At 41.3% G+C, this 65,983-nt stretch overlaps 1 protein-coding gene and 1 long non-coding RNA gene across 2 annotated transcripts; one reads left to right on the forward strand and one right to left on the reverse strand.

The window, feature by feature from the left end:
• Positions 1–40,643: 40,643 nt before the first annotated feature.
• Positions 40,644–41,138, reverse strand: LOC126199450 (uncharacterized). The gene has a single exon (XM_049936370.1). The coding sequence runs from the start codon at positions 41,136–41,138 to the stop codon at positions 40,644–40,646; it is 495 nt and encodes a 164-aa protein (XP_049792327.1).
• A 620-nt stretch (positions 41,139–41,758) lies between these two features.
• On the forward strand, positions 41,759–49,375 carry LOC126199233 (uncharacterized). Its single transcript, XR_007540134.1, has 2 exons — positions 41,759–41,879; positions 49,216–49,375. It is a non-coding gene; the product is annotated as an uncharacterized LOC126199233 (long non-coding RNA).
• The last annotated feature ends 16,608 nt before the right edge of the window (positions 49,376–65,983 follow it).

Below are 65,983 nucleotides of genomic sequence, written 5' to 3' on the forward strand. Positions count from 1 at the left end.
AATGTAACAGACATGGAACAGAGTTGAGATTTATCTTGGTTGATCACCACGCCATTGGCAGCAAGGGTCGAATGGACTGCATCGAGGTGAACTTGATGTTCCTCAGCAGAGGAGGATAAGATCAGTATATCATCTAAGTAAGCATAAGCAAATGGCAAAGGTAGCAAAATGGAATCAATGAACCGCTGCCTCGTCTGCACAGCATTTTCAATCTGTAAGGCATGTAGCAGTACACAAATAGGACAAAGGGTGTGATGATGGCCATCTTCAAAATATCCGGTGGATGCGTAGGGATTTGATGGTACACCTTGGAAGAATCTAAAACAGAGACAAACTTAGAACCATGTAGTAATTACGTGAAATCCTGGATATGAGGAATTGGGTAGTTATCAATAATGGTGTGAGCATTAAGGGACTTGTAGTCCCCAAACATGCGTAAGGTGCTGTTGTTTTTAGGAACAAGGTGAATAGGTGAAGACCAGTTGCTATCAGAGGGGCAGAGCATTCCTGAAGCCAACAGATCCTGAACAATTTTCTTGGTACACAGAAGTTTCGAAGCATTAAGGCATCTGGCCTTATAACATACAAGTGGGCTGTCTGTGATGCAAATTCTATGACAAGTGCCATTACTGATGGCCGATATTCATGAAGGGAGGTTGGCAAGAGGGGTCAGGAAGAGATCTGCACACAACATCGGTTCACTGACCTAGCTGAACTAGGGCGGCGTAGGAAGTGCATCGGCTGAAGTCAGCAATGGAAGACACAGTACAGGAGTGCAGCATGGAGATGTGCCTTGTAGATTCGTCTGCGGTGGTGAGAAAATGACAGCAGGTGGAGGAATGCTCAACACATGAGCAGATTGGGAAGAAGGTACAGTAGAGGCATGTGTTGGGATGCCTCATTGCAGTTTTGCAGATAGGCGACATATTGTATGTCATGCGTGTGACAATTCAGCGGAAGCACAGGCACTGCGGGTGCGTAACACATCGTTCTGGGTGCCGAGTTCGTTGATTTGTGAGCACACATCTGACAGGTCAGAGAGCCATGTAGTAATGCGCTCGAGCAGGAATGCACATGTGGAAAGTGTAGCCAAGGAGGCAGAGAGCGAAGTCATGCTGAACTCGTTTGAGCACAGAACAGTAGAGACTGATGCGTAGTGGCCTGCAGGTCTGGTGAAAGTTTGTAATGGTGTAGAAAATCCAACCCAATCATAGGTTCATCCATGTCGACAACATGTAATTTCGAAGGGAAGGTGTGGACTGGTGATAGATGAAGCGACATATTGATGGAGCCACGGACCACAACAGGAGAATGATCGGTGGCGATTGAGGTGATGTCAGCAGGTGAAAGTGTGTTGCCAGCGTGCTTCGCCGGGATAACGCTAATGTCTGCACCAGTGTTGATGAGAAAGCGAGTGCCTGATGACATGTCTGTGGCATAGAGGCGTCACGATGCTGGAGCGAGTGGTGCAGCACCAGACGGTAGACACCATGAAGAAATGTGGTGGGATATGGTGCCTAAACGTGCCCGCCGTTCTTGTTTATGTAGGCACAAGGCAAGGCAGTTGTGGGCAGCGTCCCTGTAAGTAGCATAGAACCAGCAGAGTGGATAGGCTAGTTGTTCGGGTAGTGCGATGTGGAAGGCGAGCTGCAGCTGATTGCGTCAGGGCCGGTAGCTGATCGTGTTTCTGCGCAGGCAAGGTCAGCAGCTGTCGAGAGTCCACTGGCAGTACCTTCTGTAGGCAGGTAGGTGGCAGCTCCTGACTAGCAGCTGAGGCATCGAGGTGAATGCACTGGCCTCTGGCAGCTGAGTGTGGAACCAAAGGATTAGGCATGCCAACTGAGGGCAATGGAGACGTCATTCGTGACAGGCGGTGACAGTGATGAATGATAGCGTAATCCTGATCCGCCATGTGTAAATGAACCTCTAGTGGGTCAGCAATATGAAACAGTAAATGAAGTTGTAGATCCGAAGGCATTTTGACCATCCACAATGTCCAAAGCGCAGCGTCAGGTAATGCCCGATTGTCAATTAATACACATAGGCGCCGCCAAAGCTGTGGAGGAGTGCAGTCATCGAGATGCTTGTTGTGAATAATGTTGTGGATAGCCTCCATAGGGGTGTGAGAAAGGCACTCGATAAGCAATGCTTTCACCGTTAAATATTTGGCCCAGGCAGGCGGTGAGAGAAACAATTCACTGATGAGGTCCACATGAGTGTGGAGGCGGCTCACAGGCAGATAAAACGGGCGTCATCATTCGAAATGCCGTGGATGTCTAGTAGGTGATCCACTAAGGCGAACCTAGTCTTTGGGTTATCTTTTTGCAAAGCAGGTAGCTTGGGAAACCTGCCGGGTAACACATGTTGAGGCAGCACTGGCAGATGGAGATCTGTGCGAGCAGGGCACGACGCTTCCGACACTGGGAGTGCAGTAGCGATGAATGGTGCATCGCCCAAGGTCTGCGTGGGGGGGGGGGGGGGCAGCCGCATGTAGCACACTGTGTGGAATGTAGGGAACACAGCGCGGGTGTAACGGCCGGTGCCATTGCAACAGCTGGCGAACGCAATGTGGGCTGGCATACGAAGTTCATAAAGGATGAAAACAAGCGCAAAATAACTCGCAATCACACGATACCGATGTCGGGGCACCACTGTGGCTGATCGGTAATAACACACACTAAGTAATCACTGAGCCAGAAAGAACAAACATGGCAGAACACAAGTTGTACACCAAGCGAAACACAGAAAAAAGCAGTTCAAAGAAGTCAGAGTCAAAGATAGGGCACTCCATGCCAAAGACGTCACAACCTCAATCCAATCCCAAATTTCACTTGATAACCCATATGGCCGGCCGGTGTGGCCGAGCAGTTCTAGGCGCTTCAGTCCGGAACCGCGCGACTGTTATGGTCGCAGGTTCGAATCCTGCCTTGGGCATGGATGTGTGTGATGTCCTTAGGTTAGTTAGGTTTAAGTAGTTATAAGTTCTAGGGGACTGAAGCCCTCAGATGTTAAGTCCCATAGTGCTCAGAGCCATTTGAACCATTTTTCATAACCCATATGATCATACTTTTGGCAATAAGCATAGGAGTCATACTGAGTCAAATGCTGTTTGGAAATCAAGAAATATGGTAATTTTGTGGATCACTTCTACTACCCTTCTTGTAGACACATGTGAGCTGTGCTTTTTTCCAAGAACTGGGCTTGGCTTTTTGTTTGAGGGGTCTATGATAGATTATAGTTAGAAAAGGGGCTAACTCAGCCAGAAATTAATAAGTGTAATCAGATACTAGCAATTCTCCACCACCCCCCCAATCCACCCCCCCCTGCCCCTTCCTCCAACCATCATCAACATATTACTGCCTTATGAAACTTCAGAATGAAAAAGAATTTTCTTTGAACACTTCCATTCTTAAAATAACTAAAGATGAATGAGATTTACTTTTTAGAAGTTTCGTGGAATTACAAATTAATGAGTCAGTGAGACAAATGGTAATGCTTGCATCTAAAATCCTTTCTTTTTTTATATATGGTGTTGAAGTAATTTTCACTGTATCATGAGAGCTTCCTACAACATCTTCTCATAAAGCAATGTTAACTATCAATATTGAGGGTAGACAGTTGTTTGACAATGTGTTATCTTTGGGCCATTCATCTCTCCAATGGCACTTGCTTCACATGCACGTTGCACCCCTATTTAAAATCAACAAAATTAAAATGTGTGCATTATACTTAGGGCTACTGTGTGTAAATCACTTAATTGTTGGACCCTTACTTCTGAACTAAAAGAAAGTACCACGGGCATTAATAATTAGAATATTAGTAATAATAATAATAGTATCTAGGGTTATCCTTGAATTACCAAAATAAGACCAGGTTGTTAGCCTGGAATATTAATGATTCAGCCACCACTAACATGTGGAACAGACACTGTCAGTGCATCGCCACTAACGTGTGGAACCGTTGTGCCCTCTGTCCACTTCAGCCTTGGACAAGAGGCTGCCTCTTTCACCAGCTCCACCGTACTGAAGTCCATCTTCTCTGTCTTTCTTGCCATTGAGATCTTCACTGTAACCCTGGCAATGGGCCCTTACATGGTACTATCAGCACGGCCAGCTGAAGCAATGTTCAAGAAGAATATAATAATTCCAATCCCAAAGAAAGCAGGTGTTGACAGATGTAAAAATTACCGAACTATCAGTTTAATAAGTCACGGCTGCAAAATACTAACGCGAATTCTTTACAGACAAATAGAAAAACTGGTAGAAGCTGACCTCGGGGAAGATCAGTTTGGATTCCGTAGAAACATTGGAACACGTGAGGCAATACTAACCCTACGACTTATCTTAGAAAATAGATTAAGGAAAGGCAAACCTGTATTTCTAACATTTGTAGACTTACAGAAAGCTTTTGATAATGTTGACTGGAATACTCTTTTTCAAATTCTGAAGGTGGCAGGGGTAAAATACAGGGAGCGAAAGGCTATTTACAATTTGTACAGAAACCAGATGGCAGTTATAAGAGTCGAGGGGTATGAAAGGGAAGCAGTGGTTGGGAAAGGAGTGAGACAGGGTTGTAGCCTATCACCAAAGTTATTCAATCTGTATATTGAGCAAGCAGTAGAGGAAACAAAAGAAAAATTTGGAGTAGGTATTAAAGTCCATGGAGAAGAAATAAAAACTTTGAGGTTCGCCGATGACATTGTAATTCTGTCAGAGACAGCAAAGGACTTGGAAGAGCAGTGGAACGGAATGGACAGTGTCTTGAAAAGAGGATATAAGATGAACATCAACAAAAGGAAAACGAGGATAATGGAATGTAGTCGAATTAAGTCGGGTGATGCTGAGGGAATTAGATTAGGAAATGAGGGGCTTAAAGTAGTAAAAGACTTTTGCTATTTGGGGAGCAAAATAACTGATGATGGTTGAAGTAGAGAGGATATAAAATGTACACTGGCAATGGCAAGGAAAGTGTTACTGAAGAAGAGAAATTTGTTTACATCAGTATAGATGTCAGTGTCAGGAAGTCGTTTCTGAAAGTATTTGTATGGAGTGTAGCCATGTATGGAAGTGAAACATGGACGATAAATAGTTTGGACAAGAAGAGAATAGAAGCTTTAGAAATGTGGTGCTACAGAAAAATGCTGAAGATTATATGGGTAGATCACATAACTAATGAGGAGGTACTGAATAGAATTGGGGGGAAGAGGAGTTTGTGGCACAACTTGACTAGAAGAAGGGATCGGTTGGTAGGACATGTTCTGAGGCATCAACGGATCATCAATTTAGTATTGGAGGGCAGTGTGGAGGGTAAAAATCGTAGATGGAGACCAAGATATGAATACACTAAGCAGATTCAGAAGGATGTAGGTTGCAGTAGGTACTGGGAGATGAAGAAGCTTGCGCAGGATAGAGTAGCATGGAGAGCTGCATCAAACCAGTCGCAGAACTGAAGACCACAACAACAACAACAACAACAACGACAACTCCTCTATCACTCCTCCTTTATACTGACTTGTGACAGGCAACCTTGAAACCTTTAGGACTGAGGATGGCTGAGTTCTAGAAAGAAATAACATCAATGAATTGAAAATACCAGACAGAAATCTATTTAAGAATAAAATATTAGCTTTAGAAGTCTTTCGATGCGAAAGAAATAACAAATCAGAAACAATGTGGACAGAAAAAAGAAAAAGACGAAATGGGAAGAAGATGAAGGAGTACTGGAAAAATAGAAAATAACAAGCAAAGAAGAGGAAGTGAGATTGTTACATGATTCTAACAGGTCAGTACTAAATTTTAAAAAAAAAAAATGTGTAGGCCCTACAGCAGTGTAGTAGTCATCACATTGTTACTGTTGTGTTGTACTGTCAGTTAGTTCATTTAATGCTAAAAAGTGAATAATGAAGCAATTGTGAGACCTACAACTCAGGGAAGGCATTTTCATGAGATATTTAAGCATATGTGATGTATATGTCTTACCTTTACTGTCACAGATGCACAGTGTCAAGTGCAAAGTACATGTGTAATGGGGTGACTATGTGAGGAGGATGTTCATACATTTGTTTCATAAGCTATAATCTCAGCCACATTCTGTCATGCATTGAAAAAAAATATAATTATTGGTAAGTTATATAATCAGTATTTCAATCTTTCAAAATAGTGGTAATAGTAAAGATTGTGGCGGCAGCACCGTCCAACGCACGAAGGGCTGAACTACGGCACTGCCGACACAAGTAGGGGCAGCTGTACCGTTACGCTGAATTTCGGCAACGGTGCGTCGCACACCGGACCGCACGGGGACAAAAACAGGTGGACAGTACAAGCTAGTTGATGCGACGCGACACGTGTATCTCAGTTCTCCCGCCGCGGACCACGTGCGTCGAGACAACGTGACTCCGCCGTAAATGCGTACGCGCGGTCGTAAACGCAGTCACCGTTCCGCAGTGTGCACCACACTGTTAAAGAGTCTTTCGCTCCTTCGCGAACGTTACGGCGCCTCCAGTTGCGCCAGGAGCACAACATTCAGTGACACGGCCTTTTGTCTTACTCGGTCCACGCCGTCATGCCTCGGCTCGTCACTGGAGCGTATACCCTCCGGGATCGGTGATCGAGCCGTGCCGCCAGTGCAACGCACCTGTATGGATGGACATTAGCGACGAATGGTATTTGTAATTTATTGTAACGCTAGGAAGAATAAATGTGTCCTGTCCCGAAACTGCTTTAGTCATTTTTTGTCACCAAGCCTCTCCCTTGAGCATAGTGCGTGGGTGCGGCGATAAAACCAGTTCACTGCACGTGAGTGACTGTAAGCGGAGATACCACACGTTCCCACTTCACTGGTGACCCCGACGTGATCTGAGGCTAAAAAAAAATCACGGGGTGCTGAATGTTCGTCAATACGAGAGACGTGGAACTACAAGTAGGCTTGCGCGTATACGCCCGCACCAAACAGTGCTCCGTAGTAAAATTTTTTTTTAAACCAACTCTTTTTTTTTGTATTGTTTTTGTGCACGTATGTTTTGATCGCGGACTGCTTAGTGTTATTCTTTTTTCGTGTGTTTCCCTTGTCGTGTTATTTTCACTGTGTACTTTCCTCTTGTACGAGGATTAGACTCTGAACTAAGATGGCGATGTTAGAGGAGTTGCAAAAGACCGTTGAAGAACTGCTCGCACACAACACGAGGCTAGAGGGTGAGCTACAAGCACGGACTACACGCGCGGACGCCGCGCAGCCACAGACAGCTCAGGACAATGTTGGCGCACAAATCCCCGCCACACCGACGCCTCCTACGACCGCCAGAATGCCGACAAGCGCTGGACGGGCATTGATCAGGCTGCCTCCCTTTTGGCCGCGCGACCCTGTAATGTGGTTCAGCCAAGTTGAGGCGATATTTATGAGCAACCACGTGACCTGCGACCTGACGAAATTTGGGCTCGTAGTGAGCCAGCTGGACCAGAACTATGCGGCCGAAGTGCGAGATATAATCACCGTCCCGCCGACACAGTCAAGCTACAAACGGCTCAAGGAAGAGCTGATCTGGCGGATTTCGGCATCCGAGGAACAACGAGTGCACGAACTACTGTGGCAAGAGGAATGCAGCAATCGGAGACCCTCGCAGTCCCTGCCCCACTTGCGGAGCTTCGCGCAGTCCGATATGGTGCCAGATTCACTGGTACGTACTATCTGGGTGCGCAGCCTCCCAGCTCAGGTGCAGGCAGTGATAGACGCACAGACGGAGATGCAGCTGGACGCCGTCGCTAACTTGGCCGACAGGGTGCACGACGCGCTGACAACGGTGCCTAGCACCGCGGCTGCGGCAGCTTACGACTCCGTCCCCCCACCTCCGTGGTGGCACGCGCCTCCCGTACCCGCATCGGATGCCGACGTGCACCAGCTAGTGCAAAACTTGACCGTACAGGTGGCAGCTCTCTCCACGCAAGTCGACCGGTTGGTGCGCTCGCAGCAAGAGGGCAGCACGCACCACAGCGGCAACAGACCGGGCAACAGGCGGCGCAGCTCGCGCAGCCGGCAATGCAGCAACAGCCGCTCCAACGTAACCCCGCAGACGTCAGAGCACACACAAAGCGGCTACTGCTGGTACCACGCCCGCTTCGACAACGACGCAACCAGGTGCCGCGCTCCTTGCTCGCACCCAAACGCCAGCTGCGACCGGACCTAGGTGCACCCGGCTGCTGTGTGATATCGAAGCGTCTGTTTGTTGCGGAACGGGGGCAGGCATGAGGTACCTCGTCGACACGGGTTCGGACCTCTCGATATTCCCCCGTTCTATGTTACGAGACCGCAGGCGGGCCAAGGCATTCTGCCTTACAGCGGCAAACAATTCCGCTATTAAAACTTACGGCACACATAGCTGCAATATAGATCTAGGTCTACGTCACACGTTCTCGTGGACTTTTACAACGTTGCACCACATAATAGCCACACCCGGACCCCCACATCATGTCCCCCGCGTCGACTCGCGCCTAACAGACTTGCAGCAGCAAAGGCAGAGTTCGAGGCCAACTGCGGCAAGGCATCGTGCGACCATCAAGCAGCCCATGGTCATCGGCGTTGCATTTAGTGCCCAAAAAAGACAATTCGTGGCGCCCGTGTTGGGACTATCGCACCCTTAATTCGCGAACGGTGCCAGACCGATACCCAGTCCCACACCTTCAAGACTTCAGCTACACCTTAGTGGGCTGCGCGGTGTTCAGCAGGATAGATTGCGCAAAGGCGTACACCCAAATTCCGGTGGCGCCCGAAGACATTGAAAAAACAGCCATCGTAACGCCCTTTGGGCTTTTCGAAAGCCTGTTTATGACTTTCGGTCTTCGGAATGCTGCCCAGACTTGGCAGCGGTTCCTGGACGGCGTCTTGCGAGGCTTGCCATTTTGTTTAGCGTACCTCGACGACATCCTGGTGTATTCCAAGCCGCCAGAACTCCACCGCCGCCACTTAATGACCATCTTTCAGCGCCTGAGTGAAGCCGACATCATTACTAACCCCGCTAAATGCGAGTTCAGTGTGACGAAAATCGAGTTCCTCGGCCGTTTAATTATGCCCACCGGATCGACACCACTACCCGAGAAAGTGAAAGCAATACTGAACATGCCGCGTCTGCAGACGCACAAAGAATTACGACGTTACCTCGGCATGTTGAACTTTTATCGTCGACACCTGCCCAACGCCGCAGCCGTGCAAGAGCTGCTGACTAAGGTGTTACAAGGTCCTACCTCAAAAGGAAAGACCATCGTCAATTGGACAGATGCAATGGAGCAGAGCTTCACGGACTCAAAAAGGAATCTCGTGGAAGCGACGCTGCTCGCGCACCCGGTACATGATGCGGACTTAGCTGTAGTCGTGGACACCAGTCAGGCCGCCATCGGTGCGGCGTTACAACAGCACGTCGGCGGGAGTTGGCGGCCTCTCGGTTTTTTCTCTAAAAAGCTTTCCGAATCGTAACGTGCCTGGAGCACTTATGACTGAGAGTTGTTGCAGTGTATGTGGCGGTGAAATACTTCCGACTATCCATAGAAGCCCGACAATTCATCATTTTCACCGACCACAAACCCATTACCCACGCGTTCGAGAACAACCACATTAAGTGTTCACCGCGCCAACTCCAGCAGGTAGAGTACGTGTCGCAATTCACGACAGACATCCGACACATTTCGGGGATAGACAATATCGTCGCCGATTGTTTGTCCTGAGTGTGTGCCGTTATTTCAACCCCTGTGAACTTTGAGGACATGGCCCAAGTACAGGAAAGTGATGAAGAACTGCACCGCTTCCGTCACGACACTTCCAGCGGCCTGCAACTGGAGCTGGTGCCTGTCCCTGGCTCTGCCCGGAAGATCTGGTGTGACATCTCAACCGGCACGCACCGACCGTTCCTCCCAGAGAAATTACGGCGCAGTGCCTTCGACCATGCCCACGGACTGTCACACCCCGGCACAAACACCACTGCGACGCTCGTGGTTGCGAATTTCGTCTGGCTCGGGCTTCGGAAGGACTATCACGAATGGGCGTGCACTTGCACCGCATGTCAGCGTGCCAAAGTCGGGAGGCACACCCACGCACCCGTGGGCACCTTCCCGGACGCGACACGCCGATTTGCGCACGTTCACATGGACCTCGTCAGCCTGCTTCCTCTCTCACAAGGCAAGCGGTACCTCCTCACTATGGTGGACTGCTTCACTCGCTGGCCAGAAGCAACGCCTGTCGCGGACATCACAGCCGTCGCCACCGCATTCGTCGACACCTGGGTGGCACGCTTCGGATGTCCCAGTCACGTGACAACTGACTGCGCCTTGTTTACGCACGTCGCCAGACTGTGTGGCACCCGGTTACACAGGACAACAAAGCTACCATCTGGCGTCGAATGGCATGGTCGAACGGTTCCACAGGACTCTGAAAGCCGCTCTAACCTGCCACAACACCTCATGGCCAGAGGCACTCCCACTGGTGCTGCTCGGCCTGCGAGTAACACCGAAGGAGGAGATCAGCGCGTCACCTGCCGACCTCGTTTACGGGCAATCTCTGACAATCCCGGGCGATTTTGTCGAAGATGTAACACTCCCACGCGACGCGGTGGCACCCACTCTGGCAGAACGTCTGCGCACTCACATGGCCGGCCTCCGACCGCACACACCGACGCGGCACGGCACCGGGAAGATATTCGTCCACGCCGACCTGCAGTGCTGCACACACGTCATGTTGCGTACCGACGCAGTACAGCCACCTCTCCGACCGCCCTACAGTGGACCGCACCGCGTGATCGCCCGAGGAGACAAGACGCTGGTCATCGAGTGCAACGGGAAGCCATCGACAGTGTCAGTTGACCGCGTCAAACCAGCCTACATCTTGCCCGCTCCATCAGCCATGCATTTCTTCGACCCGGCAGAAGATCTGATCACAGACGACACTCCCTCTGTCAGCGGTCAGACGGAACCCGCACCCATAGCCGCCGGTGACGCACAGCTGCAACCTGCTGTCATAGCGCCGCTATGTGCACCTCCCACCACCACACCCAGGCAGCTGGCACGGCCGCCCGGACCGCGCCCACCACAGGCGCACCGGTCGCCCCCACCGCAGCCGTCACGCGCGCTGGCCACCGCGTCCGATTCAAACGGCCGTGCTTCGTCGCCAGCGCGCCACGACACCCAAACCAGCAATCACGCGCCCGAGCCGCCGACCAGTTCTCCTGCCGCGGACCACGTGCGTCGAGTCAACGTGACTCCGCCGTAAATGCGTACGCGCGGTCGTAAACGCAGTCACCGTTCCACAGTGTGCACCATACTATTAAAGTGACTTTCGCTCCTTCACGAACATTACGGTGACTCCAGTTGCGCCAGGAGCACAACATTCAGTGACGCGGCCTTTTGTCTCGCTCGGTCCACGCGGTCGCACCTCGGCTCATCACTGGAGTGTATACCCTCCGGGATCGGTGATCGAGCCATGCCGCCAGTGCAACGCACCTGTATGGATGGACATTAGCGACGAATGGTATTTGTAATTTATTGTAACGCTAGGAAGAATAAATGTGTCCTGTCCCGAAACTGCTTTAGTCATTTTTTGTCACCAAGCCTCTCCCTTGAACATAGTGCGTGGGTGCGGCGATAAAACCAGTTCACTGCACGTGAGTGACTGTAAGCGGAAATACCACACGTTCCCGCTTCAAGATCTTTTAAAAATTTAGGTTCTTGATACAAACACAATCAAAGCCTTTTGTTTTCACCACTCAGAAAATTTCGTTTTACCCTCATGGGGTAATTATCCCCAGGCTGGGAACCATTGCTCTACACGCTTCCTGCCATGTGCTGAAAGTTTCAAATTCTTCACTGAGATATGACACTACTCATTTTTTATATAGTCTTTCTGCTTGTTCTAGCTGTCCTTTGTACTTTGGTGATCATTGTTACCACAGTTGCATCGTGGTCACTGATACCAGTTTTGATGTGAACATCTTCAAAGAGGTGAGATCTATTTGTTGCCATTAGATCCAATATATTTCCATCATGAGTGGAGTTCCTATCTGTTCTAGGTAGATTCCAGAGAAGGCATTTAGTAATGTTTCACAGGATAGCTTATCACACCCACCACTAACAAAACTGTAGTTTTCCCAATTAAAAGCTGGATGATTCAAGTCTCCACCAATGATTACACTATGATTGGGTAATATATCTACAAGTGAACTGAGGTTTTCTGTAAAGTTTTCAGTTACAAAAGGAGATGACTCTGGTGAGCAATAGAAGGATCCAGTTATCATTTTATGCCCACCCCTGATACTGAGTCTTGCCCAAACATGTAACTTCAGTTTCTATCCCAGTGGATTTGAGTTTCTTGTCTACTGCAACAAATACATCACCTTCATTTTGCAATTGTCAGCCTTTTGATATAATATTAAATTTCCCCCAAAAATCTCACTGCTATCAATTTCAGGTTTTAACCAGCTTTCTGTACCTTGTATTATGCAAGCTTTACTGCTTTTCATGAGTGCTTCAAATTCTCTTTGTTGTGAATGCTTCAGCAGTTTACCATTATGATTTTAATACTCTCACCCGTGAGAGGCATTCCTTTCTATCTTGTACTGATAATTCCACATTTCCTACAGCTATTAATACCTGGACTGGATGGAGAGTGACCTAATCTAAGAAATCCTTGTGTGCACCCTACACACAGTCAGCTACCTGAGTAGTACTCTCTGATGTGTAGTGCACACTTGATCCATTTAGGGGGATCCTACAGTTCTCCTATGTTGTCCTATGTGACAAGTCCAGGAAGTCACAGCCTAGCTTATCACAGAACCTTCACAATCTCTGGTTCAGTCCTTCCGCTTGACTCAGAACCAAAGAGCCACAATCAATTCTGTGGACTATGCTGCAAATTGTTACCTGTTTACTTTCAAACAGCCAACTGATTATTTTGGGTGTTCTCCAACTACTTTTACAAGGGTTTAAGAACAAATTGTTATTTTAAAAACTATATTATGCTATGAAAAATGACTGGGTTGGAATTTGCGGTTTTTGATAGCCTACAAGAATCAATATGATTTTTGCTAATAGCAAATGTTTCTGGTTACAGATTTAAAAAACTACAACTGTGCTATTTTTCTTCTGCAATGTGAATCCTCTAGTTTACAAGAATGAATGCTGTAATGAAAATTAAAGTGAATTACATGAAATTATTAATTAGTGAGTTAATTAGCCTTCAATAAGGGTGAGGACACCTTATCAGCATTCCTCCAGAACCTTAACACTTTCTCCCCCATTCACTTCATCTGATCCTACTCAACCCAAAAAGCCACCTTCCTCAATATTGAGCTCCACCTCAAAGATGGCTTCTTTAGTACCTCCGTGCATATCAAACATACCAACCACCAGCAATACCTCCACTTCAACAGCTGCCACCCATTCCATACCAAGAAGTCCCTTTCATACAGCCTAGCCACCCATGGCCATTGCATATGCAGTCCCTCTTGAAACGTGCCAAGGGTCTCATGAGGCCTTCACAGACTGTGATTATCCTCCCATTCTTGAGCAGAAACAGATCTCCTGTGCCTTATCTTTCCAGTCACCCACCACCTCCCAAAGTCCCACTGTCTGGCCACAGAGGAGCATTCCCCTTGTGACTAAGAACCACTCAAGCCTGGAGCAACAGAGTCACATTCTCCACCAGGGTTTTGACTATCTCTCATCACGCCCTGAAGTGAGATATGTCCTGCCCACTAACCTACCCACCCCTCCCACAGTGGAATTCTACCACCTACCAAACCTACACAATATCCTCATCCATCTCTATACAACCCTCGCTCCCAACCCACTGCCTCGTGGCTCATATCCTTGTAATAGACCTGGATGCAAGACCTGTCCCATACATCCTCCCACCACCACCTGCTCCAGTCTGGTCACAAGAATCACCAATTCCATCAAAAGCAAGGTTACCTGTGAAACCAGTCATGGGATCTACAAGGTAACCTGCAACCCCTGTGCTAAGTCTCACCAGTCACCCACCACCTCCTAAAGTCCCACTGCCATGATAACCAACAAGATATCTGTCTGCATGAATGGCCTCCAACAAACTGTGGCCAAGAAACAGCTGGACCACCCAGCTGCTGAGAATGCTACTCAACTTGATGTTCTTCATTTCAATGTCTGCTTCACAGCCAGTGCCATCTGGATCCTTCCCACCATCACCAACTTCTCTGAATTGCACGGGTGGGAACTCTCCCTGCAATATATCATACATTCCCACAACCCTCCTAGCCTCAACCTTTGTTAGTCATTGTCCTTTACCCACATATCCCCTTCCCTGTTCCCATTCCAGCACTACACAGTTACACACCCTTTTGTTCCACGAAGGCAACCACAGTTTTTTTTTACTTTTCTCCTTTCCCACTCCCCCTTTCCCCCTGTCACCCTTCTAACCTCCCTGCTCTATCTAGTTGCCCTACACTCTCTCTGATTCATACCTGTATGCTCTCACAAGCAGCACTTTACCATTCCCGACTCCTACCCTGCTATCCCTCCTCTTTCCAGCCTCCTTACCCCCACTGCTTCTCCCATCATGTACAGTTGTTCCGTCTGGCCTTGGCAGCCAGAGGCAGTGGTCAAGTCTGTGAGAGTTAATTTTGCTTGAAAATATAAGATGCTAATGGTACTAACTGGCCACTGTCTCATACTCAGGCTATAGGTGTCACTGTGTGTGCATATGGAGGGGTGTGTGGTCAGCACACCACTCTTCCAGCCACTGTCAGTTTTTGTGACCAGAGCTGCTACTTCTCAATCAAGTATCTCCTCAATTTGCCTCACAAGGTCTGAGTGCACCCCACTTGCCAACAGTGCTTGGCAAACTGGGTGAACATCCATCCAAGTGCTAGCCAAGCCTGATAGCACTTAACTTCAGTGATCTGACAGGAGCTGGTGTTACCATTGTGGCAAGGCCATTGGCCTCTTTAGCCAAAGCTTACTTGTTAAGCAGTCTTTCTGTCATGCCTGTCTGCAACACAACATTTTCAATATATGGCTATGCAGAATCAAGTAACACTCCTCAGATAATAGTTGTTGTTGTTGTGGTCTTCAGTCCTGAGACTGGTTTGATGCAGCTCTCCATGCTACTCTATCCCGTGCAAGCTTCTTCATCTCCCAGTACCTACCGCAACCTACATCCTTCTGAATCTGCTTAGTGTATTCATCTCTTGGTCTCCCTCTACAATTTTTACCCTCCACACTGCCATCCAATACTAAATTGGTGATCCCTTGATGCCTCAGAACATGTCCTACCAACCGATCCCTTCTTCTAGTCAAGTTGTGCCACAAACTTCTCTTCTTCCCAATCCTATTCAATACTTCCTCATTAGTTACGTGATCTACCCATCTAATCTTCAGCATTCTTCTGTAGCACCACATTTCGAAAGCTTCTATTCTCTTCTTCTCCAAACTAATTATCGTCCATGTTTCACTTCCATACATGGCTACACTCCAAACAAATACTTTCAAAAATGACTTCCTGGCACTTAAATCTATACTCAAAGTTAACAAATTTCTCTTCTTCAGAAACGCTTTTCTTGCCATTGCCAGTCTACATTTTATATCCTCTCTACTTCGACCATCATCAGTTACTTTGCTCCCCAAATAGCAAAACTCCTTTACTACTTTAAGCCCCTCATTTCCTAATCTAATTCCCTCAGCATCACCCGACTTAATTCGACTACATTCCATTATCCTCGTTTTGCTTTTGTTGATGTTCATCTTATATCCTCCTTTCAAGACACTATCCATTCCATTCAACTGCTCTTCCAAGTCCTTTGCTGTCCCTCACAGAATTACAATGTCATCGGCGAACCTCAAAGTTTTTATTTCTTCTTCATGGATTTTAATACCTACTCCGAATTTTTCTTTTGTTTCCTTCACTGCTTGCTCAGTATACAGATTGAAGAACATTGGGGAGAGACTACAACCCTGTCTCACTCCCTTCCCAACCACTGCTTCCCTTTCATACCCCTCGACTCTTATAACTGCCATCTGGTTTCTGTACAAATTGTAAATAGCCTTTCGCTCCCTGTATTTTACCCCTGCCACCTTCAGAATTTGAAAGATAGTCTTCCAGTCAACATTGTCAAAAGCTTTCTCCAAGTCTACAAATGCTATAAACGTAGGTTTGCCCTTCCTTACTCTAGCTTCTAAGATAAGTCGTAGGGTCAGTATTGCCTCACGTGTTCCAACATTTCTACGGAATCCAAACTGATCTTCCCCAAGGTCGGCTTCTACTAGTTTTTCCATTCGTCTGTAAAGAATTCGCATTGCAGCTGTGACTTATTAAACTGATAGTTTGGTAATATTCACATCTGTCAACACCTGCTTTCTTTGGGATTGGAATTATTATATTCTTCTTGAAGTCTGAGGGTATTTTGCCTGTTTCATACATCTTGCTCACCAGATGGTAGAGTTTTGTCAGGACTGGCTCTCCCAAGGCTGTCAGTAGTTCTAATGGAATGTTGTCTACGCCGGGGGCCTTGTTTCGACTCAGGTCTTTCAGTGCTCGGTCAAACTCTTCACGCAGTATCGTATCTCCCATTTCATCTTCATCTACATCCTCTTCCATTTCCATAATATTGTCCTCAAGTACATCGCCCTTGTATAGACCCTCTATATACTCCTTCCACCTTTCTGCTTTCCCTTCTTTGCTTAGAACTGGATTTCCATCTGAGCTCTTGATGTTCATGCAAGTGGTTCTCTTATCTCCAAAGGTCTCTTTAATTTTGCTGTAGGCAGTATCTATCTTACCACTAGTGATACTTGCTTCTACATCCTTACATTTGTCGTCCAGCCATCCCTGCTTAGCAATTTTTTACTTCCTGTCGATCTCATTTTTGAGACGTTTGTATTCCTTTTTGCCTGCTTCATTTACTGCATTTTTATATTTTCTCCTTTCATCAATTAAATTCAATATATCTTCTGTTACCCAAGGATTTCTACTAGCCCTCGTCTTTTTACCTACTTGATCTTCTGCTGCCTTCACTACTTCATCCCACAGAGCTACCCATTCTTCTTATACTGTATTTCTTTCCCCCATTCCTGCCAATTGTTCCCTTATGCTCTCCCTGAAACTCTGTACAACCTCTGGTTTAGTCAGTTTATCCAGGTCCCATCTCCTTAACTTTCCACCTTTTTGCAGTTTCTTCAGTTTTAATCTAAAGATCATAACCAATAGATTGTGGTCAGAGTCCATATCTGCTGCTGGAAATGTCTTACAATTTAAAACCTGGTTCCTAAATCTCTGTCTTACCATTATATAATCTATCTGATACCTTTTAGTATCTCCAGGATTCTTCCATGTATACAACCTTCTTTTATGATTCTTGAACCAAGTGTTAGCAATGATTAACTTATACTCTGTGCAAAATTCTACCAGGCAGCTTCCTCTTTCATTTCTTAGCCCCAAACCATATTCACCTACTACATTTCCTTCTCTCCCTTTTCCTACTACCGAATTCCAGTCGTCCATGACTATTAAATTTTCGTCACCCTTCACTATCTGAATAATTTCTATTATTTCATCATACATTTCTTCAATTTCTTCGTCATCTGCAGAGCTAGTTGGCATATAAACTTGTACTACTGTAGTAGGCGTGGGCTTCGTATCTATCTTGGCCACAATAATGCGTTCACTATGCTGTTGGTAGTAGCTTACCCGCATTCCTATTTTCCTATTCATTATTAAACCTACTCCTGCATTACCCCTATTTGATTTTGTGTTTATAGCCCTGTAGTCACCTGACCAGAAGTCTTGTTCCTCCTGCCACCAAACTTCACTAATTCCCGCTATATCTAACTTTAACCTATCCATTCCCTTTTTAAATTTTCTAACCTACCTGCCCGATTAAGGGATCTGACATTCCACCCTCCGATCCTTAGAACGCCAGTTTTCTTTCTCCTGATAACGACGTCCTCTTGCGTAGTCCCCGCCCGGAGATCCCAATGGAGGACTATTTTACCTCCGGAATATTTTACCCAAGAGGACACCATCATCGCGTAACCATACAGTAAAGCTCCATGCCCTCGGGAAAAATTACGGCCATAGTTTCCCCTTGCTTTCAGCCGTTCGCAGTACCATCACAGCAAGGCCGTTTTGGTTAATGTTACAATGCCAGATCAGTCAATCATCCAGACTGTTGCCCTTGCAACTACTGAAAACGCTGCTGCCCCTCTTCAGGAACCACATGTTTGTCTGGCCTCTCAACAGATACCCCTCCGTTGTGGTTGCACCTACGGTACGGCTATCTGTATCGCTGAGGCATGCAAGCCTCCCCACCAATGGTAAGGTCCATGGTTCATGGGGTGGGGGGGGGGGGGGGGCAGATAATAGTATTTACTTAAAAATTAATTTTGTTTTACATTACCGTACAAAATTTTCACCTCTTTTTGACGTACCCTATATGATAAAAACTATCTGGACACCCTCAAAAACATGTTTTTCATATTAGGTGCATTGTGCTGCCACCTACTGCAAGGTACTCCATATCAGTGATATCAGTAGTCATTAGATATCATGAGAGAGTAGAACGGGTTGCTCTGCGGAACTCACAGACTTCAAATGTGGTAAGGTGGTTGGGTGTCCCTTGTGTCATACATCTGTATGCCAGATTTCCACACCCCTAAATATCCCTAGATCCACTGTTTCTGATGTGATAGTAAAGTGGAAATCTGAAGGGACCCGTACAGCACAACAGCATACAGGCCAACCTTGTCTGTTGACTGACAGAGACTGCTGACAGTTGAAGAGGGGCATACTGTGTAACAGGCAGACATCTACCTAGAACATCACAGAGAAATTCCAAACTGCATCAGAATCCACTGCAAGTACTATGACAGTTAGGTGGAAGGTGAGAAAACTTAGATTTCATGGCCAAGCCGCTGCTCATAAGTCACACATCACACCAGTATATGCCAAACGACGCGTTGTTTGGTGTAAGGAGTGTAAACATTGGACAAGTAATCAGTAGAAAAACTTTGTGTGGAGTGACAAATCATGGTACACAATGTGGTGATCCAATGGCAGGATGTGGGTATGGCGAATCCCCAGTGAATGTCATCTGCCAGCGTGCGTAGTGCCAACAGTAAAATTCGGAGGCGATGGTGTTATAGTGTGGTCATGTTTTTCATGGAGGGGGCATGCACCCCTTGTTGTTTTGCATGGTACTATCACAGCACAGGCCCACATTGATGTTTTAAGCACCTTCCTGCTTTCCTCTGTTGAAGAACAATTCGGGAATGGCAACTGCATCTTTCAACACAATCAAGCACCTGTTCATAATGCATGGCCTATGGCGGAGTGGTTACATGACAATAACAGCCCTGTAATGGACTGGCCTGCACAGAGTCCTGACCTGAAACCTATAGAACACCTTTGGGATGTTTTGGAACACTGACTTTGTGCCAGGCCCCACAGACCAACATCAATACTTCTATTCAGTGCACCACTCCCTGAAGAATGGGCTGCCATTCCCCAAGAAACCTTCCAGCACCTAACTGAATGTGTGCCAGTGAGTGCGGAAGTTGTCATCAAAGCAAAGGGTGGGCCAACACCATACTGAATTCCAGCACTACCAATGTAGGGTGCCACAATCTTGTAAGTCATTTTCAGCCACGTGTCTGGATTCTTTTGATCACATAGTGTACATTAGCAATATGTTCCAGTCAAATCATGTACAAGCTTTAAAATTTCAAATATATATTAATGATTTTTACATAACCCAGTTACATACTAAGTCAAAAAATTACACATGAAGTAGATAAGATTCCCTCACAAATATTGAGATCCTTGGGAGAGCCAGCCATAGAAAAATTATTCCTCCTTGTATAGACGATACATGTCACAGATAAAATACACTCAGACTTCAACCAGAGTGTAAAAAATGCCTATTCCAAAGACAGCAGGTGCTGACAGGTGTGGATACTGCTGAACCATTAGTTTAATAAGTCATAGTTTCTGGACACGAATTATTAAGGGAAGAATGGAAAAACTAATGGAAGCAGACCTTGGAGAGGATCAGTTTAGTTCCAGAAAAATGTAAGTGTATGTGAGGCAATACTGACTCCATGACTTGCCTTAAAAGGTAGGTTGAACAAAGGTGTACTTATGTTTATAGCATTTGAAGAGTTAGAAAAATCATTTGACAATGTGGACTAAGCTACACTCTTTGAAATTTTGAAGGTAGCAGGGATTAAATATGGGGACCTAAAGATTATTTACAACATGCAGAGAAACCAGCCTGCAATTGTAAGAGTTAAAGGCATGACAGGGAAGCTATAGTTGAGAAGAAAATGAGAAAAGGTGGAGCTCAAACCCAATGTTATTCAATCTGTAGACTGAGCAAGTAGTGAAGGAAACCAAGGGGAAATTTGGAAAGGAGATTAAAATTCAGAGAGAAGAAAGAAAATTTGCAGTTTGCCGATGGCATTGTAATTCTATCACAGATGGCTGAGGACTTGAAAGATAAGTTGAACGGAATGGATAGTATCTTGAACAGAGGCTATTAGATGAGTATTAATAAAAGTACAACAAAGGTAATGGAATGTAGTTGAATTAAATGAGGCAATGTTGAGGGAATTACACTAGGAAATGAGACACAAAAGTAATCGATGAGTTTTGCTGTTTGCGCAGTAAAATAACTGACAATGGCCAAAGTCAAGAAAATATAAACTAGAAAGGCTGGAAATAGCAAGGAAAGCCTTTCTGAAAAACAGGAATTCATTAACATCTAATAGAAATTTAAGTGTCAGAAGATATAAGTGTCTGAAGATATTTGTTTGCAATATAGTCATGTATGGAACTGAAACATGGACAATAGGTAATTAAGCCAAGAAGGGACTACAAGCTTTTGAAATGTGGTGTTATAGAAGAATTCTGAAGATTAGATGGTTAGACTGAATAACAGATGAGGAGATGCTGAACTGATTTGGCGAAAAAAAGAGTACAAGAAGATGCTAGTCGATATGAAATATCATGAGACAGTAAGCAATTGTCAATTTGGCAATGGAAGGAAGTGTGGAGAGGGGGGGGGGGGGGGGTAGAAATTGTAGAGGGAGACCAAGGTATGAATACAGTAGTCAGGTTCAAATGAATGTCTGTTGCCAGTGTTACACAAAGATGAAGAGGCTTACGTAGGACAGACTAGAGGGAGAGCCGCAGCAAAACAATTGATTCATCTGCATTAAGTCTTAAGTTACTATTATCATTATCTGATACCTTATTGCCGACCGTTGTGGCCGAGTGGTTATAGGCGCTTCAGTCTGGTACTGCGCGACCGCTACGGTCGCAGGTTCTAATCCTGCCTCGGGCATGGTTGTGTGTGATGTCCTTAGGTTAGTTAGGTTTAAGTAGTTCTAAGTTCTAGGGGACTGATGACCTCAGATGTTAAGCCCCATAGTGCTCAGAGCTATTTGAACCATTTGATACCTCATTAAATATGCAGCATGAACAGCCAGGGTCCCCAAAATACTTCCTTGGGACATGTTTTAAGTTACTTCTACACTTGTTAATGACACTACCTTGTTTGGCACCCAATACATTCACATTTTCATCAATAAGTATCCATGTGATACTGACTCAAATGCTTTTTGCAAATCAAGAAATACTGTGTCCATATGACTGCCCTGAATCATGGCTTTCAGTGTGTCGTGTGAGAAAAGTTGGGCTTCACATGATCAATGTTCTTGGGATTTTGTTTGAGATAATTCATTACATTCATCTCATGATAAATTTATGTTCATAGATGTGGTACGTATCTCATAGTAACTGATAATAATGTACAGGGTGTTACAAAAAGGTACGGCCAAACTTTCAGGAAACATTCCTCACACACAAAGAAAGAAAATATGTTATGTGGACATGTGTCCGGAAATGCTTACTTTCCATGTTAGAGCTCATTTTATTACTTCTCTTCAAATCACATTAATCATGGAATGGAAACACGCAGCAACAGAACGTACCAGCGTGACTACAAACACTTTGTTACAGGAAATGTTCAAAATGTCATCCGTTAGCGAGGATATATGCATCCACCCACCGTCGCATGGAATCCCTGATGCGCTGATGCAGCCCTGGAGAATGGCGTATTGTATCACAGCCGTCCACAATACGAGCACGAAGAATCTCTACATTTGGTACCGGGGTTGCGTAGACAAGAGCTTTCAAATGCCCCCATAAATGAAAGTCAAGAGGATTGAGGTCAGGAGAGCGTGGAGGCCATGGACTTGGTCCGTCTCTACCAATCCATCGGTCACCGAATCTGTTGTTGAGAAGCGTACGAACACTTCGACTGAAATGTGCAGGAGCTCCATCGTGCATGAACCACATGTTGTGTCGTAATTGTAAAGGCACATGTTGTAGCAGCACAGGTAGAGTATCCCGTATGAAATCATGATAACGTGCTCCATTGAGCGTAGGTGGAAGAACATGGGGCCCAATCAAGACATCACCAACAATGCCTGCCCAAACGTTCACAGAAAATCTGTGTTGATAACGTGGTTGCACAATTGCGGGCGGATTCTCGTCATCCCACACATGTTGATCATGAAAATTTACAATTTGATCATCAGAATCAAGGACGTATAGTACATACTGACGAAACTAAAATGAGCTCTAACATGGAAATCAAGCGTTTCCGGACACATGTCCACATAACATCTTTTCTTTATTTGTGTGTGAGGAATGTTTCCTGAAAGTTTGGCCATACCTTTTTGTAACACCCTGTATGTACATTACAATATCTTAAAAAGTCAATGAGTATTTTGTTAAGTTTTCATATTCTCTGATGTGGGCATACTGGTGATGTTAGATGGTAATTAGTGTTTCAATTTGATTAGTTTCTTGCATGACGTAACCTGATGATCACCATAGCAATCACATGAGTATGTAATTTGAATCACTTTCTGATGGGCAATTTCAGATGTCCCTAACACCTATCCTGTATAGGTGATGGGAAGTTTCCATGAAGGATATGCATTTTTCGTAACTGACATTAGACATCAACTTTCACATGCTGAATCCAAAAAAATGATATGTTGAACATTGAATCCATAAAAAGTGATTTTCTGGGGGCACTCTTCTTTTCATAGATTATGTGCCTTCACTTAAATTTTAGGGATGTGGTCAGATGCTTTCAAGTCCGGGTAAGTAAATGCCCGCTGTGGGTTGCAACCATTGTGAGTAGGTTTACATACTCATTTTGTTGGAGGCCTTAATTTGATAGAATCCAGAGAAAGTTAATCAGAGTTACAACAATGCATCAACCCAACCACCTTATGCATTATGTTTGTAAGATTAATGTTTTTCTCCCTCTGTACTGCTGGAGTGTTGAGAGCTAATAATACATCTTTATTGAACAAACTAGAAAAAAATCTGTGGATAAATGGACCCACCTACACTACAGAAATAGAGAACCATTTTTTTTCTTTTTCTCAAGAAAGTATCAAAAGAAGGAGATATATTTTCTTTGTATGACATTTTATTGTGAGACATTCATTGATGTGTGTACTGCACTGGGATCCTGTTTATATTCTACAGTAACTTGGGAACAAGATGAAGATCCTGGAGAGTTAGATGCATTTGCAAAATTTGTTTCTCATTTGTGTATAAAATCTTCTCAGGTATTGTTGAAAGGAAAGTGCGAGTATTAGTTGAGGACCAATTGGATGAAAATCAGTGTGGGTTTAGGCCTCTTAGAGGTTGTCAGGACCAGATCTTTAGCTTACGGCAAATAATGGAGAAGTGTTATGACTGGAACAGGGAATTGTATCTATGCTTTATAGATCTAGAAAAGGCATATGACCGGGTTCCTAGGAGGAAGTTATTGTCTGTTATACGAGATTATGGAATAGTAGGCAAACTTTTGCAGGCAATTAAAGGTCTTTACACGGATAGTCAGGCAGCAGTTAGAGTTGACGGTAAATTGAGTTCATGGTTCAGAGTAGTTTCAGGGGTAAGACAAGGCTGCAACCTGTCTCCACTGTTGTTCATATTATTTATGGATCATATGTTGAAAACAATAGACCAGCTGGGTGACATTAAGATATGTGAACACAAAATAAGCAGTCTTGCATACGCCGATGACTTAGTTGTGATGGCAGATTCGATTGAAAGTTTGCAAAGTAATATTTCAGAGCTAGATCAGAAATGTAAGGACTATGGTATGAAGATTAGCATCTCCAAAACGAAAGTAATGTCAGTGGGAAAGAGATATAAACGGATTGAGTGCCAAATAGGAGGAACAAAGTTAGAACAGGTGGACAGTTTCAAGTAGTTAGGATGCATATTCTCACAGGATGGCAACATAGTGAAAGAACTGGAAGCGAGGTGTAGCAAAGCTAATGCAGTGAGTGCTCAGCTACGATCTACTCTCTTCTGCAAGAAGGAAGTCAGTACCAAGACTAAGTTATCTGTGCACCGTTCAATCTTACGACCAACTTTGTTGTATGGGAGCGAAAGCTGGGTGGATTCAGGTTACCTTATCAATAAGGTTGAGGTTACGGATATGAAAGTAGCTAGAATGATTGCAGGTACTAGTAGATGGGAACAATGGCAGGAGGGTGTCCACAATGAGGAAATCAAAGAAAAACTGGGAATGAACTCTATAGATGTAGCAGTCAGGGCAAACAGGCTTAGATGGTGGGGTCATGTTACATGCATGGGAGAAGCAAGGTTACCCAAGAGACTCATGGGTTCAGCAGTAGAGGGTAGAAGGAGTCGGGGCAGACCAAGGAGAAGGTACCTGGATTCGGTTAAGAATGATTTTGAAGTAATAGGCTTAACATCGGAAGAGGCACCAATGTTAGCACTGAATAGGGGATCATGGAGGAATTTTATAAGACTGAACCCTGAAAGGCATAATCAGTCTTAGATTATGATGATGATGATGATGATTGTGCATACTGCAATGTCTGGGGTTAGTACTTGCTTTAAGCCATACCAAAATGCTGGACCCATTAGTGAAACCATATGAAAACTGTTTTTGAACTCAGAGTAATTTGGTATCACTGACTCTGTGATATGGCTGTGGGCTTGTCTTTAGGTACTAGAAGTCACTACATCTGACAAACTGCTACCAAACTGCTGTCATACAATTCCGGTCTCATTAATCAAACAATAAAACCTTGTCCATCTATGGCATTTCAGTTGCATCTATGGCATGTCTTGCTATATGAGGATCAAATCCCTGTAACATTTCTCATTATTCTTTTAAATCACTTGAACAGAGTATTTTCAGAATCCCCTGAGATGCTTCAGAAGATACTAATACTTTCAAACCAAATTAATACTTTCAAACAATGCACAGGAATAGTACATTGAATCAAGATGGATGAAGATATGTACAATATATTTTGATCTGCCTTTGTCACTTCTCACTGTAGCTGCATCACTGTGGCTGCATCTGTAGCACAGGGATAGTTATTAATCCAGAGAGTGAATCTTCAGAATTAATCTTACCAAGGTTGCGTCAGCTGAGGCTCCAGCTATCGAACAACCAGCTTACCTTTTTTCTAGGAGTGCTACTCTTGCAAGTTTTGCAGGAAAACTTCTGTGGAGTTTGGAAAGCACGAGACAAGGTTCTGGCAGAATTAAAGCTGTGAGGATGGGTTGTGAGTAATGCTTGGGTAGCGCAGTTGGTAGAGCACTTGCCCATGAAAGGCAAAGGTCCCACGTTTGAGTCTCAGTATGGCATACATTTTTAATCTGCCAGAGTGAAAATTTCATTCCAGCTCACCACCTGGTTGTTTCCAACCCATGGTCATACAGGAAATACTTGCCCTAGATGATGAAGTTTCAATCTGAGTCAAGGCATTGTTCTGTGGCAACATTTTGAGAAGTTTCCTATTCATCATCTTCAGGCAAAGTGTCGGGTTCCTGACCATTGTGTGCCTTGATAGCCACTGGACCGAAGTTTCCTCTGCCTCATCTGCAATGGCTGTGCCAATTGTGGGCCTCCAGATGGAGTGTCACGGACAGTAGCAGGGAGAGCTGTGGGCAGTGGTGGGGGCAAACTCACAGTGTGCTGGAGGGTACAGGCATCATGTCCTGGTGCTACCTGTCTATTCCATCTGCTGCTTTCATCACTTTGACATCAGAGAACACTCTTGGCATATTCTTGCAACTGCTGCAACCCATGCAGAGCTCAGCTGAAAACTGCTATCCCAGTTGGCAAGGTAATCATCCACTGCCTCTTTGGTGATCAAATGCCATAACACGTTTGCCTAGCACAGCACCTTGGTCTGTTCAAAATTAAACATATGACCTTCACTGAGGCTGTGCGCTATAACTGTAGATTTGCCCATTTGGCCAAGGCAATCACTTCTCACATGTTCTAAGTGGTGCTGTATCTCGCCAATGTATTGTTTTCTTGCAACTGATGCTATAGACTCCCGGTGTCTGTAGTCCTAATTTGTCTTCCACTGAGCTGAGCATATTTCTGACTTTAGCTGATAAACAGAAAATGGTTCTGATATTTTTCTCCAAAATCCTGGCAGTCTTGGCCATAGGTGGTCCAGCATAAGGAAGGAATGCCAGCATTGAACAAGCCATTTTGCGACTACCCTCTGATACTACCAAAGAGGTGAGGAGAGAGACCTGCAGGATCCTTGACAAAGCAAAAATATTGAAAACTAACATCTCTCTCGTAACACAGGGCAATATGTTACCTCTGAGAAGATGAAGACACAGTCATCCTAGTAGTTGATAAAGGCAATGTAATGGTACTGCTACAATCAGTTGGTTACTGGGGGAAGATTGTGATGCAATTACAAGATCCATCCTACAAGCAAGTAGAAAAGGATCCTACATCAGTGAGGACAAGGAAGACCATTTCACCCCTAAACAACTCAGGAATGGACAAGGATATGGTCAGAGCCATGTACTCCAGAACACTGTTATCACCATAGTTGTATGGCCTCCCAGAGGTCCACAAGAAGGGAGTTCCACTAAGTCCAATAGTGGACATGATAAATTCACCAACATATGGAATAGCTAAGTGCTTGGTCCAACTACGAAAGGCTCTTAGGGGTCACTGTTCACACCCTGTCAAAAACTCAATGGAGTCTGTGAAGATGCTTCAGGAAACATATCTGGACAGGGGTGACCTCCTGGTCAGCTTGGCTGTCATGTTGCTTTTCACACAGGTACCCCTAGATGATTCCTTGACATTCTGGGGAGCCACTTTGCCCATGACACTGTAGAATTGTTCCACCACACACTCACTACCACCTATTTCCATTGTGGTGAAAAGTTCTACCAACAGTTACATGGAGTTTCCACAGGATCCCCCCTAGTGCCAGGCATCACAATTCACTTCAAGGAAATGGCTCTTGAAACTACATTCCTGAAACCCGGTGTGTTCTGCCAGTACGTGAATGACATATTCATGATTTGGCCAGGAGAATATAAAGTTCACTATGGATGTAGATGCCTACCTTTCCTCAATATCCTGATAAAGGAGAAAACTGATGGCACACTAAGACATTCTCTCTACAGAAAAAAAGATGCACGTGGAAATGTACCTAATTTCCCATAGCTTCGGGAAATCTTTCACAGGAATGGCTACTGGGAGACACAGATAAGACATTCTCTCCAGCCAAACACGAAGAATAATGTAGGTGATCCAGAAGAAGATACAAAGCATCTGGCATTCCTTCTATATGCTGGACCACCCACAGCCAAGATTGCCATGATTTTGGAGGAGACTAATATAAGAAGCTTAAAGGACAGAACTGATGGCACACTGTGACATTCTCTCTATAGAAAAAAAAAATGCACATGGACTTGTACCTAAATTCCCATAGCTTCGGGAATTCTTTCACAGGAATGGCTACTGGGAGACACAGATAAGACATGCTCTCCAGCCAAACAAGAAGAAGAATGTAGGTGATCCAGAAGATGATACAAAGCATCTGGCATTCCTTATATATACTGGACCACCTACCGCTAAGATTGCCATGATTTTGGAGGAGACTAAAATCAGAAGCATTATCCATTCAACGGCTAAAATCAAAAATGTTCTTGGCTCAGTGAAAGACGAATTAGGACTACAGACACCTGGAGTCTATAGCATCAGTTGTGAATGTGTTAACAATACATTGGCCAGATGCAGCACTGCACTTTTCAGCGCCACTTAGAACATGTGAGAAGTGTTGGCTTGGCCAAATTAAAAAAAAAAAAAAAAAAAAAAAAAAAAAAAAAAAAAAAACCTGTAGTTGTAGTGCAGAGCCTCAAGAAAGGTAATATATTTAACTTTGAACAGATCAAGGCGCACAGCCATGGAAACAGGTTCTGGGACTTGATCATCAAAGAGACAGTGGAGATATGGGTCCATGATGATCTTGTCAACTGGGATAGTGGTTTCCAGTTGACCACTGCATGTGTTGTGGGGGTTGCAAGATTACACCAAGAGTGCTCTTATGTGAAGGTGATGAAGGCAGCAGATGGAACAGACACACAGTACCAGTACATGATGCCTGGACCGTCCAGCATACCGTGAATTCCCCCCCCCCCCCCCCCCTACTCCACCACCACTGTCCATGGCTATCCCCATCACTGTCCATGATTCCCCTTCTGGAGGTGAGTGACTGGCATTCCTCTTGCAGACAAGGCAGAGGAGCCTGGTCCAGTGATTATAAAGACACACAATCCACATTAATCCAACACTTCATCTAAAGATGACGAGTTGCAAATTTATCAAAATGTTCCTGCAGAACGACACCTTGACTCAGGTGATAACCTGAGAAAACATCCTTGTCGAGATTTGTCAAGAATGGCTGCATTTCCTTATGCCTGACGCAGAGACTATCGACCATTTTCCCATTTTGGTGGCAGTCATATGAACATTTTTTACCCTTCTTGAAAAGAGCATGATCCCTTTCAGTGATCAAGGAGAGATTGTCCCAAAGATGTCAAAATGTCAAAATATATGCTATCAGAACCAAGTTAACAGCTGAATTCTTTACATTTTGTTCTTTGCAATACTGAGAAGAGTAACCAGCAACTACATCCATAAGCTTTTTTCTTAGGAATTATCTACAGGCTGTGACAGAGGAAGAAATGTAAATGTTGGGAAGGCATCAACAAAGGATTTCTGAAGAAAAAATTGGTTATGAGGGTGACTCGTGTATGGAGTGTGTAGTGATCCAGCTACACACGACTAACAAAATTAAGACCTAACCTGTTATGTTATCTAGTTCAGGTATGAATCAAGCCATATGTAGTGATTGTGACTCAGCCCTACCACTAAATGTTTGCCAAATTACCATAAAACACTGAGTCAATCCTGCTCATTGCAAATCTAATGTGGTGTGGAAAAAAATACTCTCAGATTTCTGCTAACAAAAGTTAGATCATTTTGCCTAACATCTATCTCTGCGTACACAGTTAAGTACAGTACAACTGCATGCATATATAGTTATGACGACGTGGCCGTAGGTCAATTATTTCTAAGTGAAAACACAGTGCTCAGTCTGCATATATTGCACCAATCAGGTGTAAGTAGCTCTGCTGTCATTGCCTGTTACATTCCGACTAATAAAGGATGTCACAATTTGAACAAATACTATGCCTGCATAACAGCACATTAAATTTCCTCACAGAAATTATGGTGCACACATGTTTCACACTCACCCAAAAGATACTTAAAATAGCAGGTGGTGGCAGCAGCACTAAAATTATGAATGAGAGAAATAGGCATAGGATTGGAAACAACTACAGTGATGGAGGTCAACAATATCTGCATTAATAACATGACATTTATATTACAAAAGAAGCAAATTAAAGATTATTTTCTTTGAACAGGAAGTTTACAATTTTAATAGTTGTTTTCGTCTTTGACAAGAGCTAAAGCAGTTATCCTTATCTGTTATGATGCAGGCGGTGAAGTGCAATGTCATCAATAGCTTATTGTTGCAGGCAGAGTATTGAAATCAGCTCCTTCATATGTAGATGCTGCAAATGATTTATCTCATGTGGAATTTTACTTTCCACTCAGCCATGATTTCGTCAGTTGCATATTATAGGCCAGTGGATAGTTGGACATTGTTACAGTTGTTGCCAACATTCAGCTTTGCACGAGCGATTTGTTATGTCTCTCATGCACAAAACTGAAGTAACACAGTTTAGTAGAGGGTTTTAAGGTTATTTCAATTGCGGAATTACAGTCTGTTCGTTTACCACGCCATTAAATTGACCATGAACTGGCCACGGCTGGTTCTAACATGCATACTTATAATGAACAGTTTCTATACACCTGTGGCACAATTAACAGTTCATGCACATAGTAGTCAGTGACAGTGTGAATATGCATTGAAACAATAAAGTATTTAAAATGCACACAACACAGTCACAGCGAACATAGTTCTTTCCAGAACATTGTAACTACAAAGTCACCTGTCCACAGCTACATTGTCGTACTTACCCGACACAGCTCATTTAGTGGTTTTACACAGTCTAACTTCTCTGTCCACTTTAAATGTTTTTACATTCTGTTACAGGAAGGAGCAGAAATGCATCTCATCATTAATCAGTTTCATTTCCACCGATTGTTTCACGGCATGACACAGTCAGCACACTTTTAACTTCCTTCTCACTACAAAACATGAGTGCAACACATGCTCTACTCACACTGCTTGACCCCCACAATCAATATTCTGGTCACTCTTGCTTTGCTCATACAATATCTCAGTATACATTTAACTTTACAAATTCATTCCAATCAAAATTAATGCAATAAATGATAAATGAAGAATCAAAATAGTTCACATATTAAGCAGACAACAAAACCTAATTACCAATGTCAAAAAGGGAGGTAATATCAGTTACATATTATTATTTTCAACAAACAGTTACTCATTACATTATAGAACAAAATAAACACTATGATATATCGCCAGAAATTCACGTCAACTATGAGAAAAGAAAGAAAGCAAGAAAGAAAACAGAAAAAACTTCTCATATAGGCTGCTACAAGCAATGTCTTAACATTTTCCAATAAGTGCTACTTTTAACCATTGCTCCCACCAGTTATGCAGATTGTGTACAGTATTGCTCACCATCTGATGATTGTCAAAGATTTTTCCTTTTGCAAAACTCCCTTGCACACTGTTATTGTGTCTGTCAGCTAAATTCTACACCATTGTCCTTCAGAAGTAGAATCCTACAAGAGAATTAATGTTTATATTGACAAGGCAAAGGTCCCAAGTTAAAGTCTCAGTCTGGCACACAGTTTTAATCTGCCAGGAAGTTTCAAAAATAGTCAGCATTTGAAAATAGAACATGGATAAATAAAAAATCAACTCACCAATCAGCAGCATGAAAAAATACATAAAAAGTGTGGGGACATGAGAGCTTCCAAGAGCCAGTGCTTCTGCTGCTGTAGCCACACATGTAGTCCACCAACATAACAGGCTGGTCCAGAGGGTTGCTGAAGCACACACTATGTCTTCAATAACCTAACAAAAAAGGTCTGAGGTGAAAATATCAACCCAGTGTATTTTCATGGGCAACTCTGGCAGCTACCTCTGTTACCAGTGATGCCTGTTTCACCAATAGGCAACGTCTGCATCACCACTAGAAAGCAAGGCGATCAAGGCATAACATGTTTACACTATGACAAACCATGGAAACTCCAGGTTAGAATGTCAAAAATATAAGGAAAAGATAGATGGCTACTCACCATAAGGATAACAAATTGAGTTGCAGATCAACACAATGAGAAGACAGTTACACATTTAGCTTTTGGCCAAAGTCTTCTTCAGAAAAGGAAACACACACATGCATTCATTCACACAAGAAAGGACACCTCACACACACACACACATGACCACTGCCGTCTCCAGCAGTTTGGGCTGGAATGCAACTGTCATGTAGAAGTGGGATGGGTAGGTGTGGAAAATAAGATGCAAAAATACACAAGGATGAGGGAGGAAGTAGGATCACTAGGAATGATTATAATTATTGATGGGAAGAATTTGGCGCATCAGATGCTGCATCAACAATCTGCCCTGTCATGTAGCCATATGTTGTGCATGTATGGGATCATTGAGACAATGTGGCTCAGAAGTATGTGAGGCTCGGAAGGCAGTGAAAAAACAGAGGAAAGAAGAGAATGAATGGACATTGCGTCAGTGATGGTTGCTTTCTGGTCCAAGCTGCTAGAGATAGCAGTCATGTGTGTGTGTGATGTGTGCTTTCTTGTGTCAATGGGTGTGTGCGTGTTTCCTTTTCTAAAGAAGGCCATATTTCTATTGTGGCTGTCTGCAACTCAACACATCATCTTTACACTGAGAAGCAGTCTGTCTTTTCCTTATGTTTCCACAATGTCAAGTGCCCACAAGTAGCCCATGTTGTATTCCACTGCCAGCACAATATTTAGGTCACCATGTGGCCCTGACACAGCAGTTTGGATTCCACAGCCAAACCAAGGTGAAGTCTCCAGCCAACAAACCAAGACCAACTTCCAGTCACCAATCCAGGACAACTTTGCCTGTGCTGTCCCCATGAGCAGCCAGCCAGTCAATAACAAGCTTTCATCTCACTGATCATGGTCCCTGCAGACTCTGGCACTCAGACTTGATGTCTGCCAGTTCATTGACACCATTCTGGACACCTCCACTTTTGCAGCTTCTAGGGGCAGCCAGCCAGTCAACAATGAACCTCTGCTGCCAACCACGGTCTCTCAGGACTCAGGCACCACGATTTGGTAATCACTGGCTCACTGGCTTTTTTATATTTAACTCGGAAAGCCATCCTAGGCATGGTTTACCTTGACTCACAAACTGTACTGTCAAAACTCCACACTAATTGTGGTTTGCTCCAAATATATTACTCTCCTTCTTGTCATTTTGTCATCCAGTTCTAGCAACAGTCATTCAGAATAAAGCGAGTCTTGTTTTGTGTCTATCTGGTAGCACCTGAATAAGGCAACGAGTTACGTGGCCAAAATATTGTGCCAGACCGAAACAAACATCTGGCAGTAGACCCGATTATTCCACATGTCAAGATCTCGCTGGGAAAGCCTGAAGAGTTATATAGGAGGATGCATTGGACAAGTCTTACGATGGGGATAGTTCAGGGGTAGGAGCATTAAAGTAGGAAAATTGGTGCAAGAGGATAATGGTGTCTAATCAAGATATTGCAGATATCAGAGGGGCAACAAGAAGCTGTTCTAGATGAGGAGGGCAAAATATCAGACAGAATGGACCTCATTTCAGGGCAGGATTTTAGGAAGTCATGGCCCTATCAAGTAGCTAATTAACAGTTTCAAGACCAGGATGGTACTGAGTAACAAGAGATGTATTCCTAAGTTGTTTTTTGGTGTACCAGGATTGGTTTTCGTGGCCTGAGAAATCTGTTATTGAACTGAGCTTGTGAAACAATTATTTACAGGGAAGGCAGAGTTGAGAATGGTGGTGTGTTGTTATGAAGGATCTGCATCTGAACAAATACATTTGAATCAAATGCCAATGCTTCACGGGACAGAATGTCTGATGACAAAGAAAAGATGACAACTGCAAAATTGAAGTACTGGTGTTTGTATGTTTAATGTGAACATAAGTATGTAGTTGATCCTCAGTGAAGGTGAGGTCAACATCATGGAAAGTGGCATGAGATTTGGAATAGAACCATGTGAAATTTAATTAGGAGAATGTATTAGGAGATTCTAAAAATTTTAGCAGGTCAGCCACACCATGAGCCTGTTTGGCAAAGATATCATCAATGTGTCTAAACCAAATCAGGGGCAGACATATAAACAGATCATGGGTATGGCCACAGCTAACAGGATGGTTCCTTCCTGAGTCAGCCTTTCCATGGGTGTCTTGGAAGGTGCTTCCCTGTGATCCATAAATCTTCAGCCCCTGTTCTGGTTTAGGTATGTGGGCATTTGGCAGTGGTGAGTATACAGGATAATATTCAGATGCTGTTGTCATGAATTAGACAGTTTATTGAAGTGATTACATATAGAATAGTCACAGAGTGCTTAACATCAAACATATACCACACCATGTCATACAGGAAAACAGAAAGACAAAGATAGCAATTTCTATAAGCATACACACTTGTTCATTGTTTCTATTATCAATTGGTGCTTGATGTTGATCTCATCAATTGATGCTGCCACAGCCACATTGATGACATCTTTGCCATATCGACTCAAGGTGAGGTAGACCTGTTAAAATTTTCGAAATCTCCAAGCATATTCTCCCACTTAAATTTCACTTGGTCTTATTCCATGTCTCATGACACTTTTCTTTATGACAACCTCATCCTCACTGAGATATACACTTCTGTTCACATTAAACCCACAAATGAACAACTGTACTATTGCTTAAATTTTGACATTTGCCATATTTTCAAGTCAAATGGTTCCTCCCGTACAGCCATGGCATTTGAGGCAAACATATTTGTTCAGATGAAGACTTTTTAGAACAGTACACTACCATTCTCAACTCAGTCTTCGCTGTTCGTAATCATACCACTACCCTAGTTCAAAAGCAACTTTCCTGGGCGATCACATTCAATCACGGTGCTGGTGATCCCTCCAAAAAACAACTTAGGAGTAAATCTCTTGTCACTCCATACTATCCTGTTCTTGAATGTATTAATCAGCTATTTTAAAAGGATTATGACTTCCTAAATTCTCACCCAGAAAATGAGATAAATTCTGACTGATATATTGCCCAAATTACGTTGTATAAATTTTTGTTTCCCTGTGCCCCTACCTCCCAAATCTCTGCAATATCCTGGTCAGATCCAACACTCCTGCATATCAATCATGTTGTACAATATTTTCTAATAATTTTGGGTTGAGTAACAAGATATCAGTTACACTTCATTTTCAAGTTCCACAATGTTTAGAGAATTATAATTTACAAAACATGAGATCAATCCATTTGATAGTTTTCCTGTAATTAACTGAAAATTATAACATGTAGTTTTCATAATATGTTGATATAGAAGCTTGAAAATTGGCTGAGACATGCCATTCTAGACCGTAGAAGGTTATAACATTATACGGATATTTTTTTACACAAATACATAAAGTTGTTGCAAATTTTCTTAAAAATTCACAGAGACTGCCATCTTATGTGGGGGGGGGGGGGGGGGGGGCGAGGCAGGGGATGGGGGGGGGGGGAGATTTAGTACCTGGCAGAATTATTGGTATTGAATTACCAGATGGGGCATCACTCAACAGGAGGCAGGTGTAACTCATGCCTGACAGTTGCAGTGGGCTGGGCATGGCAGCTTTGCGAGTCTACCTAAGCCAATAACATAACATGACTTTGTGAACGTCTCTATGGCAGCACCTCAAGTGTTGTTGCAGCTCTGTAGATATCTACTGATTTCACCTGCAGCCATTAGCAATTCACAGCTGAAAGCTGGCAAGTGTTGTGAGCTGTCGAGGATCTTCTTATGCCATCTCACCTATAGTAAATTACTTGAATTCTGCATTCGTGTAATAAATGCGGATATGGGTCAATATTAAATTACCAAATTTCAGATTTGTGTATTTGTATTTATAAATTGGTTGACTATTTTCTTTTCTCAGTTAAGACTGAAACTTATTTACAGTTGGCTTCTGCTACTCTTCTCCTCCTTAGTAAGCAATATTTAAATTCTAGGCTGTACAGGTCCAAAAGCCTGTGTTTGGCATTTCTGTGCTGCATTTCAAGAGCATATATATCACTTTTGTGAGGTCTGTTGTTATTTCTACAGAAGGTTTCAGGTTAAATGTTAACAAGAATTTCTATAAATGTGTTCTGTTTTGAATTCTTTGTAAAAATCATTATAAAACTCATCCGATAGAATCAAATTTTCATTTCCTTCTGTTAATCTGTTGATGGTTTACACCAAGCTTTATAATGTAATATTTATATTCACCATCTATGTAAACAAATTATCACTATTTTCATAGGTATGTAAGAATGTTCTTCAATAAAAAATTTTTTTTCTGTTTTGGCGTATCAGATTTGAAATGAACCTCCATCTTTCTACAATATCCTTCACAGTCGTCCTCATAGGCTGATTACTGTAACTGATGCTGCTATGAATTTCAGATACACAAGTTAATTTAATCATGTTATGCTCACAGAAGCAAAAATTACAGATTTTCTGTAACATACCAGAGACTACGTCAAATGTCTGCAATGCCACTACTCCTGCTGGATAGTGCAGAACTTGGTGTATTTCTAAGATGAACATCAACAAAAGCAAAACAAGGATAATGGAATGTAGTCTAATTAAGTCGGGTGATGCTGAGGGAATTAGATTAGAAAATGAGACACTTAAAGCAGTAAAGGAGTTTTGCTATTTGGGGAGCAAAATAACTGATGATGGTCGAAGTAGAGAGGATATAAAATGTAGACTGGCAATGGCAAGGAAAGCGTTTCTGAAGAAGAGAAATTTGTTAACATCGAGTATAGATTTAAGTGTCAGGAAGTCATTTCTGAAAGTATTTGTATGGAGTGTAGCCATGTATGGAAGTGAAACATGGACGATAAATAGTTTGGACAAGAAGAGAATAGAAGCTTTCGAAATGTGGTGCTACATAAGAATGCTGAAGATTAGATGGGTAGATCACATAACTAATGAGGAAGTATTGAATAGGATTGGGGAGAAGAGAAGTTTGTGGCACAACTTGACCAGAAGAAGGGATCGGTTGGTAGGACATGTTCTGAGGCATCAAGGGATCACCAATTTAGTATTGGAGGGCAGCGTGGAGGGTAAAAATCGTAGAGGGAGACCAAGAGATGAATACACTAAGCAGATTCAGAAGGATGTAGGTTGCAGTAGGTACTGGGAGATGAAAAAGCTTGCACAGGATAGAGTAGCATGGAGAGCTGCATCAAACCAGTCTCAGGACTGAAGACCACAACAACAACAACAACAACAACAACAACAGGTAAAACACATGACACTGGTTACATTCCTTCTCTCCCCAGTGAACTGTGAACTCAGTATTAAGCAGCAAACAATTCTTGTGACCAAAGGATTAAAATATTGGCACAATGTGACTATTCATAAAAAAAGCCATCAAAATAGTGAATAAAATATGGCTAAAGGAAGACAAAGTTGAGGTTTTTTTCTATATACTAAGTCCCGCACAGAAGAGGGTAGTGTTAAATACATTTATTCACTTCCCAAAATAATTTAAATTTCACTTACTTTGCTGTGTGCTGACTGCACATTCTGAAGAAACAGTTTGTATTTGACTTTTTTTTTCAATTACTTTTTCATGCACTTAACAATGAGGGAATTCAGCCGCAGTGATACACTCAATAGATACCACATGAGCTCAGTGCTGGTCCTGCGACATGATGAGTAAGAACGATTGAAGATTAAGAGCCCTCCCAACTGCCTTGTGGGTACTGTTAAGCAAAAAAAGCCTGATGGAGGAATACCTCTAACAGAAAATCATGGGGTGAGGGAACTGAGGAAGATGAAGTGAACCCATCACTTCCATGAGAAAAAATGTTACATAAATCCTAGTCCTCTACATTGAAGTTTGGTGACTGGGCTAACAACACACCCCGTTACAGGGATACATTACGAAACACCCAAAACAAGCTTCACAAATGGATTCATATGTTTGTGGGTATGGCAACAAACAGGAATTATGACACAAAAATATACAGATGGAGACATGGAATGTTCAAATGTTGAATGCACCAGGTACAGCAAAGGCATTTGATGATAAATTGCGAGAATACAAAATGGATGTCTATGCCTTACAAGATATCAGTAAGAAGGCACGCAAAATGGAAGAACTAATGCATCTAGCACAATGGGACAGGGCAGTGAAAAGGAGAACGAGGAACAGATAGAGCCTGCTGATGTTAAATATAAAGCAGTCAGGTAAAGACTCTGTTACAGTAGAATCAAAGATTGATTTAAGAGCATTTCCATCCCAGGTGTACCTGTCCCTACAGAATAAAAGCATGACAAAAGTATATCTTATCAGAAAGACCCTGACTTTGTCACCATACATAGAGCTGATAATGATCTATGTAAACTAACATAAATGGTTTCTTTTTAAATATTACACTGAAATAGCTGCTGAGTAGCACACCAAGAGGAGCATTGCCCTTTTTTTTCAAAGAACCAATTTTCTCTTAAAACGCAAAAAAATCTGAAGTAACTACCACTATGAGTAGAGTAGCACTCTCCTTCATGAAGGGATTTACAGAACATGATGCGAGTGTGTAAATGAATAAACAAACAAACCATTCCATACTTTGCACTCCATTTCAATGTATATATTTTTAAGTAGTCTACAATAGGACACTGATTCATTGTGGCTAACAGAACCTGTTAATAGCTTCTCGAAATGGGTTTCTCAAGCGACTTTACAAAGAAAACAATATATACAATCTCACAAATGAAGTCATCAATAGCCTGCCTAATCATACTGAACAACCACCAAATACTCTTAAGCCATTTCTAATGAATGATTGTTTGACCCAGTAAATGTTTTCTTAAACTATAAAAAACAGTGTACCAATTTTTTGTAAAATCAGATTGTTGGGGATTTGAATTTGTGCTATGCATACTCTTTCTGTTTTTGTTCACATATAATTTTCAATGGGAAATGTGACTTACACATCATTCACTTTGTTGCTTACTATTTCCTCCAGTACTCAGGTCACGTATTATAAAACAGGTATCTTTCAGAGAGCAGACACAATTACATGGTTCAGACAATTTCTGTGGAATGTGTTATAATGTTTCAACAGAGTGGAAATGATACCAAATCATGAACAAGGTCCACATTATGACACTTAACATTTTTACAAGCTTTAAAACCCTTGCTTCACGTAAACCTGTCCTATCGTGCATTAAGTCCCTGAATTGCAGAAATTTCTAAAAAATGTTTAGCTTCATTTCAATGTCTAAGTAACTTAGTTTGCATTCATCAGTAAGCCACAAGTAGGTCTACTAATTATCACATCAAAAATGTCATGCAACTTTATTCTAGGAGCATAATCCAAGTATTTGTTTAAGCCTCCTTGTAACCTAATTAGTTTAGGAGCCACGTAAAATTACTGTAATGTTGGGACTGTAAGTGTGAATTTTGTATGATGACATCGACTGCATGTAAACATGTTCAAAGGTGAATAAGTATTCTTTTCTAACAAATAATGTTCCAGGAGTTAAAGAAGTTGGCCATGACACAGGAGCAGAGATGATATAACTTCCACGAGTTCTTAATATTTGTGACTGGAGACCAGGTAGGTAGTTATACAATTATTACAAATAGATACTCCACATATATTATACATTTAACATAATAATTCTTGATTTGTTTTCCCTTAACGTAAGTGGATGCATAACTTTGAACAGTTCTTTCTAGCCAATATCTGATGTGAGTGAATGTCAGTAATTTAAAATCTCTACACTGAGAAACCAAGAAGCTTTTACAATCATTACAAAACATGAAGACCTATCTAAACAACTTTTCAATTATAGCTTATCACTTACAGCTCATTCTCCCTTTCTGTCGCCACAGAGCTAAAACATTTATCTCTACAAACTAAAACAACAATGCACAAGCAGTAATTGTCTTGTATAAACACAAATAATTGATTAATTTTCACGTAAATCTATTCTTTCCACCCTTGCTTGGAATCTGTATCCAATCACTCCACCATAGCTCATGAATGGGTGTAATTTTTTGTATGAAATAACACACAATTAAAATATCAGCTGAATAACTTGTAACTTCAATAAATTAAATCATCATCAGTATATAAAAAATTTATTTAAGAAAAGTCAATTGGCAGTCAATGTGCAATATACAAACAAGTTTTGTGCAAATGAACATAAAAAAGTAAAACTGACAATTCTAAATGTACAGCAATATGCAGGCACCAGAATGGCAATGATATGTTCACACAAAAGCATTAGGTCTACTGTGCAATTTATCTCCACCATTTGAATGACAACACTGCAAAATAATTCTTAGAAGTTTCATTGTTAAGCCATAACTAACACAGTATATAACCACTGATTCCACAATGATTCACACATACTTAATCTCTCTTGTAAATTTAGGGGCAAATAACTAAACTACTTCTACCAAGGTTAGGGTGAAACACACATAATTTCGCCATAATGCATTCAGCAGAGGCGCAAAAATCAAAATCAACTTCTGAAATTTTGTTACTTTACAAAAAATACTACTGTAACACACCAAAATGAGATTTTTACGTCAGTCTTAATTGTTTTAGCCAGTACCACATGCATGTCAAACTTCTTCCACTGTTATTTAGAGGTGCAAACGACCAGCAGAAAGAACATTACGACACACAACAATTCAGTGACCGTAGTAACAGTATCTTCCTTTCTACATTCAAGCAAATTATTTCCTATAAATTTCAAAGCATGTTTTTTTCCAAAGAGTAACAAACACAACAGAAAGAGAAATACAAAATTTCGCCCATTGTCAGGCAATGATGAGAATCTCTCAATAATGTTTAATATCTACTGAAAATGACTGAGCTGCGTCGTTTACAAGTCTGTGCTGCGTATGTCGGTGCCTGTTTTAATGGTATGATACATAAATGAACATATTTGCAAACTACGGAGTACTTTCTGAAATATTTAAATGTTCATTAATTTGTCTGCTCTTCGCGACTGACTGGTATTTCTTTAGGTCCGCTGGCAGACTCAAGGGGTGCCTCTATTGAAAGAACGCCGTCATTTATGTAAGACTTCAGCTCTTCAATTTTCACATTTTCGGGAATTGTTACCTGGCGCACAATTTCTTGGTAAAATCTGCTTCCGTCCTCGGATGTCCTGTCCATCTTCGCCGAGAGCGTTAATAAACGATCCTTCAATGACACTTGTATTTCTTCTGGTTTGAAACCTTCAACGTCAATGTTATACCGATATGATTTTGGTGAAGTGCTGGTGCCGGATATCGGTATGTAACGAGGCCGTAACCTATTGAAGGGAAAACCGCCCATGATTTCCCTCTCCAGTCTCTCAACCTGCCGCTCCATATCGCGTGCCAAGGACCGAAGATCAGAAGATCTGCTGAAATCCCAGAAACTGCGGCACTGGGCAGGCTGCCGCAAAGCTTGACGAACAGCCACAGTAGCTGGCATCACTCTTCCGAATGATCGCAACATAATGTATATGATGTAACTCACTATTGCAGAACACCGGGCACATAAACGCTCACGCTTTCCACTGACAAACTGCGCGCAGTGGGCTTGTAACCCGCATTTATACGGAGCGGCTTACCGCGACGCTATACGCCTTGCATCAGACAACAACTAGGCGCATCTCGAAAGTACCAGAGATCTCACACATCTGCGCAGTACAGCCGACCAATAGAATCTCAGAAATGTAGTTACGCCGTTGTAGCTCTTTGGTGGGACGAGAAAGATCTGAATCATAGCGGTGTTGCACAATGATATTGCGAATTTACATATGATTTCAGAAACGCGTGAAGTTTTTACGTTGCTGCAACAGAACTAACAATTGCAATAGCTAAACATAAAAGAATTTTCTAAAAATAACGTATAGTGTTGTAGGATACTTACAAGTAAAATAAAGTAATAAACGAAAGTGAATTTTGCCACATCTAATGTATATGAGGCCTGTGCACTTCCAATTTTTTATTTATTTACAATTTATTTATTTACAATAACAGTTTGTCAAAACTTCGATACATTAAAGCGGTTCTCACACCATCAATAATTGTCAGTTGGCAACGCCACTTCACAATATTACATGTTGAATACGTAAAACGTGTGCCTCAATTACATTAGGTACGGCTAGTAAACAACGAATAAGTGGAAATCCATCCAAGAATGGCTGAAAAAAGGAGCTACTTGGCATATGTAAATTCAGTGATCCGAAAGATTTAATAAACTATTTTTGGAGCCATAATACGACAAATGGTTATGTTGATGCAATTTAACATACAGAAGCAAAGTACATTACTGAGAGAGGCAATCGCAGCAGATGATAGAATTAAGTGCTACTTTTAGATTTCTGGCGACATGCAGGCCAAACAAATGCCTTAAGTTTAGTGCTGTAATATCAACAAACACGAATAGCAAAACTGTTACTGAAACCTGTCCCTTGATTACAGCTATCCTTCAATGATATATTCAGGTAATTAACGTAATATATTTATGTTTTGTATAATATGGTGAGGCTGACATATATTTCGCAAATCTTTTAGTAGCCACTGCATATATATGACGTACTTTCATAAGTACAAGCCATTTTCCTACACTGCTGTGTAATCAGCAAGTTAATAGGATTACTGTTTTCAGATTAACAAAGAAACAATGCCATTGACCACTATAATGTAGTCACTGTCTGTATAGTCCTCACAAAACCCGTTTGTGTTAAGAGACAACTTGAAAAATTGAATCTGAGCAATGACATACACAAAATACGAACTGATAACATAAACAGCAAACAGTACATACATGGCACACTAACCCCAAGTGGCTGAATTCTGACAACACCTGAATGGTGACTATTGTCAAAACCGCCAGTTCGAGATAACATACGCTCTTTACGTAGTAGCAATATCGAAACATTTTGGAGGAAGAATAAGCCATGTAATTACCAGTAAGGATTATGATCTTTTATTGAAAGCAATACGAGCACTTGGCGTGCATCAAGTAAGGCTATGTGAATGTACTTAAAAAACTTCTCGTCAATATTGGTAGTGTTGACATTACGTCTACCCCTCAGATGCCAATATATCACCGTTTTGATAATATTATTAAATGTGAGGGGATCCCTTAGTTCAATACTTTGAAGGTTACGACGATTATTACAGTTTTTACATAATAATGCCCAATTAATCTTTGATTACATTAGTCATATCGTTACTCATTAAAGACGTAGTCGATAATATTTTTCGAAAATGCAACTTTACATGAGGTTGCTTACATGATTTAAATCGTAGTAATACTCGACAAAACATCAGCCCGATGAAAATACTGGCAAAATAGACAAATGTACGAGGGTAAGTCAATTATTATCCGCAAAGTAGTTATAAAATTTTATTGTAATCAAATAGGAAACTTATAAAAGAACATCGTTTTTCGACATAGCCTCCTTTCGTTTCAACGCACTTGGTCCATCGTTGTACAAGCTTCCTGATGCTCTCGTAAAAGAAGGTTTTCGGTTGAGCTGCGAGTCAGGAATGCACCGCTTCTTTCACTGCTTCGTCCGAGGCAAATCGGCGGCCCCTTAATGCCTGTTTGTGTGGACCAAACAAGTGATAATCAGAAGGGGCAAGATCGGGACTCTATGGAGGATGATCCATTACTTCAAATTTGAGTTTCTGGAGCGTTTCAGCAGTGTAGGCAGCGGCATGCGGACGGGCTTGTCGTGCAACGACACACCTTTCGACAGCAATCCTCGGCGTTTGCTTCGAATTGCAGGCTTTTAGCTCGGCATAAGCATCTCACTGTAACGTACACTGTTTGTTATGCCACTATCCCCATTATGTTCCAGTAGTGGACCTTGTGCGTCCCAAAAAACCGTATGCATCAGTTTTCCTGCACACAGTTGGGTCTTGGAACTTTTTCTTGCACGTCAAATTTGGATGTTTCCATTCCATACTCTGCCGTTTACTCTCCGGCTCGTAATGATGGATCCATGTTTCGTCACCAGTAATGATCCTGTCTAAGAAGTTGTCCCCTTCGTTAACATAGCGATCCAAATGTGTTTTGCAGATGTCGAAGCGCGTTTGTTTATGCAACTCTGTGAGTTGTTTTGGGGCCCATCTCGCACAAACTTTATGAAACCCAAGTCTGTTGTGGATGATTTCGTAGGCAGAACCGTGACTAATTTGCAGGCGATGTGCCACTTCGTCAATAGTTAATCGTCTGTCTAGGAGAATGATTTCACGCGAACGCTCAATGGATTCTTCATTTGTGGCGGTAAACAGTCGTCGGGCTCCTTCATCGTGCGTAAAACTTGTGCGACCATTTCGGAATTTTTCCAATACATTCGTAGACACTCCGTTGTGGCAAAACACTGTTCCCGTACTGTACCGAAAATCTTCGATGAACTTCGGTCCGTGATACGCCTTCCGACCACAAAAAACGGATCACTGAACTTTGTTCTTCTTTGGTGCAGACTGCAGACAGACAGCGGAGCAGCCAAGATTAACAGCACGGCAGCAATAACGAAACTAACCTAGCAGTTTGAAAATTGCGAAGATATGACAACAAATAAACAAATCATGCGTCATCAACCTAAAACGACAGTAGCACCAAAGGAAAGAAAAATATAACGAAATTGCTGATAATAATTGACTAAACCTCCTAAAACTGGGCACTTCACGAAATGCGTAAATGTATCAGGCATTAATTATACGACTAATGAGTCACAACCAGTCAGTCATGTCATACAATTACCAAGTTCTATTAGGGAGTAGAGAAACTAAGTCGAATGGCTGTGTATGCTAGTTTTTGATAAAGCAAATGGAAGCGTAGTATATACAAAACTGCAGATGGTCTACGACAAAGAATTGCTAGCATAGCATTTTGCGGGTCAAGTCAGCACCTCCTAAAAAGGTCCTGATCAAACACATTGCATTTGTATTTCTTTATTGGTCCTGTAAACGATGTAGAACAAGTCAGGTTGGTACAGTATATGCTACATCATACACTTTGTTATTTTGAAGAGATAAATAATTAAAAATTATTCAGTACATGTTGAAATCGATGACAAAATTAATATAATGAAATAAAATTATAGATTGGTTAAGGATTTTTGGGCAGTTACACTATACTTTTCTGGTACTCTATAAACTCGGAAACAGAATAGAAGCAGTGGTTAAGCAAGTACTCTTTCAGTTTAAATTTAAACTTTTGTAAATTTTGCATCTGTTTCAAATAGGATGGCATGTGATTTTAAAGCATTATGCCAGTATGACACACTCCTCTCTTACAAATGTTTGTACTTACAGTATTGACATGCAAATAATGCTTCTGCCTAGTATCGTGAGGGTGGTAATTACAGTTGTACTAGAAGATATTTCCATCTTTTAAAATACTTCCTTTTGTGAAATTTAGTATTTTATACATATATAAGCAAGGAAGAGGCAGTATATTGAGATTTTTAAATATTGGTCTACAGGAGTCTCTGTACTTAGCATGGTTTATTATTCTAACAATCTTTTTCTGTAGCCTAAATGTTTTGTTTGTACCTATGGAGTTCCCCCAAAAGGCAGTTCCGTACATCAGACATGAGTGAATACTGCCATGGTACATTGTGATCACTCACACATGGCTTGTATTTTGTGCGAGGATTTTTACTGCATATGTAAGAGTGTTTAACTTTTTATTTACATGATTAAAATGTGTCTCCCATTTTAGGTTTTGCTGAATATGTATGCCTAAAAATTTTGTGTCGCTCACAGATGAGACAGTTTTTCCATCAATTTTAAAAATCGGTCTTGCAGGATGTAGTTTCTATGAATTGCGGAAATTGACTCACTGTTTTTTCATTATTTATTATTAGCTTGTTTGTTCTGAACCATTGTGATAATTTTGTATTATACCTGTAGTTGTTTTCTGTAGGCTTTCCTCAACACATGATTTGATTAGGATATTTGTGTCTTCTGCAAAAAGTACTGTTCTCCTTTAGTTATTTTTTCTGACAAATCATTAACATAAAGAATGAAAAGAATTGGCCCAAGGACTGACCCTTGAGGAACTCCATATGTAATGTTTTGTGCATTACTGTAAAAATTACAATTTTTTGTGTTTTTATGTCTTTTATTTTATTTGAGTGATCTGTTGACGGTCATGAAGGTAGGAATGTATCCACTTGTTTGGCAGACCTCATATTCCATAATTACCTAGCTTCTGCAACAGAGTATTATGATCAGCACCGGTCTGCTTTGACCCATGAAGTCCTCTGTGACGGCGTGAGTTCACGTTGTGAAGGAATGTAAAGCGTCCTCTACACCGTCAACAATATAGTGAATTATTACTGAATTTCCCCCTAGACTGATCAATATTACTGTGGTTCGGAATGCTGATAATAAAGACGCATGCCACTGTGATGATTTATCTACTTTGCTGCAAGTAGAAAAAGAAAAGGTGAATGACGAATTGGATGCAGCGTCAAAGATCACACACGAAAACATGATGAGAACATTAAGTTTGAACTAAAAAGATTATCATAACATCCTGATACATTGCTGGAAATGGTTGTTAGAATATGAATACATAGCCGTCGCGGTACATACGTACTTGCCGCTCCTCTTCTCCCCCCTTGGAATCTGGTGTACGGTGTTTTTTATTCATTACTAAATTCTTAAATGCTTCCAGTAGTTAGTGGTTTCCCATGATTCCGCTAAACCTCTTGTTCAGGTAAATGCAGCACTATTTGGATGATCGCAATGAGACAGTACTATGCCTTTAGCAATTGCCGTTTAATCATTTGTTTGTTAAATATCGAAACAATGTATGTGTAGCAAATATTGTGTGGATAACCATCAGTTCTGTGGGTGATAATGCTTTTTATGTCAGTTCTTGTGTCACTGAACATCTCAAAATTAACTAACCTGTTTACATAAAAAATGGCAATTTTAGAGCCTCTCTCCCTCACCCTCTTGAACAGAAAAAAAAAAAACATTACAAGTCAGCATTTACTTACCTCGGCACTGACAGTTCTTTCGAAGACTTCAAATTTACAAATGCCATTTCACCTTCAAGTATTTGAGATATACCATAGTTATGAAAACGTGTCATGCTATAATACATACACTAAACGATTATATTTGGGTAGGTAACGTATACACTCACATGAATACTGGTATACACACTTTTTTTCATAGTTCTGTATTAATTAATTTTTTTAAACTATCGTCCATCTTTGCCTTTCCCCTTATTTTCTGTGCAACATTCATACGACTGATTTTTAACATTTCTGGTTTTGTACTCAATCTGTTTTAACATTTCGTAATTCTGGCACTTATTTACACATTTCGATGCACTCTAACCTTAATGATCTTCCGTCTAGTTTGAACTCATTTTCAACACACGACAACGTATAGTGAACACAATGATATCCATACCCTGTAGCACATGAGAGGCTGGCAGGGATATTGTCAATACTGCCCATAGACAACAATATTTCCAGGCAGCGCAATGTTTACCATCCAGTCACATTAATGTGGCCACAGCCTATGTTCGACGTCAACGCGCAGTAACCACACGCAAACGGGAGGTGGCAGCATTAGCGGTGGAGGGGTTTACAGAGCATGTCGGGGAGATGCGGAAAACAGAGCAGCTGTTGCCATAATGCGGAAACAGAACGATTTACCTGACGTCCGAAAGGGCATGATAACTGGCTTTCTGGGCAGGGGCAGAAGCATTTCGAAACAGCTAACTCTGTAAACTGTTCGCGTGCCATTCATGGCAAAATTGCGCTATCGAAAACCGGCGCCAATACTACTGTGATGCTCCAGGAGACAGAGATGACAGGGGTGAAAGACGGCTGCGGAGATGTGTACTGGCAAATAGACGTGCATCTGTTGAGCAACTGACTGCCCAGATGAACCAGTGGGCAAGGTACCGAAAGTGTCTCCTCAACGACCGTTCAGCAAACGTTTTGCGTATGGACCTCCGCACCGACGCTAACGGCGATGATGACTGGAATTTGCACCCCAGAAGCACGACTTGATGTCTGCTGAGTGGCGACAGGTGGACTTGTCAGATGATCACGTTTTTTGCTCTATCGGACAGATGGCTGTTGGCATGTATGGTAGACCGGAGGAGAATCTCTGGGTGACCTCGTCATTCTGGAAGGCACAATGGATCAACACCAGTATGCATCTATTCCTGGGGGCCATGTACACTCCTACTTCCAGTTTGTTTTTCTCAGCACGATGGTGTCTTCCAGCAGGACAATGCAACGTGTCACATAGCTCACAGCGTATATGCGTTGTTCGAAGAGCACCAGGATGAGTTTGCCGTATTCCCTGGCCACCAAAGTCCCTGGATTTAAACCCAGACGAAAATCTGTGGTACCATCTCGATCGAGCTGTTCGAGCCATGGATCTCCAACCGAGGAACCTAGTGCAGCTGGCCACGGCTATGGAGTTGGCATGGCTCTGCATCTCAGTCGGTGCCTCCCAGAACCTCACTGACACACTTCCTGCACTTCTCGCTGTGATCTGCCCTGCAAAAGGTGGTTATTCAGCCTTCTGATAAGTGGTCACATTAGTGTGGATGGACAGTCTGTTTCAAAAGTTTCTGATGTGTTCAGTATTATTGTGCAACCTCTCAGTCTCGCTCCGACACGTTCAATATTATTGCGCATCAAGAAATATTGCACAGTATTATTGACCAGGGAGCGCTTAAGCGGTCTATTATTAAATGTTATCTGAGGTTATCTTAGTAGCTAGTGTAACCTATTATGTTTGTAAACTATGCTGATTATTCCAAATATGTACAAGGGTCGTGTAAACTGTCCTGTTGTGGCCACATGCAGTAAGTGTTGCTTCACACAGTGGAGAATGGCAAAACTGAGGCAGCCGGCGACCGAGGCGTTGCGAAGTAAGCACGGCACAGATAGCCTTGCTGACAGAAGCGGTCTACCAACAAGCTGACGCAAGGACGCACACAGACCGAGCGCTGAGCGAAGCCTGGAGAGTGCTGAGTAAGGGGAAGTGAGGCCAGCACGCTAAGTTACGCTGCAATATACTGCGGGAGTAATAACAAAAAGCTACCACCGAGGGTAAAAAACGTCCTCCTGCCGGATATAAATAGTGGAGCACAGGCAGCAACGGACAGAAGCCATCCGGAAGCAGTTCGGATCTGAGGACGGACATGGTCCGTGTCCAATTGTTCAATCTTCGTAGGTGACGATTCCGGGAGTCTGTTCCAGCTCGCAGGAGTCATCCGTTTGCCGCCGGATGTCAACTTCAGTTCTGGGGGTCGGCCTGAGTTCAGTCGGCACCATGGCTGACCAACTACAGCGAGAACTTCCAGCAGGACCAGCCGCAGCGCGGTCTTGGTCACAGGCGCTGCCGAGGACTTACGCCTGGACTTCACGGCAACCTGGCCGCACAGCGCGTGGTCCATCCATGACTCGACCTCGCAGACATCGTGACAGACGGCTTCCCAGCCGCCGGTGCAGCAGGCATCGGCAGCTGACCTCACGGCAACGAGTTCATCTCAACCACAGGGGATCCTGGCTTCAGCTACTGAGTGCGATCAGCGGCGCGCGTTGCGCGCATTGGCAGAGAATCTACACGGCAGCAGCCAGGCGGAGGGATCTGCAGGGCTGGGCAGTGACGACGAGGGAGAAATTGTAAAAAAGTTCAATAAATAATTGTAAAACTCCACGCTGTGTCAATCTTTGGCACAGCCACTGTGTCTGCTGCTAACAAGTCGCACGACATCGTAACGGTCCCCTTTACTCGAAATATTGTGTCATACGAAGGACGGGCAAAAGGGGGCGCTTGCCCCTTATTGGAACCTGACTGCAGCCTTTTATGCATTAGTGAATTATCTCGATTTTCTAGCAATCATTGTCTGCGACTCCATTACACTGCAAGCATAACACCAAGAAGCTGTCCGATGTAAATGAAAGTTTGTAGGTGTGTTTCAACATCTGAACGATGCTGTCTATTCATATTTCGCACCAGGCACGTAAGAGTGGCGCTAGTAGCGCTACTACGAAGATGCAAATCAGGTTTGCTTTAAATACCTGCTGTAATGGTCGTAAGACTTAGTTACCTTTGAGTCTCAATGTGGTAAGTTGATGTTAGTCAAGAATGTCTTTAAGGCAACAATGACAGCACTACCAGCACCTCACTGAGTTTCAACGAGGTGATGTAATAGGACTATGAGAAACTGGATGTTCCTTCTGCGATACTGCAGAAAGACTTGGGCATGAATGTAGCCACTATACATGACTGCAGGCAGCGGTGGACACGAGAATGTATGGTCACAAGATGACCGGACTCCAGATAGCCCCATGGCATTACCTGAAGGGAAGACCATCATGTTCAGTGTATAGCTGTGGTGCACTGTAGTGGAAAAATGTAAGTAGGAAGATCAAACCTGAAACATTTAGATATAGTATTACAGGCATCCTGCTTTCCACAGTCAAGTCGTTTAAATATCTGGGCATAATGTTGCAAAACGATATGAGGTGGAACGAGCGTGTGAGAACTGTTGTATGGAAGGTGAATGGTCGACTTCAGTTTATTGGAAGAATTTTAGGAAAGAGTGGTTCAGATGTAAAGGAGACAGCATATAGGACGCTGGTGCGAACTATTCTTGAGTACTTCTCTCAAGTGTTTGTTATCCATACCAGATCAGATTGAAGGAAAACATTGAAACAATTCAGAGGCAGGTTGCTAGGTTTGTTACCAGTAGATCCGAACTACATGTAAGAGTTATGGAGATCTTTCGGGAACTCAAATGGGAATCCCTGTAGGGAAGGCAACATTCTTTTTGAGGAACACTATTGAGAAAATCTAGAGAATCGGCATTTGAAGCTGACTGCTGACTGATTCTGCTGTTGCCAACATACATTGTGTATAAGGACCACAAAGATAAGATACGATAAATTAGGGCTCATACAGAGGCATACAGGCAGTCGTTTTTCCCTCACTCTATTTGCAAGTGGAACAGGAATGGGAATGACGGGTACAGGGCACTCTCCACCGTGCACCATACAGTGGGTGGTGGAGTGTATATATATATATATATATATATATATATATATATATATATATAGATGCAGATCTGGAGTAGCAATCTGAGCAGCAGCTGTCACCACAGTGTCACAGAGAACTGTATAAATCAGTTACTTCAAAGACAGCTCAGAGCCAGGCTTTCCACTGACCCCAAACCGCCACCATCTGCAACTTCAGTGGTGTCAACTGAGAGATGCTTGAAGGACTGGGTGGACGTCTGTTATGTTTTCTGATGAAAGCTGGTTCTGCCTCAGTGCCAGTGATGGCTGTGTGTTGGTTACAAGGAGGCCAGTTGAGGGCCTGCAACCAACCTGTCTGCATGCTAAACACACTGGTTCTATACCTGGAGTTATGGTCTGGGATGTAATTTTCTATGGCAGCAGGAGAACTCTCATGGTTATCCCAGTCACCCTGACTGCAAATTGTACGTCAATCTGGTGACTTGACCTGTTGTGTTAACATTCACCAACAACATTCCAGAGAATGTTTTCCAAAAGGATAATTTCACCCATATACTACTGTTGTAACCCAACATGCTCTACACAATGTTCACATGTTGCCTTGGCCAGCTCAATCACCAGATCTGTCTCCAATTGAGCACATATCGGACATCATCAGACGATAACTCCAGTGTCATCCACAACCGCTGTTAAATGTCCTTGTATTGACTGACCAAGTGCAACAGGCATGGAACTCCATCCCACAGACTGACATCTGGCACCAGTACAGCACAATTCATGCACATTTGCATGCTCTTGCATTCAACATTCTGGTGGTTACACTGGTTACTAATGCACCACCATTTCACATTTGTAATGGCTTATCTCACACTTACATTAACCTGTGATCTTGCAATGTTAATCACTTAAATGTGTTATCTAGACAAATGTATTCCTAAAATTTAATTACTCTACATTAATTATTTTTTGGTGTTGCATCAGTGTATCTTGGATTTTCTTAATTATCACTGTGTTAATAAGAAATTCTGATTCACTGGTGCAGCTGCAGTTTTGGCAGTGATCTGCAGTCAATGCAGAACCGTGCCAAAGTAATATCTTCAATCGTTTTTGGTCACTTTGTCATTCAGTCATTACTGAGCTACAGAAGGGAGCCTTGTGCACCCATTCCCAACACACAAACATGGCAGCAGCATGTGCCACTTATCCATCCCCAGTTCCCATAAGGATGCTCCCTTCTCCTAGTTGCACAACAGAGTCACAATAGTGGTTTACCATTTCTCAGTAGAAAAATAAAACACATGATGGCTTGCTGATTTTTCAGTCTATTTTATTCAGTAGAGTTTATTGTAGTACACTCAGAAGAACACTGCCATGCTAGATTTTTAGATGTGTACATCTGCTAAAAAAAAAAAAAAAAAAAAAAAAAAAAAAAACACATATCCTGGTACCTTCTGTAAGTGTACAAGTTCTGAATAGTAGTGTGACAGACAGGATAGATCAGGGAGGACCACCTTGGTGCAATCCTTGATACACCACTTCATCAAATCAATCCAAAAAAAGGAGCTTTCAAACCACATTTTGATTAGCTTAATTTATAACAGTTGACACTAAAAAATAGAAATCATGAGAGGAATGCAATAAAGCCATTAATGTAAACAGATGTGTAGTTTTATAAGCAAACAAAGTGTTATAGAGGGCATTAAAGCTGAATGAGCCTTCTTTAACATTTATTCCCTATTTCTCCTCTTTGAGGAATATTAATGTGACATTTTTGTTGATACATCATTCTGCAATTTTTTTCCTATAGTCTGATTAAAATTATTGATAGTTGACACTTCATGCATTGGAGGTGGTTTTGTCCAGTCAGAGCACTCAATGTCATCCACGAACCATTTGCCATTGCCAAACTGCCACTACAATTGATCAGTTCACTTCCAATTCTTTGTCGAGTTTACTTTCTTGATGTGTTTGGGTCCCAAATCATGGGTCTGGCACTTTTATCTCATATTTCACGCCCCCACTCCCCCCCCCCCCCCCCCAAATGCACACAAACGCACACAATGATGCTAATGCAATACACAGTTCATATGAGGCACAAACAAAATAATACTGGATACTTCAGCACAACATGTGATTCAATGTGACACATACAGTTATCATAATCACAGAAATTGGCTTGCATTAGATGAGTGTAGTACCTTTGAGATAGTGAAGGACTCTCTTGCTGCCTTTCAATGCACGCTAGTAAACTAACAATTATATTGGCCTAAAACACTAGCTGCATAAGGTATGTCAGGGCTTGTATTAGTACTAATGTACAGCAACCATATCACAAGTTACTGATATGGACTTTAACTTTATCACCATACACATCTCAATGCGTTAATCCAGTTTCCATTAGTGTCCCTACAGGAGTACAGTTAAACATATAAAAGCAAGTCATCACAGCTTCAATATGAACCTTCTGACCAAGTTTTGTACTACCTTCCTTTTAGTTTCTGTAAGAGACAGTCAAATGAAAATGAGACAATGGAAAAAGTAAGTGGAAAAAGTAAGTAAACTGATTGTTATTTCAAAAGTAATTGCCATTAGTGTTAGTACATTTATCAGACTGTGAGAAAACTAAGTCAGTGACTTCATGGAAAAATGTTTGCAGTTGCCTGCACAATGATGATTGTACACCAGTGTGCACCTCTTCATTCGAAGGAAACTGATGGCTGTGAATGTCTTTCTACAGAGCTCCAAAAATATGAAACTGACATATTTAGAGGTTGGGACTGTCTGGAGGATGTGTAAGGGCTTCTTAGTGAAACTTCTGCAGTGCAGTCAAAACAACAGGAACATCAGCTCCAGGACAATTACGATGATCTTTTTCTTTAGCTGCAAGGGCCCACTGCTCATTGACTTTCTGGAACACAGTGCATCAATTAACCCACAGCAGTACATGGACACTTTGCAGAAATTGGAGCATGCCATCAAGCCCAAATGCCCTTGGATGTTGCCCGGATGGCATCATTCTCTTGCAGGATAATGCCCACTCACATGTTGCCAAGGTGTTTCGACTACTCTGCAGAAGTTCTGACACCTGCTTATTTCCTATCCAATGGAAAATATTATGAACAAACAAAAGGTGTGGTGACGGGTAGTCTGTTATCACCTGTTGTGGAGGACCTATACCAGGATCAGTTTCAAGCAAAGGCACTACAAATCACCAAAATGAAACCAATGCATTTCTGTCAGTACATGGATGACACATTTGTAGTGTGACCACACTTAGCAGAAGAGCTTCAAGAGTTTCTGGAACATTTAAACTCCATCCTTCATAGTAGAAAATTCATTATGGAACTTAGAAAAAAGGCTTATGAGATTTCCTCGACGTGTTAGGTAAGAGGAGATAGGACAGGTCCCTTGGTCGTGTGTGTGTGTGTGTGTGTGTGTGTGTGTGTGTGTGTGTGTGTGTGTGTGTGTGTGTGTGTGTGTGTGTGTGTGTACATAGAAAAACACACACTCACCTCTAGGTCCATGTCTTGAGCCATCACCATCCATCACAAAGAAATTTGGTGTCAAATATTCTGGTCCTTGGAGCTTGAACACTTTCAGATAATGAGAGCCTAGCCCAAATAACATCTATGAATAGTGTTATGAAGTAATGTATACCCAGATCATTAAATTGTAAGGGCGAAGGAGTCAAAATCAAGAATGCCTGAGAAAGAGCTCGAGACAGACTGAGGAAGAGAACCGAAAAATTTGTTATCGATTTTATGCTGGTCTAAGATCTGGAAACCCCCTAGGGGGTACATTGAGATTTTTATAGGTACTTGGACAGGAATTTGTTTGGTAGACACTGGTGGTCCTATTTGTGGCATTTCTGGTAAGTTAAGAGATAGATTGAAGAAAACATAATATTATACATAAGTCCCTATCACAGGTGCTAGAATTAAAGGAACCACAGGAAAATTTAATAAATAGACAAGCTCTGGTTTGATTCACAGTTGGCAATTTTATGTTCGAACCAGATTGTCTAGTGGTAGCTGATCTGAATAAACACATTTTGTTAGTGATGGACTGGATAGTTCAAGCCAGTGTCTTGTAACTTGGAAAATATAAAGTTATTGTTTGTAGAACCGAAATCTGGAATTTGTGGAGTTTGTAGAACCGAAATCTGAAATTTGAGAAGAAACTAAATTACACATGCAATTTAATGAAAACTGTAGCAATCAGTTAAGAGATATTGATGTTTTTGGTGATTGGAACTACAGTTTTATGATAAACATTTGGTTAGTGACAGCCTTTTACAGTTAGTTTCAGGTAAAATAAACACAGCAGATAATTTGAGTAGTACAGAAAGAGATGATTTACATACATTTTTGTGGGATTGCTATGAAACAGAGAGAAGCCAGGTAGAGTGAAAGACTATATTTGTAGATTGAAACTGAGGAAACGTGAGTCTTTTTCCATCAAATCCTATGATGTTCCCATTTGCAAAAAGAAGAAGAAGAAGAAAGAAAGAAAATTAATAATAATAATAATTTGAAGAAAATTACAGAAATTTCTGACACTGAGGATAGTAGAGAGGGGCAGCAGCCAATGAAACAACACACTGATTGCTGTTTCCAAGAAAGATGGGGGTGTAAGATTAGTCCTTGATTCTGGGCCTGTAAGTAAATTCTTAGAAAGGGAGACAGATCATCCTGCATCCACAGAATAACTTTTGAGCAAATTCCATGACACTAAATACTTTATTAGTTTTGACTTGAAATGAGTTTTTCAGCAAATTACTTTAGAACCCAACTCTAGATAATAAACAGCATTTATGTCCAACAGGAAGAGTTTTCAATACTGTATTGTACATTTTGGTCTAAACATATCTTTTGCAGAATCTATACATGCTTTGGACTTTGTGTTAGGTAGTGATATACTCTTGAAACTGATTGTTTATGTAGATGAGATTTTGGTTACTAGTAAAACTTGGGAAGAACACACAGAAATTTTGAGGGAGATTTGCAGAAAAGTTTAGACAGGGAGGCATGACCGCAAAATTAGAAAAGTGCAAGTTTGATATGAAAGAGTTAAATTTTCTGGGTCACACAATTAATGAAGAGGGAATTCTGCCTGATAAAAACAAACTTTTGGCCACTGCAGAATTTCCAAGACCAAAGACAAAGAAAGAACTTAGATCATTCTACAGTTTATGTAACTTTTACAGGCAGTACATCAGAACACAGGCAGTTAATGCACCATGTTTTCATGAGTTGCCAAAGAAAAATAGTATCTGGGAATGGACTGAAGAGTGTCAGGAAGTTTAATGAAATTAACAAACAGCTATTCAATAATGAAATACTACACAGCTATTCAATAATGAAATACTACACAGACCCAATTACTCATTGCCATTTTATTTAATGACTGATGGAAATGATTATGACTTAGGTGTACACTTGTTTCAAGAGAGCAAAATTAATGAAAAGATATAAAACCATTCAATCAGTTTTGGTAGTAGGGGTTTACAAAAACATGGGAAGAGCTACACTGTTACTGAGAAGGAGCCTGTAGCCATCATTTGGGGTTTTAAGAAATACAAGGATTACCTAGTAGGATACAAAGAAATAGTTTACACCAAATACAAATCATTATGTTATATACAAGAGTGAAAATTGTACCACAGCAGAATTACCAGGTGGACAGTTTATTTGCAACAGTTTGATTATACCGTCCAGTATATAAAAGTACTGTATTCTGTCTACATTACTAGTGGGGGGAGAACATGAAAATGAGAGCTTTCAGGACAACAGAAATTTCAGAATAATGGATATTCAGGGAATTAAGGGACAAAGAGAAAGTGTAAAAATTTGTGAACAGTTAAGATGAAATCAGAACCAAGATGATGAGTGGAAACTGGTGAAAAATTATTCAACAAAGAAAGGTCACAAAAAAGTAAAAAAAATATTACCAGGTTTATAAAGAAATTTTATTTCAAAGACATTGTGTGGATTCAGATATCTTGAAGGTCCTTCGCCTGAGCTTCACACAGACACTTTGATTATATACATACATCAAAGTCATACACATTATGGTACAATGAAATGTATTCAAAAGAATGTTTATTTCAATAACGTTGCTAGGTGAGTTAGAAAATGTATAGGAAGATGTGACAGATGCCAGAGAGTGAAGGTTACTAATCAAAAACAGAAAGGTATTAGGCAGAATATCATTCCTAAAGGTAAGTCAGAATGAGTCAGGATAGATTTATTTGTACAGCTACCTGCACTAAGGAAGGATACACTTATTTGTCTGTTGCTGTAGGTTTATTTTAAAATTTGTCAAACTATAGCCCTTCAAGAAAGCTACGAGCAGAAAGATAATACACTGTTTCACAAATGATTATTTTCGGAAAGTAGGTAAATACATGTTATCTTATCTGATAATAAAAGTTAATTTACATCAAATGTATGGACAGAGTTTGTTAGTGATAAACATAAAACTCATTCTTGTATCAGTTTATTTATCATCTGGCAATCCAACTGAAAGATATGTGGGAGAGATTGGCAGACTTTGCAGAACATATTGTGCAAAAGATCATAATTGGTACTGTTAAATTAGTCAGTTTGAAGATATACTGAATAGCCTACAGCATACTATCACATGTTTTGCTCCATGTGAGGTACATTCCAACAAGAAGCCAGCGAATATACTTTACAAATTAGTTACCCAACATGTACCCTCTGCCATGCACCTCATGGTGGTTTGCTTTGTACAGATGTAGATGCACAGAATTACCTGCAGATAGAAAAGAAGAGATTGTTAAGAAAAATATGGAGTTGTATCATAGTAAAAGAAAACAAAAACATGATAGGAAACTGAAAGTCACTGAGCCCGAAGTAGAAAATCTTGTCTTAACTGAAAGCTATGAAAATTCTAAAGCCATCACTAAAATCACAAAGAAATTTTTTGACGTCTGTGTTAGACTATTTGACACCATGGAGATTTCACGTCCAAATGCATACAGATTGATAACCCTAAATCACCCAAATTATTTACACTAAGAAATGTCACTCACCTGAAGCCTAATTATAAATAATGACAAACCCTCAGGGAGGAATACACACACCTATCAACTTATAACAGTTTTAACCTGCATCGTTTTATTTAAAATATTTGATCACTTGTATCTTATCTGATTGAATGTTGAGATATAATTGACATTTATTTACATTTTGTCAGTTTACTTGTGAGAATTTTACCAATTGAATGCAGTTGCTATATACGTTATCATACGACTTTCAATACCAGATCCTTGGGGGGCTACACACTCTGAATACCAAGCAAGTGGTGAATGCAAGATCCCCTAGCTAATGCAGCATTTCTTTCATAACATACCAATGCCACATTCTTAAATGCCTTTCTTTACAGACACGTCTATCTGACTTGAGTTTGAGGAGAAATAGTTAAGAATTTTCTACATCTTATCAGTTTACTTAGGAAGATTTTACTAATTGAACACTTTGACTTGGTGACACATTTATTCTAACACACATGATGTTAGTGATGAGTCAGATGCTCACTACTTCTGAATATACTGCTTTTGTAATCTAACACTATGAGGATATGATTTTCTACACTAACACTTACTATAATTAGATTATATAAGGCAGATTCAAATCAATGAAGAAGAACTTTGCTACAAGACGCTGGGTCGCAGTGCTAAGAAAATATATCTGCAGCTGTGGTCCTGATATACTTAGCCACACTGAATGCTTTGCTACATGTTTGCTTATGATTTATTTATTTATTTAGCATCCAATAGATCACACATGTGATATAGGATTTGTCATTTGATTACACGTAACACATAACAACATGACCGAGCGAGGTGGCGCAGTGGTTAGCACACTGGACTCGCATTCGGGAGGACGACGGTTCAATCCCGTCTCTGGCCATCCTGATTTAGGTTTTCCGTGATTTCCCTAAATCGCTTCAGGCAAATGCCGGGATGGTTCCTTTGAAAGGGCACGGCCGATTTCCTTCCCCATCCTTCCCTCACCCGAGCTTGCGCTCCGTCTCTAATGACCTCGTTGTCAACGGGACGTTAAACACCAATATCCTCCTCCTCCACATAACAACACATACACATAATAAATTGACAAACATATACAAACAGCAAACAAATTACATACACATAGTACATAAGTAGTGTACAAGAACTTATTACCCAAAAAACAAAAGTACGAGCTCATGATAAACAATTTTAGATCATGAACTATGCCTTTTACACAAAACGTATTACGGATATACACAAAACGTATTACGGATATTTAACAGATTGTTTGTAAGTATCATAATTACAAAGTTGAAAACATCATTAAATTAGTTTGAATTTTAAAAAAATAAGTACAGGTTTCAATCGACAGTCTGAGACAGGTATTCATTATCACTGTAGTAGCATTTTTCCATCAAGTATTTTTTTACTTCATGCTTGACATTATTTTTGCCTTTCAATTCTTTAATTTGAGATGGAAGTGCATTTAAAAGCTTTATTCCTAAGTGGCTAACATGTTTCTGACTTCTAGTTTTAGCTACACATGGAATGTGGAAGTCTTTACAATGCCTTGTATTGTGATCATGGTAGCTTGAGTTGGTTTGGAGATCGCAGCTATTTTTACTTATCATTTCCAGGCATTTAAAAATATATATTGATGGTATTGTAAGTATCTTTAGTTGTCTGAATAAGGGTCTACAGTGAGTTTGTGGTGGGCTGTGTGTCATGATACGAATAGCTCTTTTTTGCATAATAAAGATGTCATTTAGTCTTGACCTGGTTTTTCCCCAAAAACTTATGCCATAGCTTGCAACTGATTGGAAATAACTAAAATACACCACTCTAATACATTCTTTGCTCCATACCTTGGATATTATTCTTAAGGCAAAGCATGCTGAGCTAAGTTTCTGAGTAAGATATACATTGTGTTCATTCCAGTTTAAATCTTGGTCAATTCGCATTCCCAAAAAACTTTGTGGTGCACACTTTTTGTATTTGTTTGCTATCCAGCATAAGGCACATATTTTCCCCTTGACACTTGCTTCCACACTGTATAAAGTTTGTTTTCTTTGTATTTAATGTCAGCTTATTTGAATAAAACCGTGACTGTATGTATGAGAGCATTTTCTCTGCTGTAGTGCACAGTGATTCTTTTATATCACTAATTATGATACTCGTGTCATCTGCAAATAGTAGAATTTTGGCTGAGCTGCCTGGAGCCTGTATATCATTGATATCAATTAGAAATAACAATGGGCCCAGAATGCTGCCCTGTGGAACACCTATTTCAATTTGTTTTGGTTCAGATATGAGCTTAAAATTGTGAAGATTGTTGGATGACCTCAGCTAAACAACTTGTGACCTGTTTTGCAGATAAGATTCAAACTATTTTTTAACAGTACCTCTGATGCCTATTGCTTCAAGTTTCTCTAGTAATATTACATGGTTCACAGTATCGAAGGCTTTGGATAAATCTAGATTAATTCCAACAACCTGTTTATTTGACTCCAAATTTCTTGCTATTTCTGTTGTGTAGTCCAATATGGCTGTTTCTGCACTGTGCCCTGCTTGAAAGCCATGTTGACTGTTATTCATTAGTTTATGTTTTTCTAGATATTTTGTAACCCTGATTTTCATTAATTCCTCAAGTATTTTGGAGAAGGCTGCGAGGAGAGATATAGGTCGGTAATTTTCTATTTTATGTCTGTCACCATTTTTGTATAGAGGTATCACTTAAGAGATTTTAAGTTTGTCCAGAAATATCCCTTCACTAAGGGACAAGTTTGCTATGTGCACTATAGGTTTGACAACCCAGGGAGCAATTTTCTTAATTATTGATACAGGTACATCATCCAACCCAGAGGACATTTTGGATTTCAAGCATTTAATGACTTTTAGAACTTCATGCTCATCTGTTGGGATTGCCATCATGCTGGTATTTACCATTGGAGTCGTCACTGTTGGTTGTTGCTTAAATTTACTACTTAAAGTAAGGGGAATATTTACAAAATAATTGTTTACATAGTTTGCCATGGCATCTTTTTCTATGGGAATATTTTCATTATTTTTAAGATTGATTTCCTGTTCTTTAGTTTGACCCCCAGTTTCTTTTTTTACCATTTTCCACATCATTCTGTACTTGTTACTAGCCTGCCTTATTAATCTATCATTACTTAATAATTTTGCTTTTGGTATTACTTTGCGGTAAGTCTTTTTGTATGTCCTCACATACTCAACAAACTGCTGATCATGACATGTTTTTAACTTTAAACTTAGTAATTTCATGATTTCACTTGACTTTTTAATTCCGGGTGTAATCCAGGTCCCTTTGGATCCAGATGATCTGTAATTCAAAAGCTTTTTTGGGAAACACATTTCAAAGTATGTCATAAAAGTGGAAGCAAATATATTGTAAGCATCATTTGTGTTTGTTTGTGCCAGGACCTCTGACCAAACTGCATTTTTTAAATTATTTTTGAACTGATTACAATTTTCAGTAGAGAAAAATCGTTTGTGCTCCTTTTTATTTTCCTCCTCCTTGGGAGTTGCAGTGAGATTAAAGGTTAGTGCATTATGATCTGATAATCGTATATTCACATTTGTAACTGCAACTTCATGTGTGTCCACATTTGAGAAGATGTTATCTATTAGGCTTTCACTGGAATCTGTTGTTCTAGTAGGAGCTGATATGTGGGGGAACATGTTGAAGCTTTTTAGTATGTCTAAAAACTTACATATATCGAATACCTTTCTACAACAGTACAGTACACGTATGGGGTGACAGTTATTGAAATATGTTTAAAAAAAAACAGTTACAAACAACAGAGTACACACTATATATTCCACATGTAAATGTCTCTACAGATATTTGGATTTAGGTTATGACATGTTTGATACACCTGCCATCATTGGCTATGATGTGATGCAGATGGATAGTGAAATTTCGATGACCTTTTGAATGGTTTTTTTTTTTTTTTTTTTTTTTTTTTGCTCAGCAATGGTTTTGGGGTTATTGTTGTACGCCTTGTCTTTAATGTAGCCCGACAAAAAGGAGTTGCATATGTTCAGACCTGGAGAACATGGCAGCCAATCAAGGCCCATACCAATGGCCTCTGGGTACTGCAGAGCCAGAAAGTGTCCCCAAGGTGCTCCTCCAGGACATCAAACACTCTCTTGCTTCAATAGGGTCAAGCTCCATGTTGCATGAACCATATGTTGTCAGAATTAGGGTCACTTTGGATAAAGATGATGAAATCATCTTACAAAACCTTCACATCCCGTTCAGTAGTCACCGTGCCATGAAGGAATATTGCGCCAATTATTCCATGACTGGACATTGCACACCACACAGTCATCCGTTGAGGGTGAAGAGACTTCTCGGTCATGAAATGCAGGTTCTCAGTCCCTCAAAATGCGCCAATTTTGCTTATTGAAGAACCCATCCAAATAAAAGTGGGATTCATCGCTAAACCAAACCATACTATGCATACTAATTCCCATCATCCCCACAGCCAACTGTAAAGTTTGAACATCTTAACACACGCCGTTCAGAAGTTATGACGATTTTATTTCATATAGTTCAATAATTGTCACTCTGTAAATACACACTTTTATTTGAGATTTTTTGATGTTACAATTATTTCAGTGAAGCTTATGGAAGAATACTGATAATCAAAACTGAAGTAGAAAGAAACAATAACGCTTTAATGCTGATGTTTTAATACACATGCACTATGATGACATTGTACTATGATTATTTATTGTTTATTATCTTACACACACCATGATGATATGAGGTATGCTACAGTCAAATTGATGATTACAGATCCTTAAGTTGAACTTGATTAAATGAAATGAGTTAGAATGAGATGCCGTAACAAGGAAAGAGAAAATTGCACTCTTAAGCTAGACATCAAAAATTGATTTTACACTGACACAAAATAATTATGATCTTTATTAATATAACTGATTACATGATACTACTACTACTACTACTACTACTACCACCACCACTACTACTACTACTACTACTACTACTACTTACCATTGAGCTTACACTTGTGCAAGAGATTGCATGAGAGATAAAGATATTCTAACTAATGATTACCTTGAGATTGAGTACTTTATAGCAAGGATATTGCTTGTTTGATTTATTGAAGCTTGATAAGTGGTTGGCATTGATCCAACAAACTTAAATGGGTGCCTGACATACTGTCCAGTGCACATCCTTGCACATATGTGTGTGTATTATACACACACCGAAGTGCCAAAGAAACTGGTATAGGCATGTGATTCAAATACAGAGATATGCAAACAGGAAGAATACTGTGCTACGGTAGGCAACAACTATTTAAGACAACAAGAGTCTGTTGCAGTTGTTAGATCAGTTACTGCTGCTACAATGGCAGGTTATCAAGATTTAAATGAGTTTGAACATGGTCTTATAGTCGGTGCACAAACGATGGGACATAGCATCTCCGAGGTAGCGATGAAGTGGGGATTTTCCTGTATAATCATTTCAGGAGTGTACTGTGAATATCAGGAATCCAGTAAAACATCAAATCTCCAACATCGCTGCAGCCCGAATATGATCCCGCAAGAATGGGACCAACGATTGAAGAGAATTGTTGAATGTGACAGAAGTGCAATCCTTCCATAAATTGCTGCAGATTTCAATGCTGAGCTATTGACAAGTGTCAGTGCATGAACCATGCAATGAAACATTATCAATATGGGCTTTCAGAGTTGAGGGTCCACTTGTGTACCCTTGGTGATCTACGACACAAAGCTTTATGCCTCACGTGGGATCGTTAACGCTGACATTAGACTGCTGATGACTGGAACCATATCTGGGGTACCTTGCAACATGCTGTACAGGAAAGATCTCCACCTCCTCGTACTCTTATGAATTTATGGGCAGCCTTGCCGGATTCAAGGTGACAATTCCCCCCAGCACTATTTCAGACATTAGTCGAGTCCATGCCGCGTCGTGTTGCGGCACTTCTGCTTGCTTGCGGAGGCTCTACACAATATGAGGCATGTGTGTTCCTTTGGCTCTGCAGTGTGTGTGTCTATATATGAGAGAACACTTTGTACTGTAGATATGTAAATGCACTTGAAATTTCGCACTTGAATCTTACAGTATAATTCTTTCATAATATAATTTATTTTAACAAACGTTTATCCAGTGCTATAATTATTTGTGGGAAGCCCTCACATACTGGAAATTTTAGTATTACATTCAGAAATTCTTATGTCTACATAATGTAACAGTGTCTTGTATGAATCATATTATTTGAATTAGAGTTCAAGATGACAGAATTTTGAGTAAAATTAATAGAATTGGGTAAATAGTGCATCAGGTTGCACAGATCTCAGACACCAAATTTTGTATGTTATTTAAATGTCAGTTTTATTATCATATAGTATACTGTCATTTTATAACATGATGATAACTTTAATACTTTGTATGTCAAATGTATTTTCAAGCTGACAAGTTATACATTTCATGGGTGGTCTTTTTTTTAAGAAGTTTGGAAGAGACTTGGATCTCTTAGACAGACAAGCCTCTTTGGGGGTATTGTAATAAAACAGCCCCTTTGGCATCCTTTGCCACCCCCTGAAGAGAATACATTTATTTTATGCTTAATTAATTGTTTGATGTACACTTCTACACTGCACCTATACCAGTAATTAGTCTGATTGAGGCAACTTACATAAAATTGAGTTTGTTACTGTACTCTGCACTCAGTAACAAGTTTGTGAACATGCTAGGCATATTTTATTTTCAATATTACTAAGTAATTAATTGATGTGAACTTGCTAAGCCGATGAGTCTGTTAATCAATATTTATCGAAAACCATAATGGCCCGTATAAACAAAGTGTATTTTGCAGCTTATAAATTTAGTTTTGGCAAATTTACCAATCTATTATACTTATTGTGTTATCCAGAATATCTTTTCTTCCAAGAGTGCTCGTAGTGCAATGCATGTAGAATGACTACTGTGTTGTTTGGAAAGTATGAGAGATGTACTGGCAGAAGCAAAGCTGTGAGGGAGGATCATGAATTGTGCCCAGACAGCTTAGCCAATAGAATGTTTGCCTGCTATAGATGAAAGTTTAGAGTCAAATCAAATTTCTATCATCACATAACATGTCTCATACAATCAAAGATTGTGACACAGGTGACTTGTCAGTTTTAAGACTAACATACAGACTAATAAACTAATCTAAGATGATAATACATATGTATTACTTCACATGGTTATCAGTTTTTTAAAAAAGCTATGATTATAATACAAATGGTGTTACTTTTTAGAGAGTTACTATATTACATAGTCATCATTCAAGAAATCTTCTACACTATAGTAGCATTTACTTTTAAAATTTTTTTCCAGGTCTCCTTCGGTATTTTTTAGACCTGGATCACTTTTCCTCTTACAGATTTTATTTACAAATTTCATGCTCATATAGTGTGAAGCTTTTTCATAAAGTTTGAATCTGTGGGTAGGTAGCATGTAACTTTCCCTAAGTCTACTCTCATACTAATGCAGAAAGCAGTTGTCGTCAAAAAGTTGTGGGTTTCTCTTTGCAAAAACAAGAATTTCATATATATACATGCTTGGAATGGACATTAGATCTAGTTTTTCAAATGGGGGTTTGCAGTGTTGGTTCTTTTTAGCTTCCACAATGACTTGGATGATCTTTTCTTGTAGTCTGAAGGCTTTGAGGAAATTAGTTTTCTCAGACCACCAGATAATTATACTACACTCCTGGAAATTGAAATAAGAACACCGTGAATTCATTGTCCCAGGAAGGGGAAACTTTATTGACACATTCCTGGGGTCAGATACATCACATGATCACACTGACAGAACCACAGGCACATCGACACAGGCAACAGAGCATGCACAATGTCGGCACTAGTACAGTGTATATCCACCTTTCGCAGCAATGCAGGCTGCTATTCTCCCATGGAGACGATCGTAGAGATGCTGGATGTAGTGCTGTGGAACGGCTTGCCATGCCATTTCCACCTGGCGCCTCAGTTGGACCAGCTTTCGTGCTGGACGTGCAGACCGCGTGAGACGACGCTTCATCCAGTCCCAAACATGCTCAATGGGGGACAGATCCGGAGATCTTGCTGGCCAGGGTAGTTGACTTACACCTTCTAGAGCACGTTGGGTGGCACGGGATACATGCGGACGTGCATTGTCCTGTTGGAACAGCAAGTTCCCTTGCCGGTCTA

This window comes from Schistocerca nitens, chromosome 8 (genome assembly GCF_023898315.1).
Source record: "Schistocerca nitens isolate TAMUIC-IGC-003100 chromosome 8, iqSchNite1.1, whole genome shotgun sequence".
Taxonomy (NCBI): Eukaryota; Metazoa; Arthropoda; class Insecta; order Orthoptera; family Acrididae; genus Schistocerca; species Schistocerca nitens.

Bases quoted from the DNA above. Each gene is read 5' to 3' on its own strand.
- LOC126199450 (XM_049936370.1), bottom strand. From the start codon at position 41,138: ATGCCAGCTACTGTGGCTGTTCGTCAAGCTTTGCGGCAGCCTGCCCAG.